We start from the raw sequence: 72,089 nt of genomic DNA on the forward strand, positions 1-72,089 counted from the left end.
TAGAGGTCTTGGAAAAGAACAAACATAATTTTCTCAAAACTCTAACCTCTGGGGCTTAGGGTAAGTCCATTTTTCCAGTCCCAGCCTTCCCCATTCCCTTGGGCTTTAGCTTCAGGATCCTCAGAGGGGACATCTGTAAGCATGGACAAATCATTAGCTAGTCTGCCACCTCCCATGGCTTAGGCGCTGGAGGGTTGCTATTTTTAGGAAGTCTAATTTCTGGCAGATACATAGCACCAACAGCAAGGCCTGAGAAGTCAGCCTGATTCCCCAAAAGTCTGAGGTGGCACCCAGGGATAAGAAATGCCTTCACACCTCTCTGCTGAAAGAGATGTTTGTTCGTTTTTTTCAGAGCTATTAGAAATAGAATTTAAACCTCAAGAGGCCATTCACTCCCCACCATCCTCCACTCTCCATCACATGAACTGAATAATGGTTTCTGAAGATTCCTCTCCCATTGATTCACATCGTCTAGTGGAAACTCATTCTGAGGCAATGGTTTAATGAAATGATGGTTTAATGGCCAACAGTGAAGGGTCAGAGAAACCTTCAACTTCTCTAATATCATAGTCTCAGAGTTGGAAGAAGTGTGCTTCAGTTTTTTTCAGGGGCTAAGCAGGTCTTCTCATCTATAAAATGGACCAGTAAGAATGGCTCTTACACAGGGATTATATAAGGTTATGTGTGTAAATGGAAAGTGACTGGTCACTACTCATTAATCCTTAACTGCTATAAACTCTGCTTTCCTAGACAGGTGTGATAGTCTCAGAGAGGTTTCCTCCTTTTTAATTAATACTGAGGTATTAGTTTATGTCCAGGCCTATTTCTTATCATTTCCTTTCTTTCCCCTACAGATTATGTTTTCTCGTATCTCTTCAGTCTTTCTCTCTGTGATGTCTTCCTTGCTGGAGCATGAAATCATGCTCACCTGTCTCTCCCACTTAAAACAAACCCTCCATTGACCTTACACATCCAGCTGTCTCCTGCTGCCTTTCATCCCCACCTTTGGGATTTGTCTTCCTACAGAGAACCAGTGTTCTGCTCCGGGCCCAGTGTCAGCTTAGCGGTGAAGACCCTGCCCTTGTAGGTGGGGCCCGTGTTTTTCTAACAATGTCTATGACTGATGGGTAAATCAGCCTAATTCTGGGGGGCGTTGTAGGCGCGAGTTTTAGCCACATTCTGCGGTGGTACACTATCAGTGGTATTTGCACCTTCATCGGCATGACTCCTTTCTTTCTTAGTCTCCCTTATTACATTTACAACTGAATTAGCAGGTAGAAGGAAACAATCTGTTGTTCTTTTCAAATCCTGACTGTGGGATAAATGTCATAATATAAAGGACATGTGGGGGGAAAGCCTGCAATTTGATCTGTGTTCATGGCCGTTGTATAATCCTGACCAGGGAGCCACAGAGAGCCATGCCTATCTATCCTCCCCTTGCTCTTCCCATGCTCCCACCAAACCAGTACGAGGACTCAGAAATCCCATTCAACACTGTGATTCAGGCAGCTGATATCAATCAATTGGTGTTGATGTAAGAGATTAAACCTTTTTGAAAGCCTGGGTCTAATATGCTGATGCTTTCTGTATCTGCAGCAGCAGCCCAGACCTGTGCGCTGATCCCTATTGTGAAAATTCCTCATTGTTCTCAGTACAAAGAGCAAACTTCTTGCTGTTGCCTGATTGCTCCTGACTGCCTATCATTACCCTTGCCTTTGCTCAGTGTGCCTTCTGCTGTAGCCACACTAAGCTCCTCATGGTTCTCTCAGCAAGCCATGAAGTTTTAGCTTTTTGCAATAGTATATACTTTGCCTGGAAGGGAAGTCCCTTTCATCCCTGCATCTGGTCTGGCCAGTTTTGCTTATTTTCCAAATCATAGTCTCCCTGCCCTGAAAGCCTGTCCAGGCAAGTTAGGGGTTTCTTCTATAGTGTTTCTTCCAGACCTGAATTCTCTGGGGAAAAGGAGGCTGCCTCGATTTCCCTGGATTCTCAGGGTGTAGAACAAGCCTTCTCTATTGTGGGTACTAAACGCATGTTCGTTGACGGAATGAGTGCATTTTCAAGGTCACTCTATATAGACATCCCTACACTTGTTTGTTCCGCTTTGAAGCCAGCTAGATGATTCCAGTTTTTCTAGAAGAGTCCTATGATAATTTGGCACAGCAAAGCTAGGCAAATTTCATACAATGAGCAATGGCATGAGAAATCAGGGTAGATTAGACTCCTGGTGACAATGAGATTTCATTGTGTTTCAATGTCAAGTTTGACCCCTCTCTGAAAGGAATAATGACTTAGGTTTCAGTCATTCCAACACCGAGAAGCCTGTAATATAAAGGGAGCTAAATGCTGTGAGAACAAGTTTAGTCTGGAATTTTCCTCAAGACCATGTATGAAAGACATCACATGAACTCTGGTGTTAATGGCTATTTCTGGATGGATTCTTAAATGAATACTAGATTTGTCTGGATCTTGCCTCAGGAAATAGCCTCTTTATTCTTACTTCTTACTGTTACTTTTGGGCTTCTTGTAATAGCCGTCACAGCTTTTATTTTTCCTTCAATATTTCTGGGAAGAAACACAAAACCTTCATTTTTATCACCTGTACTCACAGGAGGTTAGTAAAGGTTGTTAGTGCATGTGTGTATGTGTGTGTGCGTTAAGATGTGGAAGTATACTGACTTAGGAAAAGAAGTACTGCTTTTTCCAGAATATAAAGAAAAACTTCAGACTTAAAAACTTGGCATGTTTTAGATTTGTACTATATCTGGCACATAGCAGTGCTTGAATGAATTTTAGCTACAATTATTATAATTATTAATATTATTATTAGCAGTAATAGAATCCAGTACTTGAAAGCAGGTTGTTCTATAGCAAAGCAAGTGCAGGGCATATACTCTCCTGGCTCTACATTCTCCATAGGAAATAGAGATTGTATATATTAGCTGGAGTTCACCCAAGCTACTTTTGGGACAAACAGGATTATGTGTTTGAAACAGAGGTCAACAGCTGTTACTCCTCTGTGGCATTCCAGAGATGTGGACAGATGTATTCAGATTGACCTTCCTTATTCAGTGAGTGTGGGAACCGGTGGAAAAGGGGAAGTGGGGAGGGAGAAACAGCAGTAGGGGGGGTGAGAAGGTTCCCATGGGGTAACATGAGAGACCATGGAAAGTAATGTTGAAGTTAACAGTTTTATTTCCTGGAGTTTCTATACTAAAAAACACATTAGGGGATGAGGGCCCTTAAATTTTTTTCTAAAAGGAGGAAAGCCAGGCACGACAGTTTTCCCAAGGCCAGGACAAGATTGCACTTCCTGAAGAGGTCAGAGGTTGCCTCTTTACCATTCCACTGACTGCACAGTAGGGAATAGCAGAGTCAAATCGGGTTCAATACAAAACGTGGACTGAAATACATTCCTTACCTTGCCCTCCCAACCCCAGTCATATTTAATTAACATTCCTGTTTGTTGAAAATATGCAAATGTCTCAGTAGCTTCAAAAAATTAAAAATTCAGCGTGACACTGGGTCCTCAGTACATTTGTATAATGCCAGCAATAAGGCAGGCAGTTGGTCTTTCATGAGACCAAAAGAACATGGCTCCACGAGACCATCAGATTGCAGAATAATAGGATTTGAGAACAGACTTTCCTGATAACAATATCTTTGGGTCCTAAGACCTGTAAGTTTACACTGTCACAGTGGCTTAGCCAGAGTCTGCTTGGTAATACGTAGTCTTTCTCAGTCTTTAATGACAGTGATTGATGTTTTCTGTATCTGCCACTCCCTTTCTGCTTTTTTCAGATTACCAAGTGAATGAGCCTGTTGTCAAGGAACTGTCCTAAAGCTCCGATCAGCATTGCTTTGGTGCAAGGTGGATCCTTGCTGACTGTACACAAATACCTCTAGGATCTCATGAGCATTAATTCTTAAGAAGGATGTAAAAACTATACAAATTTTGCTTCTTCCTCTTGACAGAGTCTGCATGAGTATAGGGGTCAGCAGAAAAGCAATGAGAACTGCATCCTCCAGACTGCAAGTCACAAATAGAATTCTTGCTGAATTTTTATGAAGCTGGTGTTAAAGATCAGCTATGCCTATCAAGAAGATACATTCCTCTTTAAAAACCTTGCTCCTAAGCACTGCATTATCAATCACATATTCCAGCTGTTGCTTGATCAGGATTGTATCTACAGTACTTCTGCCATGTTGCTTAAATCTAGAGTTTACTTTTTAAGTCAGACCAAATCAAGTTTAAATCCCTACTTTACTAGTTAATGTGTGATCGTGGGTAAATTTCTTAACCTCTCTAAGTTTCTGTTTTCTTAACTATAAAATGGAGATATGAATGGTACCAACCTCCTCAGGTTGTTGTGGAGATTAAATGAAATGATGCATGCATAAAGCTTAGCACAGCACCTGCTTGCAGGCAGCCTCCAGGAAATGTTAGCTACTGCTTTTACCATTTGGAGCCATAGGCCTGCCTCTCTCTGTAAGTGGTTAAAGGTTTTTAGGTAGTTGTTTTAAGCTACTTTTCACCATATTTTTCATGTAATCCTTGATAAAGCCTTCTGGATTGTTCCTGCAAATATATCTTTCTGTAATATTTGTTACTCAGTGGGATTAGTTGATCAATATGGCAGTTATTTCTTGCTTTTTAACTTCTTTTAGATGTAACACAATTTTTTCAGGCTTTGGTTCTGCTGGTTTGTGGTAATATGCATGGCTTTCTTAACTATATTTGTCTATTTTTTGAATAAATTTTTCATACCAACAGCTGGGCTAATACCACATAGCTTGAAGAGAGAACCTCAGATTTTGTTGTTTTCCCACAACCACCACGTGAGCATTTGAATCTCTGTATGACAGTTTTGCAGAAAATTAGAAACTAAAATAAAGGCAAGTTTATATCTAGAATTTAGATCAAAGAAGATATTATCCTGGTAGGCTTGCTCAATATTAGTGAGAGATAGCCAAAGGGCTTCCTGCCATTGACCAGCTTGACAAATATAATTCTTACAGGCTCTTCTGTGATACTTTGTAGTTTATACTGGCCTATGTTATAGTGAAGGAACTTTGCACCCTGGAGGAACACCATGTTAATTTCTAAAATGGAGTTTTTGTGGCACTCATGCTATGAAGTGAAATCAATCCACATAAACATATTGAACATATATGCAACAATCCATTTTTGTTAATCTAACAAACATTTACACAGCCCCTTATAATAAGTGTGAAATGAAGATTCATTACGTTATTTCTATCCTATGGTGCAGAAATTCATACATTGTGTGAGATATGAACAACTTATTGTGTAAGGTATTTCCATCCTGCATTACATACAAGGAATTGAGGCTATGACTTTCTAAGATCTTATGGCTACAACTGGGATTTGACCCCTTAGCCCATGGGACTTCAGGTTCTGTGCTTTTAGCCACTAGAATTCCCTAAAGTGTTTTTTTCCCCCCCACACTGACCAGTTCTCTTACACAGGTTGATTGTCCTACAATTTAATTCATTCTGACTACTTAACTAGTTTGTGTCAGATTCCACAAGTTAAAGGCTGTTTCACAAGGTTGTCCCTTACTGGTGCCAACTGCAAGTCCCAGATTGTCATTTGTACTTCTGATCAACTAGCTACAAATTGTGTTCCCATGACCCCCTCCTCAGGTTCATTGCTGGAATGACTCATGAAATTCAGGAAAATACTAACTTATACTTACTGGTTTATAATACAATAAAAGATATGATAAAATACACAAGTGAAGAGCCAGATGCAGTGATATATGAAGTGAGATCAGAAAAGGTTCCAAGCCCTGGCTGCTGTGGCTCAGTGGATTGAGCATCAGCCTGCGCGCCAACTGTTGCTGGTTCGATTCCCAGTCAGGACACATGACTAGGTTGCATGTCAGGTCCCCAGTTGGGGGCACGAGTGAGAGGCAACCACACAGTGATGTTTCTCTCCCTCTCTTTCTCCTTTCCCCTCTCTCTAAAAAATAAATAAATAAATAAACAGACAAATAAATAAACTAAAAAAAAAAAAAAAAAAAGAAAGAAAAGTTTCCAAATGCAAGAGCTTCTGTCCCTGTGGAGTTGGGCTGCACCACCCAGAAGCTCTCAGAATCTTGTAGTTCAGGGATTTTTATGAAGACTTCATCATGTAGGTATGATCAATTATTAAGTCAATCTAAGCCCTCCTTCCGTCCTGGAGAATAAGGATGCCAAAAGTTGCAAGCTTCCAATCATGGCTTGGTCATTCTGGTGACCAACCCACTCACCAAGAATCACCGTATTAGCACAAAAGATGCTCCCACCACTTAGGAAATTCCAAGGCATGTAGGAGCTCTGTTGCAGGAACTAAGTCAAAGACCAAATATGAAAACAAAATGCTCCTATCACCTTTATTGATGAGGAAGTTGCAAAGGTTTTAGGAGCTCTTGCCTAGAGCCAGGATGAAGCCACAATATTACAATATTATATCACAATATTACATGCCCTGAGATTCTTTTTTTTCAGGGTTGTAGCCCCAGGCTTAGTTCCCATTATGTTTCAAGCAGCCTATGGACACTGATAATTTGTATTACATTTTCTCTGACAAGCCATGTGGTCAGGACCTCATATACTTGTTGATTGATTAAGGTCATTTGTTTTATCACAGTGCACATGTCCTTGAGTTTCAAAATCACATGTAAATTTTAAAAATCTGGAATTTCTCCAGAAATATCCAGGTGCATTTTTATGAAACACAGTTTATATATTCCCAGCATCTTGGGCCACTAGTCCTTTTCCTCTTCACACTCAAGTCACGCAGGCTAGATGTTAGATGCCTTGCAAGGACATGATGCACATTTCTTATTCTTTTGTCCTGAAGGAATTTAAGATACTGGAGAGGCTTAACTGTAAGGAGTCAGTAAGTATAGTGCTGTGATTAGGGCATAGCAGTCCAAGTTAGAAAGATCTAGATTCTAACGCTGACTCCACTGAGACTTGGCAACTCTCTCGGAGTTACTCTTCTCAGCTATAAAATGGGGATACTACTAGCATGTTCCTTACAGGTTGTGTGAGTATTAAGTTAGATCAGGCATGTAAAGTGGTTGGTACATAATGCTAGCTATTGCTATTATAAGGAATCCAGCAGAGTCTCAGTACTCTGTGCATTGATGACTTTAATGTCCCTTATTTCAGTTCTATCATTTCTACTTCTTAGTATATGTGAATGCCATTGAATTTCAAGAGCATATGTGAAAGGAACTGAATGACATGATTTGCTTTTTTAGTGTGACACACCTTTATAAAAAAGGAAGGCAAATATCAAAGTTTATGCTTCCTTTTACTCTAAAGAATGAAAGCCAAATAAAGTAAGTCAAGTAATAAAATCAAGTACATTTAATTATTGTTTTGTGAGTTTGTATAAATTAGCTAACTTCTCTGGGCTTCAACTTCCTCCACTGCAAAATAAAGGTGTTAGACCATATAATGGCACTGTTTCTTTCCAGTTAAGTTTGATGCAACCAAGCACTACTATATACATAATATTAAAAAGATGCTATACAGCCATCTTTTATATGCTTGAGGACAGTTATTCATTTTCTTCTTAGTCTTTTATTATTAATCATAGGGAATTTCGGGAAGTCTTTGTTTCTACTGTACATATTCTTAATCTCTATGATGAATTTCAGAGCCTCTCTTTCTAGATCTGGGTGGTCTGCTTGCTCCAGAATAGGGGTAACCTTTTAGAGAAGGGCACTATGCCTTTAAATTGTCACTGGAAACACATCAGGCCCTGGATGAGACATAGGTCCCCCTAACTGGATAAAGGGTCAGAGCCAGGAATACTGGGTCAAATTCTAGAAGTGAATCTTCTCCAGGACAGGGGGTATAACTTCATTATTTACCTTTAGTACAGAAGTCTAATTGAATCATTTTCAAGGACAAATTCCTCCAAAGGACAGAAAAATGTGTCAGTATAGGAGGTTCACAAAGACTGTAATTGTAAAAAAATTGAAATGTGGGCAAAGGGGGTCTATCAGGAAAGGAAATACAGTGATCCCTCACTTATCGTGGTTATTACATTCTAGACCCCCCGCGATAGATGAAAATCCACGAAGTAGGAAACTTATATTTATTTTAGTATTTACTGTACAGTACCACAAAATGCCGCAATATAGTGAAAAATCCATGATAAATAATTACATATAATATTTTAAAAAATCCCGCGATACAGTGAGGCCGCTATAAGTGAACTGCGATATAGAGAGGGACTACTGTACTTTTTATCTGTCATTGAGCAGATGAGGAGGGAGGGGCTTATAGCTAGGCCATCAGAGATGTTCACTGTAGCATTTTAAAATAGCAAAAAGCTGATACTAGGGGAGTCTTTAACAATTTATGATATGGTTATAGGATAGATTATTATGTATCAATTACAAATGATGTTTATAAAGAATACTTATGTGTCATGGGAAAATGTTCAAGATAAAGCAGATAAGGATGTATATCTGTTGGAAACTATAAATAAGGTATGACATTAAATATGTACAAAATCTTAATAGAAAAACACATGGAAGACAATGGACCAGAATATTTAAAATGTTTATATCAGGATAGTAATATTATGGGAAAGTTTTGTTTTAATGATTATGTTTAACATTTAAAAAAGTAAATATATGTTTTTCTAAATTTTCTATATAAAATATGTCTTGCTTTTATAGTCAGAATAGAAAGCAATACAAATTGTTTGAAAAACAAAACAAAACAAAAAACCTACATATACAAACCAAAAACTAGGGTAATCACACAAAGCTTAGATTTTTAGGAACAAGGAAGAAAATTACTGGAAAGGTTTTGAGAAAGCCATCAAGTACAAGATCCTGAGCCAGGTACAAGAAGATGACAGCACAGTTGACCACATCAGTGGAATGACCCTAAATGCAGAAGCCCTGCCCAGTGGAAGAGGGCTGCAGAGGCATGGTGATGGGCCTTGGTGAGCTTGCTTTGGAGCCTCACTTCCTGCCTATAGCTTAGCCTTGAATGATTCCTTGAGGGACATAGAGAACATGTGATACCAAATGGCTTTTTGTCACTTTACTGCCCCGCTAAGGACATACGAGATTATTTGACTGTCCCTCTGCTTAGGGAACCTCCTCTTCTCAGTAGGCTGGCTGCTTGCAAGTAGAGTGTGTTTCTCAAAGTTCCTAGAAGTAAGCTGGGGAAGCTTGGTATAAAGTAAGGAGTGTGTGTTAAGTGCTGCATAGGGCTACCCTATGTCCAACACAAAAGTTCAATTCCTAATATTTGTAATTCCTTTCAACACTGGTATGGATGTTTCCCAAATCCTCAATTTAATTCTTATTGTTATCTTTTTGACATAGTCTATCCCCATCCTATGAAAACTTTTCTCTTGTGAGAGGTTTCAGTCACCCTTTAGAACACCTTGTTCGTCTACCCTTAAATTCCTGCTGGATTCTAATCAGTTTTCCACAGCTCTGACACCCAACTGTAGAGAATAATTCTCATGAACCCATTATAGAATGACTGATATTCTTTTTCTGTGACAAGAAAAGGTTGCCTTTAAAAGAAAAGTCTAAAGTCATCAAAACAATGTAATATCCTGTGTGATATGATGCTCTGTGGTTTAAGTACATGTGATTTGATCATGTGCCCTGAGAGAACTAACTTGGAGGTGGAGGCAGTTGACAGAGACTCTTGGGCCTTGGCAAGTTCATCTTCAGCCCACCTTACACTTTGGGCTCCTCAGGGAGGAGGGGCTGCAGCCCTGACCCACCTTCAGCACAATGATCATCAGGCTGCTCCTGGTTCTCAGCTTCTTCCCCTCAATTCAAGTAACAGGTAAACAGCTTTGATTTCTTTCCTCCTCTGAGTTTTAGTTTTGAGGTCTTCATTTGGCTTGGTTCATTTTAAATTTCAAGCACCTTGTGAAATTTGGGTATTTGAAGTGTAATTTTGCTATAAAATGGAAATCTATTATTTAGAAGCTCACCAATTCTCAGACTATATTTTAGTGAACAAATTTTGGAGTTAAATAAGTTCATTTAACCAGTAGTTGAAAATGTCATACATATAATATTTTTTTAAGTTAAGAGAACTACCAAAAGCATTTTGGTTCTGAAAGCTCTGGAATTAGACCCATCCATTTCTTACTAGCTAAGCTTAGCCTGGTGTTTAAATTTTCAAAGCTTTAGTTTCCTTATGTGTAAAATGGGGATGATAATAACCGCATCTCAAGGTCCTCGTGAGGATAAAATGAAATAATCTGTGTAAAATGCTTAGTGTAGTCAGTGCTTGGCTAGCAAGGTAGGTGTTCCTTCTAATTACTAGGTCTAGCAAAATTGAACAAGTGCCAAAATGAATTCTGGAGTCATTACAGAAACTGGCACAATACAAATGCTAATAAATTAGTTTCTTTTGTTTGTTTGTTTGATGATTGGCTAAAATCATTTTCTTAGATTAAACTCCTTTAAGTTTCCAATGATGATGATGAGGAGGATGACCTACCTAACACTATTAGAGAACCCCATTTCAGAAGAAGAGGAGAAATAGGAGTGCTAATTTGCCCAAGGATGTTCAGGTAATAGTTGTTAGAACCAAGGTTTGATGCTAGAGCTGTGCTCTAGAGCATTATGCTATTCCACCTAACATGATGTGGTTTATAATTTCATAGCTCCAGATACATCCAAGTCTAAATCATCTTTAGAAAATTGCAGTTCCAAACAGAATGAACTTGTTGCTTTTGTGGGCTGGAGTAAGATGTCTGTTCAACTTATGCTCAGAGTTAGAAAAGGGTCCTGTTTGGCTCAAAAACTGGGCTGATGGGCATGTTTAAATATAGTTATTTTTTCTATTGAAGATACATTGAAAAGCCAATATCTCTGGTTTTCTTTCTCATTTATTTTGGTGTGTTAAGACTGAATTTTTGTTGTTCTTAAACATCATGTGCACATGCTCCAAAGGGTATAATTTTCCTATCTGCACAAGAACAGTAGTTACATATATACCAATTTATTTTGTTGCCTGATGTGCCCATGAGAACATTTACAAATTGTGTGTATTTATAAAAGGTGTTCATATAATGAAAGGCATGCGCTGGTGATGAGACAAGTTTTGCCTTAGTATCTAGTACCAAGTATTTAGAGCTACTAAATTAATTTTAAAAGTATCTTTAAATTTACTTTTAAAAAGGTTTTTAAGCTCTATTTTTAAGGGATATTTAAAATTTATTTTAAAATAATATTTAAAATTTCTTAATTTATTAGATAATAAAGAATAGGCAGAAAGGAAAGAGAGGCCTCACCCTGACAGAAAGTTAAAACTGATAATTGTATACAAAATACTTTCCTGAAGTGCTTTGTGAACAACCATCTGTCATCAGTTCATTCACTGTCCTTTGAAGATATTTTCTGTAAGACTCAAAGCTTTCTTTTTTTTTCTTTAGAACATCTATTTAAAAAGGGATAGCTAAAAAAGCGTTTGGAGGGTTCACACATGCAGAGCCTTTGTCTTCAACTTTCAGATATATCTACCTCTCAAACACCAAATCACTCTCCTAATAACTTTTCAGATTTGATGCTAAGTGGCCATCTAATGAAGCAGGAAAGGGGTTGGGGTAGAGAGGGAAATTTTGAAATGCTTCTTCCAATAAGAGAATGTATGAGAAAACACAATGACAAGACACACCAATGTACAATCCATTCTAATCAATGGTGCAAAACCTTTCATGTGCTCTTTGTTTCTCTGTATTTACCCTCTATGAAGAAATTAGAAAGATAAGCAAATTCTCTGGTCAAAGTGTAATTGTCCTCCCTGGGATTGTGAAAGACTACTGTTATGTCTATGTTGAGGGGTGTGTGTGTGTGTGTGTGTGTGTGTGTGTGTGTGTGTGTATGTGTGTGTGTGAAGAAGAAAGAATAGTTCTTTTTTTCCACTGATTTAATAATCCTAACCCACTGGCTCACAGCATAGTTTAAAATACTTATTGTAGGAAGGGTAAACCTAGCCTTATTCTTTACACTGTAGAAAAATCTTTATGGCTAGATCAAAGAAGTATGATTTAGAAAGTGTGAGGGAACTTAGACACTTCCTTTACTAAAGTTACATGTTTTCTACCAGATTTGGGTAATTGTGCATCTGAGATCCATAATAGAGGATTTTTTTTTGACTTCAGAATATGCGTCCAACTTAGAATAGCAGGTACCTGAAAGGGCCTGTGATGGATGATAGAAGGAGTATGCATACAGTACATGACATTGTTCAGAGATTTGCGGCTGATATAGGTTATTCTTTAGCAAGCTAATTATATAACATGAAGACAAAACCGGGCCAACACCACTTATTTTTTCATAAGAGTATTTATTTTCATTTCTTCCCAAACCTTAGCAAATAAACTGTCAAAATGGCTAGTTTGAACAGGATTGATTTCTCTAATGCTGTTGCATTTCTCTCAGCATTTCTTCTTCTGAGAGAGGCACGGAAGGCAGAAAAATGGCATTTAATCATTTAAATAATTGGCAAAGCAATGTAAAACTTTATTTTTAGTTCAGAAGTAGCTGTACACAAAAGGAGGTAATTTACTTCTGACAGGAAAGTGTTTGCTTTGAGACTGGACTTGCAAAAGTAAGGTAAAGAGAGGAACATCAAAAATGCACTGTAATTAGCAGGTTGCTGTACCTACATGACATTCAAAACACTGTAGCCAGTTTCTCTGACTGTTAAAAAATTGATTAGGTGTTTGGTCATTTCAACTAAATTTAATGGATATTTCAAAAGTATAAATGTTGCTTGAGACTTTTGCTTTCTCTACTACCATACCCTACAATAAGATACTACTTTAAATTTTTTTAAAGGTAACCATCCAGAAAGGACTTTATAGCAAGGAGTGTAAAATTAATATCAATTTATCAACATCAGGAAATAGGATGAGTCATTTTCACAGATAGAAATGAATCTGTGGTCCTAACTGCAGTTCTCACATTCAAACCTTTACTCTGGGTGGGGAGGGTATCTCACCGTTTCTCTCTCTTTAGACATGGACTGTCCTTCTTAATGTCTTTATTTTACTATCATGAGTGTAAAAGTTTCATTTGACTACCATTCAGCTTTTATCATGTGTGAATATCTTCCTCCAAGTATTGCTTGCCTGAGGCATGCACTAAATTCCACTCAACCTGGCTGCTGCAAGAAGTACTGTGGGGACCTGCAGCCCAGCCATCCTAACCCAGTTCCATGAGCTAAAATGTTCAGCACTATCTACTTACTTTTTTCCCTCTTTTTAAAGTTTATTTTATTTTACTTTTTAAGAGGGAGAAAAAGAATACACACAGGCAGTGAATAGTGGGGTCAGGTCATTGGGTGGCCATTGCCCTTGGTCCCTAAAACTTTTCTGGTTAGTTCCAGGAGCTAAGGACAAAGCTCACACTGCCTTCAAAACAAACAAACAAACAAAAACAAAAAACAGAAAAAACAAAAACAAAAACACCCAACCCAATCCAACAAACCATCTGCTTAGGAAAGCAGAACCTGTGGGCCTGGGGAGGGAGTGGACCTGTGCTAATGCTTGTGCTCTCCCCACCCAGGTGCTAATGGGTGTCTGTCCTCACTAGAGAGAAAAATCAATGGAGTCCCTTCACCTATTGCTTTGAATTTTGGCACATCTACCTGTGGCAAAGCCTCATGAAACTTCACCATCAGCACCATTGTTAGCTCAGATAAAAAGAAATAAGGTCACTTATAGTGCCTTAAGGTTTGTCCCCACTTGCTATCCCCTCTGCCTGTCACCCTTTTTGGGTGCCTATTAATTTCAGATGCTCTCCTTTAAAGCAAAAATGACAGGAAGGGAGCGGGGAGAGGGAGGAAAGAGAGAGAGAGCATTATCCACAGAGGCATAAGAGTGGAAAACTGCAGGAGAGCAAAAATAATAAAGATATGTAACACCCACACCAGGACAGGGAAGACGCAGGTTATTTTCTAGGGTAACCAGGGACACCAAGGCTTCTCCTGAGCGTTGGATAAGAACCTAACACCAGGGGAGTCAGAGCCCAGAGAAGGGTGGCATGAGGAATGAAGAGAGAAGGGGTATGTAAGGAGAGAGATCCTGAAAGAAACCAAAGGAAGCTGAGGAACATAAGTCTTGTCATTCCCACTCCAGCTGGGCTGGCGCTGGGCGGGAGTGTTCCTGCATTTTCCAGGCTGGGGCACAGCAGGGGCGGGTGGGCTGGGGCCTGAGGCAGAGGGACTCCACCTGCAGGTGGCTGCTGCTGCTGCTGCCTGCATCGGCCGCTGCGGGGATACATGCCCTTTGGTGCTGTGAGGGTTACCTGGGGTCCTAAGATGTTTCCAAGACACTGGCGGCACACCAAGAAGGGTAGGGCCACTCCCAAGCAGTGGATGTTGGCCTGGCCATGGGAATCATCCGGCCGGGCATGGGCTGCCCAGGCATCATGGAACCTGGACCTGGTATCTGGCCAGGCTGGGGTGGGTGGGGCGGCGGCATCCGGTGCTGCATCAGAGGGTAGGGAGGGGGCCGCTGGTGAGGCATCGTGCTGGGGTGCCCTGCTGCTCCCTGCGGCGCCAGGCCAGGGCCTCCCGAGAGCTGGTGCCCCTGTGGAGGGTTCTGCCCATGCGGCTGGCTGCTCCGCATAGCTCAGCTTGCACCAAGTGGAGTTCCGGACATCAGCAAGCAACTGCTGCCTCTGCTGTTGTAAAGTCTTTCTCTCTGTCCATGACTGTTCGACTTCCTCAGAATGCAGCCAGGTGCTTGACTTTGGTTGCAGCGGAGGCAAGAGCAGCTGCTGCCACGGTGGCTGTTTCAGTCAGAAAGTTCATGCTCTATCATGTTCCCAATACCACGCTCTCTTTCTTTACCAATATCAGTGAGTTCCTTGTTCTTTTCAGTCTCATCTTCCTCTGATTTGGTGTCCTCACTAACTTCACTACACCGTTCCTTCTCACTGCCCCCCCCACCCCCATTGTCTCTGCCTTGTGCTCCATCATCTTTATCTGTTTCATCCCCCCTTTGTTTTCTGCCTTTTCAGTTCCTTCAAGTTTTTCTGGCTCATCGCCCGTGCCTGCTGTGCAGCTGCTCTCCAGGCCACAGGTGGGATCCACTTTCCCAGAAGCCTGAGCCGCTTCTTGTACTTTCTTGACATGAGTTTCAACCAATTCCAATGGTTCCTCCTCCCAGACCTGAGAAAAATCCTCCAAAGCAGATTTTGCTGCTGCAGATGCCACATGAGGGTCCACCACAGATGTCAAAAAGGCCATAGCGTTCTTTACTGGGTTCCCTGACCAACTAAAAGGGACAGGCTGGTAGGCCAAGGTGTGGGTCCTCAATGAGAAGCCTCAAAAAAGTGGAGGATACATTCATCTTGAGTATGAATCCAACATGTTCTGACACTTTGTTCCAATCAAACTTGTACATCTCCAGGAGTAGCAGGGTCTCTTGCTCCATCCATTCTCCTTCAGCACTCACATCTTTTTGCTCTTTGCTAAGGTTTTCTTGGAGTAAACATCAGTATGGAGATCGAAGCCCTGCAAATCAATTGGATTTTCCCTTGTTCTTCTCAGGAAAATTTAACATCTGCTGAGCAGCAGGGACGTGAGGTCAACAAAAACATAGAGGCACAAGCCCAGAGGGGTATCAGCCAATACATTGAAGTGAAGTAGGAGGAAGTCCCACTGCCATAGGTTAATTTTCTGGATCCACTTGGTAATCAACAAGCCTCCACTGCTTTAAAAAGGCTTGAAATCTCATCACAGCACACGCATCTCTAGTCAAGTTCCTCTGACAAGCAGTGCTGGTCAAATATTCTTGGGGGTTTAGGTGATATGTGTCAATCATAAAATTTTAATATGCCAAGTATATCTCTGGAGTCTTGGATTTGTTTTTCCATTGAAAAACTCAGGAAGAGCACACAGTTCAGCCACATGAATACAATTAAAATCAAGTCACGGTGCAGAGCGAGGAATAAAGGTGTAATTGGTCTGCTCTGTCACATTATCCTTACCAGGGTCAACTGACTAACTCTGATCACCTTTGCTGGGATCTTTATCTTCTTTTCCTTCTGTTGTGGCTGTTTCTTCATCCTGCTCATCTAGATCAGCTATAGTTTCTGCTTCCACCAGGTGTATTTTTACTACCTTTGTTTGGATTTACGTTTTTTGAAAGTACCACTTCCTCTATGTTGGGTACAGATGTTGCGTCTTCCAAATCCTTGGTAAGATCTTGCTCATCTTCCTCTTTCTGACTTCTGTGCTTCCCGTAAGGACTAGCTTGGCCTTTGATTCTGTGAGTGTGGGAGATGAAGGAGAAGGCAAATGTTTCTTCTTTGGAGCATTAGCTGATGCTTTTCTATCTCTTTTTTCTGAATGTCTGACTAGCTCTTCATTCTTTGTTGAAATTTGCTGTTGAAAACTCACAGGCTTCCTGTTCTTTACCACCTCATAATCCTCCTCGTCACCCATTCATTGAAAACACCAGTGTTCAAAATCCATTTTGCATGAATCTTCCATGGCCTTTCTGGAGTTGGTGGATCTTTAATTTCTGCATCAAAATTATTACTATGGACCCAAGTATCATAGCTGTCCAGGTAAAACCCCAATGTACTAACACCTGCTTGTCTTTTCTCATCACGGGTCTCAACTCCTCTTCATTTTTTGTGTGAGGAAGAATATGGATAAGTTTTGTAGGAAGCTTTTGGCTTCTCATCAGTAAATGTCCCCTGATGTTGTTGAATGATATCTTTCAATTTGTTAGCCAACTTCAGATCAATGAGGTAGATGTTGGCTTTGGTCAGACAATTGCTCCACAAAAATGTTTCTCAGTGTTCATAAATATCTTAAAGTTAAGATCCATTTGGGATGGATTCAGTAGATCAAACCTCAACCATCCTTGTTCATTTTTATACTTGTAAGCAGCCTCAAGAATGTGCCACAAGGTGCCTCCAGCTTTGAAATCCATGAAACATGGATTTCAGAGACGTGGGTGCAGTTTGGGTTGGTGACATGCTTCCCAAAAGCATCTTCCTGAAACTGGAGAAGCTGTACCACTAGCCCAGCCAGCGTTTTACTGGTAGGCGCATCTGCATGAACATATTTCTTGTAGTGCTTTCCCAGCCAGTCCCACCCTGAATCCAGCTGGGACACTGTCCCTGGGCTCTCCCAAGACTTGTTGGCTAGGCCCTGTCCTTCCTGCAATAAATGACCAGGCCCACTGTTGCCTGCTGCTGTGGCCATTGTTGCCTTCTGTGGTCCCCACTGCCTGACCTGCCCTTGCCATTGCAGTGTTCCCTATTGTCACCCACGCGCATGCACAGCTGCCAATGTATATCTCTTTTATGGTGATTTCTTGGACTCTTTTTGGTCAATGACATGGTGTGGTCATAAAAAATATGTACCCAGAGCTTTCAGTCTGAGAATGGTTGCTGAAGCTGGAGGAAGGTAACCCAGGCTCAGTTGAGAAGTGGTTGGAAAGTAGGTGTCTTAATTTCTTGCTCATTACTCTCATTTTGATGACTCTAGAAGAGAGGTGTGCTGGATGGGATCAACTGCTACTCAGTCGCTCATTACAGGATATGAAAAAGAGATTTGAGAGTTCTTGGGCCTTCGTATTTCAATGCTAATTTCATAGGCATCTTAATGTAGTCTGTGTGTGTCACGTGTGTTTATGTCTTCATTCCTGGAAGAAAACCTGCATGATGGAGAATTTCTTACTTAAATTTGAGCTGCAGCTTTATCTCTGCATCACCATGACCATCATCTTTTTCATTCATCATCATCATCATCTTTGTTATCTTGAGGACTGTGGCTGCTAAAGTAGCCAGGTTAATGGTTCCTGATGGTGTCATCAGAGTCACCCACTCACTGTTCATCCTGACCTCTGATCTAAACATGAGCCCTCTTTTGCAGTACCTGTGTCACTTTGTTGGCTCAAACCCTCAATGTAATGATTACAGCATTAGTTCTTATTTATCAAGCACTCATTCATGCAAGAATGTGAATTATAAAGATGTCTTACATTTTAACAATGACAGATTTCCTTCTTAAGAACTTAGGTAGTTTTTTGACCTTTCTTTTTTTTTTTTTACTTGCTGAGAAGGTAAAGGGTTGTGCTTTTTATTGCTGAGGGGTACTTGACATATGATGAAGTGTGAGATTATCACTGTGGCTGTATTTGCAACTTCCATGTGACCAGATGACTTTCCTTGGTACTGAGCACTACTAATCAGGGTACATTGTTAAGATCAGCTTTAGGAAGAGCAAGTCTAGGAAGGTTTCATTTCTGAGCCAAAGACTATCCTATAGAAGGTGGGCGAGCGTGGATACATATGAGGAGACTATTTCCTTCCAGTATGAGTCTCCTTTGGGGACCAAAACAGGGTGTTAGTAAGTGATAAGTCTCAAAAGTACTAGATCCCTATTTTCTAAAGTGTTTGCTCCTTCTCTGATGCTTTGGTAAGACAGGTCTTCATTCATGTGCTCATTCAGATATTTATTAACATCTTCAATGTGCTATTCTAGGTTCTGTGACAGATACAAAAATCTACTTTGAGCTTCAAGGAAGTAAAAATGAGAATTATGAAATCTCCCTAGAATTTTTTCCATTAAGGATTACCATAATTATACTCTATTTATACTTATTTATTTTGTGGGAAACAGTTATAAGCTGAAGCAACCATTACATTGTTGAATTTAACCACAGACATTTAGGGATGGGAGGAAACTCAGCCGTCTCTGAATGTATAGAAAAGGAAGTTGTGTTGATGATTCCTAGGAGATCCTTATAGGAAGATGACATTGCAATGTTTCCTGGCATTTTTGGATGCTTTTAGGCTGGATGCATTTTACTTATCCACGCTATCTCCTTTCATACTCTAATATAAGATTCTAAACCCTAATATTGCAGCTTTCTTCACTGTCTCACACACCTGCATTCTGCATTTATGACCTTCCAGATACTGTTTCCCTCTTGGAATTCCCCTTCATCCCTTTCCACCCATCCAAATCCTACTTCTCTTTACTTCATATTTTTAATGCAAGATTTGCCTCCTTTAGGAAGCTTTCTCTGGGTATTTAGCCTTCATTATAAACTTGTAAGAGTCATTTCAATGACAGTGTAATTTAATCTAACAGGTATTTATTACACCTGTTATATTTTAATCTGTATCAGGTCTGGGGGCATATAAAAAAAGGAAAAGAAAAATAAAGACTTAATTAGCACACAGGAACTGCTTGTATAATCAATCAAGTTCTCTCAGCTTTCATGGATCTGATGATCTAATTGAGAAGACTACATATGATAGGACATAACAGCTGGAAACAGATAACACTTGGAAGTCCCCTACTTCACATGTCATTGATGTCTTAATCACTTTGCATATATTATTCTTGCAATCTGGAATGTCCCCTCTATTTCTCAAGTGAAGATGCCTTCTCTGGGACCTCAAATGGCAAAATGAGGGACTTCTTTGTTCCTCGGTGTTCCCAAAATTATTATTATTGTGTTGACACATTTGCTTTTTCCACTAGACTGTGAGTTTCTTGTGGGCAGGATCATGTCTCACTCATCCTTGTAACCTCAGTACTATGCAAAAGTGCTGGGAGCATTGTAGGTTTTCAACAAATATTTGTTGAAGGAGGAAATAAATTAATACTAAAATAAGGAAGCATATAATAAACACTTTAGTAAGATTAATATAGAGTAGTAAGCCTTTATGAAGGGTTGGGAATTGATCTGGACTTTAAAGAAAGGCAGGATTTAAATGGATGATGTTATTAATAGTAACTGATAGCTAACATTTACTTTGCACTCATAATGTGCCAGGCACTGTTCTACCTGGCTTTCCCTGCATTAAATCATTTATTCTTCCCCTAAATCTTATGAGGCACTTTTGATGATTATCTCCATTTTCTATGGGAAAACTGAAGCATGGAACAGATACAGCAACTTGTCTGTGGTCACACAGCTAGTGAGTAAATCCAGACACTCTTTCTCCGGGGTTCATGTTTTGCCAATGTTATGTTGCCTCAAAAAGGAGACACATACAAATACAGAAACTAAACCAGGAATATTGTTTTATGTTCTTGGAACTGGTGGCCCGTTTGAATGTGTGGAGAATTGGAAAGGTAGAGTAGAATCAGGTTGAACAAAGGACTGAATATTAATAAGAGAAGTTCACACTTCATTTTGAAGTATTGTGAAGAAGCTGAAAGTTTTTGGAAGCAGGCTGGTCTAGAATAGGTATTGTTTTGGAGACTAATATCAAGGAGATTATGTTGTAACACTCTGTCACTTTACCAAGATGAGTGGAGTAGATCTGAATTTGAATGGCAATGGTGGGGCTAGAAAGAAGTGATTATTATGAGAGGAGTTTTGAAAGTATAAATTCCAGGACTTAGAGCCTAGTTCGGGATGAAGGCAAAAGATAGGGAGGGATCAAAAATAATGCCCTGGTTTTTTGTTTAACAGAGGAATGGTGGTATCACAACCTGAAGTCAAGATGTTGTGAAACTGAGTTTTGGAAGAAAATAGTGTTTAGCTTTAGATGTGTTCAGTTTGAAGTGTCAGAAAAATGGCCAGTACAAAGCTGAAGATATGGGAACTGGGTAAGAAGAAAGAGTTCTGGTTAGGAGTCAGCTGAAGAGAATGATGGGCTAGTCAAAGAGACAGATAATGTGTTTGGAGAGGCAAGGGGAATAAGACTAATGCAGTTATCATGAAAGTGAAAGGCGAAAAGAGTTAAACAAAAACCGGTGGTTAATAACATTAATTGGATAAAGGAAGGAAGAGTGTATAATAACTTGGGAAGGCCACTGGTTTGGCTAAAAGGAGGCCAATTGGTACTTTTGAGTTTAGGCAGAGTGGTAAGGGAGGTAAGACTTCAAAGGTTAAGAAAAAGCAGGAAATTACTGAAGTGAAGACAATTAGGAACCATTATCATCTATAATGTTTACCATGGTATTTTATACATAGCAGGTATGTAATAAATGTTTGCAAACTGAGGGACTTTATTATGTTTGACATGCGGAAGGAACCAGATGCTGGTCTTGAGTGTGTGTGTGTGTATACTATCGCAGGTTAGAGGGAAAAGAGAACTATTAGGGAAGAAAGGAGGAGGAGGTAGAAGGAAAAAAGGAGGATGAGAGGCAGTTTTCTCCAGAAGATGAGGAAAGAGATGATTTTGAGCATGGGAGATTAGAGAGGGGAGGACAAATATCTAAGAAAAATGGGGAGGAAGAAAGGAGATTTATAGGAACAGAGATGTATTAGGTTGCTGTGTTTAACTTTTCAACATGGGCCACTGAGTTAGTACATACCTTGACTTTGAAGCACATGCATACTTTAAATTTGCTTGAGCCTTAAAAAATGCACACCATGGCTGGGTGTGGCTTCAGCTCATGGCTGAGGAAACAAGGTTACAAGGTCCAGACCAACCCTGCCCAATATCATGGGCAGGGCTCCATTTGCCAGTCAGAAACGTTAATCTGAGCATCTCCCTGTGTTTTTTTTGAACAAGGATGTGACTGCTTGCCCTTGGCTTTGGAAAGGCCATATCTATTATTACTATTATTTTTTACCTCTTTTTTTTCAAACTCAAAAGCTAAAGCTATGGATTTTTCAAGGTTAGGAGGGTATGATCAGGAGTTTTAGTCTGTTACAATGTGGCACAGCTTTTCTAGGCCTTGGTTTTCTCATCTGATATATCATGGGGTTGGGCTTGAAGACATCTCAGGTCTACTTCTGGCTTAAAAATGCTTCTTTAGTGGAATAAGAAAGCTCTGACTTTTATCAGCTCTAACAAGGCAGCTCAACCACCCCATCCTTTCGTAGATGCTCTTATGATCTAAATAGAGAAAATACAAAGAATTACAAACCGGCCACCTTGGAAATTGCCTGGAGAGATTGCAAACCAGGATTTTTAGATACTAATATGCTTAGAAATTATTGCAGGAGTTTAAGGGACAATATTGTCTTTGCCTTCTCTCCCTATTTTCCTATGTAATGTTAAGCTTTAACACAGCAAATATTTTCAAACTTCCAGGTCATGACACTTATCTAGAAGATTCTGTATGTGCCAAAGTGATTCTGAGCAGACTCTTTGAAAGTGAAAGATTTAGGGAGAATGAAACAGACAGAATAAATGTACTCTCATCTTTTTGCATAGTTGTTTTGAATGAGGGCTCAGAATTGTGGCATCTAAGGAGGAAAATATGGTCCCCAAATTTGGTTACTAGATTAAAATATACATTTAGAAAATAATATATTAATATAGGAAGTTCCTTGAGATACGGGATTTCTTTCTATCTGTTAGGTGAATTTCTATCATAATATTTTTGTAGAAAACTAGAGGACCCTGGTTACTTACTATTTGGACTACAGGCATCCTTCTAGGGTAATAAAATCAGATTTTTGGAAGTAGTTTGGTGGCTTTGAGTGTGATACCTCTTTCATATAAGTTAAGGTGCTCATCATGGTGTCATCTTGGACTGTCTTTCTACCATGAGGAGCTGAGAGGACAATTGTAGGCTTTTGAATGATAGGGGCTGGGTCATATCACACCCAAGCTTACACTGCTTCATGGTTTAGGAAGTTTTAGTCTTAGACTGTGCATACCCTGCTTTGCTGGGCAGTGTCTCTGAGTCATAGGGATGGATTATAGTGTAGGCAATGGTTTTTAGCAGGTTTAATATTAACTGTCATCTTATTACAGTGACATCCCAATGTACATATCTATCTCTGACTTTTTTGAACTCTATTTTGAGATACCTATCTCTTGGACCTTTATTCCAGGATGCCTTGCCTGCCGCTCAAACCTAACATATCTAAAGCTGAACCCAAGGACTTTTTTTTCAAACAAATTTTCTCTCTTTGCTTACCTAATTTTATCAACAAATACCTCCATTTTGGCTCTCACCCAGCTCATGAACTCTGTGGTATTTTGATTCCTGTTCTTTATCACTGAGCACAATGGAGCACCAGACCTGACCATCCTTTTCATCCCAGCTGCCACCTCTGAAGCTCTCACATCAACACTATTGTAACAGCCTCTAATGGGTCTCTGCCTTCATTCTAGCCTTGTTTAAAGTCACTGCATTCTGCACTGATGTGCTAACATCCCAAGGTGACACTTACTACCCTGTTCTTAACTCAAATGTCTTCAATGTCTTCCATTGCCTTTCTAGTAAATTACATGTGCCTTTTCTTAGCATTAGAGGTTCTCCATGATTGGTATCAGCCATCTTCATCTACTTTCCTGTTAAATAAATGGGATGCTCTGCTTGTCTCCAGTAAAGCCTTAAACTAAAAGTCCTTTCCTTAATTTTAGCCTGTCTAAAGTTAAACTTCATAGCCCAGCTAAAGGCCAGCTTGCACAAAAGCCTCCAGAATCATGTCATCTGGCAACAAGGCCTCTTTCATGTGACTGTCAGTGAATTTCTATAGGGCTCATGCACCATACATGGCTTTGGAATATAGCTAATTATGTATCTGCCTTAAGATTTTTTTTAGAAGGAAAAGGCCACATCTTTTACATCTTCCCAACTCCAAGAATCTAGTAAATTAGGTTTCATTATTTATTTACTGAATGAATGCATGACTTTGTCATGGAAGAAGTTAGAATACCAAAGAACAATTTTCTGACAAATCGAAATTTATTTTTAGAAAATACATATTAATTTTTTGATAATTTTTATCTCAAGAATGAATGACTTAGATCTAGGTGTTCAGATGGGACTTTTTGCTAATGAACTATTTGACCTTTGAGTTACTTTCTGACAGTTTCATGAAACACAGTAACTTTTAAAAAATAGTTGACATGCATTATATTATTTTCAGGTGTATAACATAATGATTTGAAATCTATATACCTTAAGAAGTGATCACCAGAATAAGTTTAGTAAGCAACTGTCACCATATGAAGTTATGATATTATTGACTATATTCCCTATGCTATACATTACACATCCATGAATTATATATTTTATAACTGGAATTTTGTACATCTTAATTCTCTTTGCTTTTTCACCCACTCCCCCACCTCCCTCCCCTCTGGCAACCATCAGTTTGTTCTTTGTGTCTATGGGTCTGTTTCTGTCTTATTTGTTCATTTGTTTTGTTTTGTTAGAGTCCACATATAAGTGAAATCATATGGTATCTGTCTTTCTCTGACTTATTTCTCTTAGCACAATACTTCCTAGGTCCATCTATCTTCTTGTAAATGGCAAGATTTCATTCTTTTCTTATGGCTGAGTAATATTCCATTTATCTATTAATGACAGTTTGCTTCTTTATCTTATTTAAATAATGCTACAGTGAACATAGGGGTGCATATATATTTTCAATTAGTGTTTTCATTTAAAAGGACAGGAAAATGTCCTCTATACTGCAGTGTATGCCTGTGTAGGAACACAGATCAGGGTAAAATGTGGAGCTTAGACTAGTGCTGACCAATAGCAGCTTGTTTAGTAAATTTATTAATTAGGCTTGTATTTCTATTGTTTTCTGTAATTGTACTTGTTTAAACTAAGATCTCTTTAGAATTTGTTTAAAATCACACTTTCTGTTGATAAGAGTTAATGTGCTTTGCCTGTTTCTCTTGATAGAGTCACTGCTTCCATCATGGTCTCCTTTCACAATTTTCTTTCCATCTGCTTTTTGTAACTTCATTTTTCTCTTGCCCTTTTAGACAAGGGTGATCATAATTTAGCCATACTCCTTGTGGTTCCACATCTTATGAAACAGTCTTTTTATAGTAAAACCCTCATCCTACTACCTAATTTTGAGTGTGCTATCTGTTTTCTGCTGGGATCTTGACTGAAAAATAAAAATTTTTCAGTCTTATTTTATTTTTTATTTTTTATGAGAAGGCTTTTCTTAAATCTCTATTCCTTGTGAAAATGGGGAGAGTTTCAGGATGATAATCAATGTAAAATGGACCTGGCTGGTGTGGCTCAGTGGATTGAGCACTGGCCTGCAAACTGAAGGGTCACCTGTTCAATTCCTGGTTGAGGCACATGCCTGTGTTATGGCCAGGTCCCTGGTTAGGGGCATGTGAGAGGCAACGAACCAATATTTCTTTCCCACATCGACGTTTCTCTCCCTCTCTCTAAAAATAAATAAAAATAAAATATTAAAAAATGTACTTTCTTAAAAAAAACCTAGGTAAAATGAACATAGAGTAATTTTAAAAATATAATCTGCATTACTTTTCTTTTTTTCATTTTAGCATAAATTTTAGAGAGTCTGTAGCCATTCAAAGTGTGATAAATCACTCATAGCTCTGTTTTTTTTTTTTTTTAATCTTCCTAGTAGTTCAAAGAGCATGGTAAGAGATGCTATACTCTGTTGAATGTTTTGTACTCCTCTTTCTCACATCTCTAAGAGGTCAAACCACCAGCTAGTGTTACCACCGCCAGAGATGGCTGAGTCTCTCTTTCCTCCCAGAAAGCACAGTTTGTCTTACGGTCCTGGAACAAACCCTGAACTTGCTAGGCAGCCTTCTTCTTACAGGGACTGAAAGGTGAAAGTGGTCAGATGACCACATGTGGAAGGGTATCCTGAGCTTAAGCAGGAAATATACTCAGAGGAAGTTACGGTAATTTTACCAACTCTGTGGTCAGGAGGGAGGTGTTCTTCTGTGCCAGGGAAAGCAGTGTTGCCTTCACAAAATGTTCACAAACATCATAGGGCAAGATGGTTGAAAATAGAAAGCATTCATTTTCTTTGGTTCCTGCTTAACATGTTAAATTCTGTTCAGTTAAAACTTAAAAAAGGAAAAAATGTGATGAAGCTTTTCCAACTTGATTTTTAAACTGCAGAAGAAACTCTGATTGGAATGTGCAAAGATGGAACCCAATGAAGTTCTTAAGAAGTTCTGAAGGAAAGTCACATTGCTAACTAAATATCTATGTATTTTCTATTGCTTCCTTAACTTCCCAATTCAGATTTCACTATTAAGTGCTGCCTACTCCACTCTTGGGTTCACCAGCCTCTATGTGGCATTTTATTTCTCTATGGTGCTATGATAAAGAAAAAGAAATACAAAATGTGTTAAATTAAACATGACAAATAAATGCAATTCACAAAGACCATGAAGTTAAGGATTCCCCCAAACAAGGTTTAGACTTAAAAGTGATTTTATGTATTGACTAATGTTCATGTATACTTGGGCAAGCTGAAATGAAAGACCTACCATTGTATAATTATTACTTGTGGATCTAAAATAGTTTATAAGAGGCATTTCATGTAACCATATTATCTGTAGGTCTTATCTGGGATCTATCTATGACTTTCAGGAAGTCTTTGAAATGGTATGCAAAATGTTTTATGTATGTGCATTAGAGGCACAGACCATTTGGAGACATACTTTCTAAATGTGGCTATAAAATCAAGCCAACTTTGCTCAATTCACAAAGTTGGTTTTCTATTCATTCACGATTTAAAACATTACATCTAGAATCATAAAAATAAATAAATAAATAAAACCTTAGTTTCCAACTATTTGGGTGACCTTGCTTGGAAAGTTATTTATGTACTTCATTTGTTTTCACTTGCCTCTTCTATAAAACAAGGGATTGGCTTAAATACTCCCCAGCTTTCATTCTAGATGAATTGTTTTTGCAGGATGGGAATCCAGCAAAATGGTAGAGAAAATGCAATTTATCTTGGTCCTGTCTTTTTCCATTCTATTTACTGCTCTGCTCAATGATATTCTCCTTGTTAACTCTCATTTCAGACATGTAGTATGATCCAATTATCAAGCCCAACTTTGAGAGGATCTAAAATCAATCACTGAAATTGTATTGAAATTTTCATGCAACTTGGCAGAGAGAAAAGAACAATAGATTAGAAGCCATGAGACATGAGCCAAGTCTTAAGGGTCACTAACTTGTCCTATAACATTGGTCAAGTCACTCGACCTAATTGACCTCAATTTTCACATCTATAAAATTTCCATAAAGATGAATACCTTGCCTATTTACTTCACATATTAATATGGAGTTTATATGAGGTAAAATAGAAGAAAATGCTTTGTAGCCCTATATATGTAGGCCATAATTACTAATTTAAATCAATATGTTTCTCACATTACATTTTAGACTTTATCTTTTTGGAAATCTAAGCATTAACTGAGCTGGTAAAGAGGGTCATTTCGGGGTCATGGTTTCTTCTTTGGTACTTAGAGTCACACCTTACATATCATTATCCACTCTACCTGTGCAGAGAGTTGACTTGGTTATTAATATAGTAATCGACTTGTTTACAATAAGCAAAAAGGGAAAAAAATTTTGTTGTAATCAACCTTCCTCCCCCACTCCTTTCTCATGGAAGCACAAACAAGTTTCAATTTTCCAGAAGTCAACTATAACCCAAGATTCACAGATTATCTGTGAGAAATCTTTTAACTCTCAACGCCTTGCTCATAAGTAGCAGATAAGTGCCTTCTCACCTCCAATCTTACTCTTCATGTTGTCTGTTGTTAAGGAGGAGTTGTGAGAGAAAGAGTTTTGAGGTTACTGCTTCCTGTCTCCACACTTTTAGCTGGTTTAGTTGCTAGGAAAGCCTTTGAAAAGCAAAGCACTAAATTCATCATCAAAACAACTTGTCAATTCAGTTATAGAAATGTCAATCAAGACAATTTTTTGATATCGTAAGCAAATACAATAGATGCTTTGACAATGTTTCTCTTTTAACCTAGTAGGTTTGACCTACATAGACTTTGCTTAACTACTTAGAAGAGGGAAAACCAAATATTTATGAAAAAAGGCTAGGTCTACTAAGATCAAATTAGACTGAGAAGGATGCTTTCCACTCCTAGCACAAACTGGAAAGCAAAAAGAAATCAAACAGAAGTTAACTATGGAGAAGCTATATGTCTACTTTCTTTTGAGCCTAGATATGTCCTTAAATTATTTGGAATACTGTGGGTTTTCTGAAATTCAGGGGACCAAAATACATATCAAACCCAGATATCATTTGATGTTTTAGTTATTGGTTGCTTTGATTTATCCATGTCATTACTTCACTCCCATTGAATAAGTGGTATGCATTTTCACACACGCTCCATTTTAAGAAAAAATAAGAGGAATCAGAATTCTTGTATCTACTGAAAGTCATAATAATCATAATACAATAAATATAACTTGAGAAACTGGTTCTCTTTTTCTACTACCAAAAGTGAATTTTCTTCCTTTAATTTATTCCCAAAGCAGATATAGATTTTGAAGTCCTATGAGGTGGTTTCTCACTGAGATTTCTCTGAATAACTGACATGAACAAGAGGTTCTATAGGCCAATCATAAGCTGAGGTTGAATCCTAATCTAAGAGGCTGTTAGCCATACATTAACACATACTAAGCAAATTACTTCAATTATAGTACCTTTGTTTTAAGGATCAGCTAATTTAAAAAGTATATATGTGGACATAGAAGTGGGATTAATATTGGCAAATAAGTTAAACATCTCTTTTTCATTAAATGACTATAAAAACATTTTTATGCTCTTTACTCCAAAAAATATTAGCACAAAGAGTCACACAAAATAAAGGACTTTTTTCTAAATATAAGTTCTCATCAGAAGAAATAAAAACCTGAGAGATCCAAGATGGCAGTAGAATAGGTAGATGGATGTTACACACATCTCCTCCCAGGACCAAAGTAGAATTAAACTAAAATATAGAGCAATGAACCTGAATAACCAACTGAAGACTAGCTGAAGAGAAGTCTTATAACCAAGGATTTACAGAAGCCACAATGAGGCTGGTAGGAAGAGAAAATATGCCAAAGGCCTGGCCACTGCTCCCACAATAGCAGCTGAGATTCTATAGGGATACCTCAGCTGAAAAGGTTTTCTCTTAGAAGAGTGAGGTCTCAACAGCAAGCTGGGCTCCCCAGCCCAGAGCACTGGAGTCAAGAAGAGTCACCCACATAACATCTGGCTGTGAAAATTGGTGGAAATTCTGTCCACCAGGGAGATTGGACAAGCATGCTCTTAAAGGATCAAACCACAAAATCTCATCCACAGCCACTCATTCTGGGCTCCTGTGGAGGCAGTGTGGAGCAGACAAGAGTTGTGTAAAGAGAAACTGGGGTTTTTCACTCTGGGGAGATTTCTAAAGCAGCAGCCACCAGGATTCCTGAGCTGCATTCCTCTCCCAACTCACAGACACCATCTTTCTTGGATAGAGTATGTCCCTCCTTATGGTATCAGTCTGGGATTACAATAGCCCCACACTCTAGACTCCCTGTAGCCTCATCATACAGAGATGGTATCCTGCTGAGGAGTCAGCTCCCTGGGCTGGGATGTAGAGGTCTGGGCAGAATCAGGGGTATCAGTGACTGAGTTATGGGCCATCCCCACCCTTCCCTGTGAATCCGACTGGTTCCTCCCCCTCACAAGAGAATTGCTAGAACAACCTAAGGGCTCCTGGTGGCCCCACCCTCCTGATTCTTGGTGGCTGCACCCTATTGAGGTCTGGGCAGAATTTGGCACAGACTGAGTTGTGTGGCTTAAGGGGGAGGGGAACTCCCTAATTTCCCCCAAGCCTGACGGCATCTCCCTCTCATGGGAGATCCACTAGCTCCATTATCCTGATTCCTTGATGGTCTCACATTGCTGTAATTAGTCTCTGGGAAGAATCTGGATAGGCTGAGTAGTGTGGCTCTAGGATGGGAGCCATTTTTTCCTTGCACTCCTGACTGGTGCAGAGACCTTTCCTCACATGGCCAAATCTTGGTCTATTTGGGCCTGATAAACCCTGCTGGTCTCACCCTGATGACTCCCTGAGACCTAGCCCCACCACAAAGCTGTATAAACAACCAGCAGGTGGCAGCTAGACTTGGTATACCATGGGAAATTTGCTGAGTGGCTTCAGACCCAGCACTGGCACTGAGTTTGAACCTGTATCAATTTGGTGAACACCACTTGCCCCTATATGGAGACTCACTGAGAATCTACCACATGCAACTTGAGTACCGCCAGAGGCTCTTTCAGTGATTAAACTTAACAGACAGCTGGCAGGTGGAGGCAGATCTTGGAAAGCCTTGGGACTTTTGCTAACCTGCTCCTGAGCCCGGTGCTGGTAAAAGCCATCCTTAGTGAGCAATTTGGTCCCTCCTATGCGTATCTGGGCCCAGCAGAGGCAGCCACAAATTTTAGATTGTTGTGTAGCTCCAAGTAGGTGGCTCAGAGCCAGTAACATGTAGCATTTGATATTATGCAGCACCAAAGTCTCTCCCAAGAGGCCCCAAAACCAACACATCCAGTGACCAGCTTCAGACAACATGAAGGAGGATCCAATTAGCTTCACAAGTAGAATATCCTTGGGAGATTTCAGCAGTTATCAGATCCAGCTAAGGTTAATTCTGCTTTATGTGGTCAGCATCTGCATGGCTGCTTACATGCTGTAGTGAAGGTAGACCTTCATAGTCAGCCAGCCTGAGGGTTGATGCCACACACCAAAATACCAATAGCAGTCAAGACTCAATTATAACAGAAGGGCCCAGATTACTCACACAAGGAACATTGCTGGAGCTCCGAGCTCAGATGATCAAGAAGACTGTGCCACTGGGTCCCACAGGATACCTACTACATAAGGCCGCCTCACCAATCATGGGAGTCACAGCAGATCTTCCTAATACACAGAAACAAACAAAAAGATGCAGTTAAAATTGGAAGGCAAAAAACACACTTCAAATGAAAGAACAGAAGAAATCTATAGAAAAAGAGTTAGATGAAATGAAGGCAAGCAATTTAAGGGACAAAGAGTTCAAAGAAATTATTATAAGGATGCTCAAGGAACTTAGTGAGAACTTCAACAAAGAGATGGCAAGCATAGAAAAGGACATAAAAGCCATAAAAATAAGCAATCAGGAATGAAGAATATAATATCTGAAATGAAGCGTACACTAGGGGGAATAAACAGTAGGTTGGATGAAGCAGAGAATTGAATCAGTGATTTGGAAGACAAGGTAGCTGAAAATCCACAATCAGAGCATCAAATAAATAAATAAATAAATAAATAAATAAATAATAGTTTAAGGGACCTTTGGGACAACATGATACATAACAACATCTGCATCATAGGGCTACTAGAAGGAGAAGAGCAAGGGATCAATAATCTATTTGAAGAAATAATAGCTGAAAATTATCCTAACCTGATGAAGGAAAAAGACACTCAAGTTCAGAAAGCAGAGAGAGTTCCAAACAGTATGAACCCAAAAAGACCCACAAGAAGACACATCATAATTAAAATGGCAAAGATTAAAGACAAAGAGAGAATTTTAAAAGCCAGAAGAGAAAGATAGTCACCTACAAGGGAGCTCCCTTAAGATTGGTAGCTGATTTATCAACAGAAACATTTCAGACCAGAAGGTATTAATGTGAGTTAATCAAAGTGATGAAAAAGAAGGACCTACAACCAAGACAACTTAACCCAGCAAGGCTATCATTTAAATTTGGAGGAGAAATAAAGAGCTTCTCAGACAAGAAAATGCTAAAGAAGTTTGTCACTACTGAATCAGGATTACAAGAAACGTTAAAGGGGCTTCTTGAAGAAGAAGGAGAAGAAGAAGAAAGAGAAGCAGAAGGAGAAGAAAACAAATCAAGAGACATAAAAGAATAAAGTGGCAATAAATGTATACCTATCAATAGTCATTTTAAACATAAATGACTTAAATGCTCTAATCAAAAGACATAGGGTAGCTGAGTGGATGAGAATACAGGACCCAGATATATGCTGTCTACAAGAGACCCACTTTAGAAAAAAGACACACACAGATTAAAAGTAAAGGAATAGAAAAAGATATTTTGTGCAAGTGGAAATAAAAAAAGCTGGGGTAGCAATGCTTATAGCTGACAAAACAGACTTTAAAACAAGTTACAGTGAGAGACAAAGGACACTGTTTAATGATAAAGAGATCAGCCCAACAAGAGAGTATAACTCTTTATGCATAAACAATTATACACCTAACATAGGAGCACCTAAATATGTAAAGCAAATCTTGACAGACATAAAGGGAGACATTGACAGTAATACAATCATAGTAGGGGATTTTAACACCAATAGACATCAATGAATTAATCTTCTTAATAGAAAATCAACAAGGAAACAACAGCCTTAAGTGTCACACTAGATCAGATGGATTGAAATGATATGTGCAGAGCATTTCAGCACCAAACAGCAGAATATACATTGTTTTCAAGTGCACATGGAACGTTTTATAGATGGACCACATGTTAGGACACAGAACAAGTCTCAATAAATATAAGAATATTGAAATCATATCAAGCATTTTTTCTGACCATAGTGGCATGAAACTAAAATTCGATCACAATAATAAAACTGAAAACGCACAAAGAATGGAGCCTAAATAATATATTACTAAACAATGAATAAATTAACAATGAGGTCAAAGAAGGAATCAACATACCTTGAAACAAACAAAAATGAGAACACAACAAACCAAAATGTATGGGACAAAGTGAAAGCAGTCCTAAGAGGAAAATTCATAGCATTACAGGCCTACCTCAAAAAACAAGAAAAATCTCAGATAAAAAATCTAACTCTATACTTAAAGGAACTGGATGAAGAACAACAAACAAAGCCCAAACTGAGCAGATAAAAGGAAATAATAAAGATCAGAACAGAAATAAGCAAAAAGGAGTCTAAAAAATCAAACAAACAAACAAAAAAACCCAAACAATATAAAGGATCAATGAAATTAAGAACTGACCCTTTGAAAAGATAAACAAGATTGACCAACCTCTAACCAGACTCATCAAGAAAAAAAGAGAGAGGACACAAATAAATAAAACCATAAATAAAAGAGAAGTAACAATTGACCCCACAGCAATACAAAGAATTGTAAGGAGATATTATGAACCACTATATGCCAATAAATTGGACAATCTGAACAAAATGGATAAATTCATCTATAAAAAAAATCTTCCAAACCTGAATCAGGAAGAATCAGAAATTCTGAATAGACAGATTAAAACTACTGAAATAAAAGCCATAAAAACAAACAAACAAAACTTGCGACAAACAAAAGTCCTGGAATGGATGGACTCACAGGTGAATTTTACCAAACATTCAAGGAAGAGCTAACACCTATCTTTCTCAAACTTTTCCAAACAGTTTAAAGGAGGGAAAATCCCTAAGCTTGTTTTATTAGGCCAGCATTATCTTAATTCCAAAACCAGAAAAAGACACTGCAAAGAAAGAAAATTATGGCCAACATCCTTGATTAATATAGATGCTAAAATCCTCAACTAAATATTAGCAAAGCAGATCCAGCAATACATTAAAAAGATTGTATACCATGATCAAGTGGGATTTATTCTGGGGTTACAATATTTGTGAATCAATAAATGTGATACAATACACAAATAAAATGAAGGATAAAAACTACATGATGATGTCAAAGATGCAGAAAAAGCATTTAATGACATCCTGCACTTACGATAAAAACTCTCAGCATAATGAAAATAGAAGGAACATATCTCAACATATTAAAGGACATATATGGGGAACTCTTAGCTGATATCATACTCAATGGGCAAAAACTAAAAGCATTTTCCTCAAGATCAGGAACAAGACAGGGATTTTTACTTTCACCACTCTTATTCAACATAGTACTGGAAGTCCTAGCTACAGCAGTCAGATAAGAAGAAGAAATAAAAGACACCTAAATTGGAAAAGAAGAAGTGAAACCGTTATTAGCCGCAGATGACATTATACTGTATATAGAGAATCCTGAAGATTCCACCAAAAAACTACTAGAACTGATAAGTAAATTCAGTCAAGTAGCAGGAAACAAAAATATTCAGAAATCAGTTGCATTTTATACACTAATAATGAACTGTCAGAAAGAAAAACTAAGAAAACAATCCCATTTATAATTACATAAAGAAATACCTAGCAATAAATTTAACCAAGGATGTAGAAAACTTATCCTTGTAAAGTTAAAGACCTCGAAGAAAGAAACTGAAGAAGATACAAATAAGTGAAAGCATATACTGTATTCATGGATAGGAAGAATTAACCATTAAGATATCCATACTGCCAAAGCTGTCTATACTTCATACAAGTCCTGTCAAGATACAACAGTATGTTTCACAGAAGTAGAACAAATATTTCAAAAATTTATATGGAATCACAAAAAACTCCAAAGAGTCACAGTAATTTTGAGAAAGAGTAACAAAGTTGGAAGAATCATGCTACCTGATATCAAAGTATGCTACAAGACTATAGTAATAAAAACAGCATGGTATTGGCATAAAAACAGACATATAGATCAATGGAATAGACTAGAAACCCCAGAAATAACCCATGCCTTTATGGTCAATTAATATTTGACAAAGGAGACAAGAACATACAGTGGGTTAGAGATTCTGTTCAATGAATGATGTTGGGGAAATTGGACAAATACATGCAAAAAAATGAAGTAGGACCATCTTTTTACACCATAAACAAGAAGAAACTCAAAATGGATTAATGACTTAAATGTAAGACATGAAACCATAAAACTTCTAGAAGAAAACAAGCAATAAAATCTCAGTATTTTTTGTAGTGATATATATTTTTTTCTGATATATCTCTTAGGCAAAAGAAAACAAAAGAAAAAAAACAAATGGGACTATATCAAACTGAAGTTTTTTCACAGCAAATGACACCATTAGCAGGATGAAAAGACAACCCACTTAATGAAAGAACATATTTGCTAATGATACTTCTTATAAAGATTTAGTATCTAAAATTTATAAAGAACTTGTAACCTTGGCTAACATGGCTCAATTGGTTGGAGCATCATCCCATAATCAAAAGGTCACTGGTTCGATTCTGGGCCAAGGCACATACCTGGGTTGTGGGCTTGATCCCTGGGTAGGGAGTGTGCAGGAGGCAGCCAACAGGTGTTTCTCTCTTGCATCAATGTTTCTCTCTCTCTTTTCATTGTCTTCTCTCTTGAATGAGAATAAACCTTTAGAAGAAAAAGAAAAACCTGTAAAACTCAATACTAAAATACACAATACAATTAAAAAAACAAAGGACCTGAAGATGGTTCTGCAAGGAAGACATACATATGGCCAATAGACATATGAAAAGATGCTCAATGCCACTAATTATCAGAGAAATGCAAAGTAATACCACAATGAGATATCACCTCACACCTGTGAGAATGGCTATCATAAATAAATCAATGAAAAACAAGTATTGGTGAGGACGTGGAGAAAAGGGGACCCTTATGCACCATTGGTGGGAATGAAGATTGATGCAACCACTGTGGAGAGTAGGATAGAGTTTCCTCAAAAAATTCAAGATGGAACTGCCTTATGATCCAGTGATTCCACTTCTGGGAATAGATCCATAGAAAACTGAAGCACTAATTTGAAACAGTATAAGCACCCCTATAGTCACGAAAGCACTATTTTCAATAGCCAGGATTTGGAAGTGGCCCAATTACCCATCAATAGATGAGTGGATAAAAAAGCTGTGTTACATTTACACAGGGGAATACTCGTCGTCGTGGGCAGCCGTCCGTCTCGAGAGACGATGGTGTAGCTTCTTAAGAGTCTATCTGCACCACCGAAAATGGTTGTGCAGTCCGACTCGGGAGTGACACGGTATCTGTCTCCTCCCGTGTTGAATCGACATCTTGCGATGACGCTGGAGTGTCCTCTCCAGTGAAGCTGAAGCTACAGAGCCTGGGCAGGGTGATATGGAGGGTCTGCTGTTGCCCATGCAGCAGACCCCCCCTCTCTTCGCAGCTGAAGGGTCCAAGGGAAAGACGGAGTCAATACAGCTTGGCTTCAGGTGCGCCGCAGGAGTTGCCGGTGTTGACTACAACGTCAAACCGCCTTAGGGACTCCGGCTCCGGATTTTCTGTCGGGGTTTACTCCCTTAGCCTTTCCCCTGAAGAGGTATGCCGCAAGGCAGCAGAGGTTTTTTGGAGTCAGAGTTTTCCTTCTCTGATGTACCCTGACTGGAAGATCGAACCAGCGATACTTAGCTCGCAGGCCGACGCTCAATCCACTGAGCCAAACCAGCCAGGGTACAGGGGAATACTATGTGGCTGTAAAAAGAAGGAACTCTTAACTTCTGAGACAGCATGGATAGTCTTGGAGAGTATTATGCTAAATAAAATAAGCTAGTCATAGAAAGACAAGTACCATATGATTTCACTTATATGCGGAATCTGATGAACAAAATAAACTAACAAACAAAATAAAAACAGACTCATAGAAACAGATAACAAGACTGACAGCTGTCACAGGAGAGGTGGATTGGGGAGCTGGGAGAAAAAGGTGAAGGGATTAAGAAAAAACCCCATCTCATTGACAGACAACAATTTGGTGATGACCAGAGGAAAAGCAGGGTGGGGCAGGTGGAAGAGTGTAATTGGGGGATAAATGGTCTTGGAAGGAGATTTGACACTATACAGATAATGTATTATAGAATTGTACACCTAAAACCTATTTAATTTTATTAATCAATGTCCCTGCAATAAGTTTAATAATAAAAACTTTAATATTCTGTAACTATGTAAGGTGATGGATGTTAAGTATGAGGTCTCTCCAGAAAGTATCCAGCCATGTAATATGAACAATTAATTGAAGAAGATACAAGAAACATTGTACATAGGACAATGACTACTCAGTCCGTTTAAAGTAGGCACCTTGGGACCTCACACAGTTCTCCCAGTCACCATCAGCTGCCCCATCATGTTTTCCTGAATCTCATCAATGGTCTGAAATCTCTTCCCTTTCAAAGGTGATTTTAGTTTTGGGAAAAGCCAGAAGTCAGGTGCAGGGTGTCAAATCTGGGCTGTAGGAGGCCAAAGTTCCCTGGGTGATTTGATGTTTCACCAAAAACCCTGCACCAGATATGATGCATGAGTGGACACATTGTCATGATGAAGCTGCCAAACACTAGTTGCTCTTTCTGCAGCCTTCTGAATCATCCAAATAGTTTCCACAGAAGAATGATCAACTTGAATGCAAAATTTAATGCAGATTCGTTGCTCTACTTGCTCAGTCATTTTTAATGCAATGGCCACATGGTACTCATGCTCACTCAACTTCATCTACTGCCCCCACTGACTAGGACAGTGAAGTCATCATCATTCACACATATGCATTCCAGCCCACTCTCCTTGACTGCCCGGTTACATCAATGTCGTTTAAGTTGTTCTCGTTAGATTAACAATGGCTGGACTTTTTCTGGACAGACCTCTTATACTTACTGGTGATTTTTTTACAACATATTCAAATATAAATTTATTATGTTTTTTGCAGTTGAAATTAATATAATTATATATGTTGATTATAATTCAATTAAAAAGATGTTTCCTTCCCTTGCTCAGTTGTGGGATATGCCATCAGCTGGGAGAAAATGGAATATGTAACAAGAAAACAGAAAGTGTAACAGCCACCCTAGATACTGGAATCTTGAATTGCTCTTCTGTGAGAAATTCCTCAACTTTAGAGCTGTGGTAGAATGGGCTCAAGAAAAATCTGATTCAGTCTTAAGAATGCTAAGGTTTGAATTTGGAGGCTCTATGATGAGCAGATGCAAAATCGATCTTTTAGTTGTTTCACTGTATTATGCTTTGTGAAGGAAAAATAGTTTTAGAGAAAAAGAATACTGCTTTTCCCTTGTGAAAACCAGCAAACGCTGTACTAGGCTCCAGGGAGTCAACTGTATTCCCAGGAACCTTTGAAATAATTCATATTTTCTTTGCAATAATCTCTTAGGCTGGAAGAATGTCTTTTTCATATCCCAGATGTCCAAACTACACCTCAGTTTCTGAGCTATTCTGGTTATGTAATGAATGAAGAAGAGATGCAGACAAAAGGAAAACTTACTGGTTGGTCTGGGTGGCCCGAGGACAGTCATTGTTAACTTCTCCTTCCTTCACTACATTTAAGCCAATATAGAGTTCTGCTAATGTTAGCTTGTAAATATTTCTTGAATTTATTCACTTGTTTCAAACTGTAGTTTTTTCTAACCTTCTCACCTTTTGCCTAGACTACTACAATTGTATCCTAACTGGTTTCTGTCTTTTTACTTTTGTACCCTTCAAATTTACTTTCCACATTTTTGCTAAAGTTATCAATATAAAATGAAAAGTTGAACACGTCACCCTTCTGCTTAATATCCTCAAACCAACAAGAGAGGCCCCAAGCTATAAATAATGCTCGCTTTGTCAATCTTGTCTTTTACTACTTATGGTCCAGCAAAATTGAGGTAGCTGTAATTCTCTACATCAGTCATACTCTTTCTCACCCCCTTATCTTCTCTGCCTAGACTGTTCTTTTTCTCTTTTTGTTTTGTTTTCTGCAGAGTCCTCTACCTCACTCCCTACCCCAACACACACTCTTATCTTACCCCACCTTTAACACAAAGACTCATCTTAGCAAGGCTAACTTTTATTGAATAAAAACTTGTTGAATAAATGGATGCATAATCCTTCAAGACTCAGGTCAGTAGTTACCACCTCCAGGAATCCTTAGCTTCCCCTACAAACACTGTAGATCACTGTGCCACTATTTAAGTAGCTGTCTGTTTATGTATCTCTCTTCCCCATCAGACTGTGAACTGCTCAGGGGCAGAAACTGAACTCTGTTTATCTCTGCGAAATCAGTTTTTTTCTCCTACATGCACCTTGGGAAGGTGTCGCACCCTGAGATGCAACAGAGTACAGTAACATTGTTTTTCTTCCCTTATTCTCCCTTTAGTTCCTTCTCCTCACTGAGGGTGCTAGGAGAAGGAAGCCAAGATGGGTAGCCATCCAGGGTTTCTTTCCAGTCTTATTCAATTTCCCTGCCCAAGCTACTCCACTCTCCCTCCCTCCCTTTACAGAAATCTCCTCAAAGAAGTCCTACTCTCATCTTTTTCTGTATCAGCTTTCAAGGGTAGATCAGGAAGAATTTAAATGCCTATTACAACGGAATCCAAATAATCAGTAACAAAAGTACTATTTCCGCAGAACTCAATAAGCAGAAATAAATACCTAACCTAAACTCCCTGAAAAGGAGGGGAGTTGGTGGCATTTCTTTCTCCCACTCAGAAACTGCCCAATGATTTCTTCTAAGTACGCAAAGAAAAAGGCCAGGCAAAACCAAACCAAACAAAAAGCAAGTTGGATTATCCTATTAAGACAGGTTGAACTTTTTGGTTCTTTACATGTTTACTTTTTAGTGCTTTTAGGCAATATTTGTTGAATGAATAATAAATGAAGCTGAAGTTATTGTTGAGCCTCAAATTTTAAATAAAGATTTAGTGAGATGGTAGTTAGACTTAACTGCTCATATGCTTAGTGAAATAAGCCAGGCAAAGAAAGAAAAATATCATATGGTATCACTTAATACAGGAAACTAAAGAACAACACAAACAAAAGAACTAAATAGAACAAAGAGCAGAATAGCAGTCAATAGGGGGGACGGGGGAGGGAGAGAAGGGGGATAAGGAAGGGAAGGGTTTAGTCAAGGAACGTGTATGAAAGACTCATGAACATGGACAATGGGGAGGGATATGATTGTGGGAGAAGGGGTGGGCTGGGTAGGGAGTGAAATGGGGGAAAAATGGGACAACTATAATTGAAAAACCAAAAAGTAAAAAAAAAAGAATGACACTCAGATTACCATCTTTCACTAACTGGTTATTTAATAAGATCCTATTATTTGCATAATATTATACAAAGAAGCGTAACGTGTGTCCTTGCTCTCAAGAGACGTGAAATCTAGGGCTCTAGGAAATACACACAAATCAAAAGCTGAATGAATTGAAGCATACAAAACAAGAGGTGTTCAAAATGTAGAACTTGCTGTATTGTACAAAAGAAACATAAATAAAAAGATTGAGGACTGATGGCTTTTGAGTACATTCATTTACATGGAGTAGCATTATCTGCAATTTAAAAATTAGTGAACACATAAGCTGGAATTGAATAATTTTGTGTCACTATCATGAGTGGGTACTTAGAACTAAATTGGTTTCATTGTTCTTATATCAATGGACACTATCTTAGCACAGATTGTCATATATAGCTAACTTACAGAAAAAAAAATGAAGGTAATTAATTCCTGCAAATTTTCAGACATGATACTTTCAACTAAGCAAGATTCTCAGATAGTTGTAGTTTAACTAATCTTGGTAATATGTAGTGGAAAATAATATTCTAGCATTTTCAAAATGGTGTTTTAAAATATACAGTTGACCCTTGAACAACAAGGGTTTGAACTGTGTGGGTCCACTTAAATGCTGAGTTTTAAAATAAATACTGTGAATTATTTCCTCTTCCTTATGATTTTCTTAATAACATTTTCTTTCCTCTAGTTTACTTTATTGTAAGAATATAATATATAATACATGTAATATACTGAATACATATTAATCCTCTGTTTATGTCATCTTTAAGGCTTCCAGTCCACAGTAGTCTATTAGAGGTTAAGTTTTGGGGGAGTCAAAAGTTATACACAGATTTTTTATTGCACTGGGGTTAATACCCCTCACCCGCGAGTTGTTCAAGAGGCAACTGTATTTTCAGCTCAATCAGTATTTATTCTAGTGGAAATAAATGTCCATAACATTTAATATACAATAAATAGTGAATCATATAAAACCTATAGGTGAAAATTTCCGAACAATATGTCACACAGACCAATAATCATCCAATAAACAAAAAACATAAAAAAATAATGCTGAACCTGACCAAATGGCAAATGAATGATACATACAGTAATGGTTTTGAAACTTGAGGAGGGCGAGTCACTCTAGGCCAAGGAGTTAGTGAACAAGGTAATGGAGAGAGGAGTGCTCACAGTGTGTTCCTGTGATGCTGACTTAAATGACCCAGCTAACTAGGAGGCTTTTGGTTTGAGGAAATGAGGCTGGAAATGCCTGTGGAGGCCTATGAATTGAGAACAAAAGTGAGTTTTCATCTGCTAAGCCAGTGGTTCCCAAACTTGACTACAAATTCGAATCTCCTGAGACATTTTAAAACTAGTGATACCTGAGTCCTATACCCAGAAATTTTGATTTAATGGACCTGGGAATTGAGGGTTTTTAGAAGTTCCCCAGGTGATTCTAGTATGTTGTGAGCTTGAGAAATCTGTAGGGCTATAGTGATTTTCAACCCTGATTAAATATTAACATCAACTAAGATAATTTTTAAGACAATACCAAAGATGACCCACAAAATGGGGGAAAATACTTGCAAATCACTTATCTGATAAGGAACTTGATTCAAAATATGTAAAAACCTCTGATAACTCAACAGCAGAAAGGATAACCCAGTTAAATGGACAAAAAAGATCTGAATAGATGTGTTCCATTGTTTCATTCAAAGGAGAATGAAAGCAGTAAACTTTTAAACTCTTCGTATACTTATCTTCAAGAGAGCTCCTGCATCTTTGTCTGCCAAGAAAAGCCTTTACTGGGGATCTGTTTATTTTGTTAATTACTATATTTTGATTTCAGAAAAAAAAATTAAACTCTTGTTCTAAGCACATGATTTTTTCTTCCTGCAGAAAACAAGATTTCGGTGAAGCAGTCACCAATGCTTGTGGTGTACAACAATGCGGTCAACCTTAGCTGCAAGTATACCTACAACCTCTGTTCAAAAGAGTTCCGGGCATCCCTTTATAAAGGAGCAGATAGTGCTGTGGAAGTCTGTGTTGTGAGTGGAAACTACTCCCATCAGCTTCAGTTTCGCTCAAAAACGGGATTCAACTGTGAAGGGAAATTGGGCAATGACACAGTGACATTCCATCTCAGGAATTTGTTTGTTAACCAAACAGATATTTACTTCTGCAAAATAGAAGTCATGTATCCTCCTCCTTACATAGACAATGAGAAGAGCAATGGAACCATTATCCATGTGAAAGGTAACATGCAACTCCAGTGTACCACTCTAAAGTAATGGTTTTCAACTGTGGTCTTGAAAACTCCATCATGATTAGTGGTGGAATTGGATAAATCCCAAAGAGGACAGACCAAAGAGGAAGTCTACACATTATAAGCTAGTGATACTGTGCTTATTTTGGTCTCTCTCACATTCTTCCATAGTATTCAGAAGGAAGGAAATCTACTCAAGTGCCACTCTTATATCATTTAATTTACTCTATTCTATTTTTCAGAGAATCAGCTTTGTTCAGCTCCCTGGATTCCTGAGTCTCCTAAGCCATTTTGGGCACTGGTGGTGGTTGGTGGAGTCTTGGCTTTATATAGCTTGCTAGTAACAGTGGTTCTTTCTACTTACTGGGTAAGAGAAGCAGCACTACTGTTATGTAACTTTTCTACTAAACATACAATCTTATTACATTAAATAATTTTGTCTATGTAGTTTATTTTCTGTTTAACATGTGATTTTTATTATTTACTTCTTCCCTGCTAGGTTTAAGTAGGTTCTCTTTTATCCTGTACAACTTTACCTGAGACAGAAATTGGATAGGCATCCTATTCTCCAGAAGGCACTGGTTAGGTGGTCAGACAGAGTAAGAAGCTAATTGGTTAGATTATGGTGGAGATAATAAGGGCAGTTACCTTTTTAATCCCCATTTCCAATATTATTAGGACATATAAAAGTTTTAATATATACATACGTATAAAAATCTAAGAAACTTGGGAATCTAGACTACTAGAATTGATGAACAAGTTTGGATTGGGTTCAAAAACCATGAGAAATTTGGCTACTGAAATTATGCATTCCAACCTAGCAAAAAAACTAGGTCTGTTTATTTGAGTCATATTTTTATCTCCTCAGAAATAGTTGAGTTTTGTGAGGCCAAGTATAATGCTGTCATTATGAAACTATAATGGACATTAGACTTTTCTGAGCTCTCATTGCTGAATTGGAGTTTATCACTTTTGCAAATGTTCATGCAATAAACTTAGTGTATACATATTTTTTACGTTCTTCAACACTGAATATTTTGCTGAGGTTTGAGGACCTCTTGATGACCATACCTATATCTACTATTGAGAAGGGACCTCTTTATCAAGGATCTTTCCCTTACTCAGAGACTTCTTGTTCTTCTATGTACATTGGGCTATGGAATACCTCATGTACTGGTTTCATATTGTCTTTGTAATTTTTTCTAAAACTTAGTTGCATCTATGAGTCATTTCTCCAGCAAGAAATGTGCCCTCCTAGAGGATAAAGAATTATTTAAATTCACCATCTATCTAGTATTAAGTGCATTTAATGCTTAATGAATGCTTAAATTCATAACTTCCATAGAGGTCAAACTAAGGACTTAACCGAACATGCCTGAAGTATAATACCCATCTTCAAGGTATAATCCATTCATTTAACTAATACATACATGGGTCAGAGATTTCTGGAAGCCATGTCATTTGAAGCCATTCTATTTACTAGTCTTGGTGCTGGGAGGGGTTGGGCAGCCATGGGTTCACAGTCATGCCAATGATAGATACAACCTGGGATGCTCTTAGGCTCGCTGCCAGAGTTTGCCTCTCAATTTTTCCCCACATGCTTCTCCCATTTCAGAAGACCATTAGGGTATTCTGGAGATTGGTCATACTGCCTGTTGCCTAATCTCTACCTTCTGCAGGGTAGGGAACAAAGTAGCTGCTTATTCCTGGAAATCCTTTATATCAGATATCATCTTGAGAATTTGCCTGTCTAGTCTTCTTCAAGTTTCTCCAGCCTGATGGGGGCTTTTTATATAGTGAGATATTGCCTAAGTTTTTTTCCTGTGGTGTTAGCTGAGTCCCTTTATCTTTCTGGATCTTGGTGTCTTCATCCAAAGCCTGTTCTAGCTTTGAACAACTGTGGCATTTGCTAATGAATTTAGAATTTGGACTCTTAGTTCTTGTTTTTTTCCTGATCTCATCAAGAATCTCAACTTCTTAACTTAAAAGCCAGGTGAAGTGGCTTTTTGAGTACTCTTTCAGGACAAATGTTCCCCTGTAATATGCTGACCTAGGTCAATGTAATTGATGTAGGAAGTAGTTTTGGGAACTGCTTTAACTTTCAGTGGCCAGAAGGGTACTGATGATCATTTAAAACTTATTGTAGATATACATTAGAATATCAGTTACTCTACTCAGGCACTAACTTGCTAGGTGACTCAAATCAGCCAAAATGACAAAATTAGCTTCTCATTTTCAAGAAGTTTTAACAGTTAACTTTCAACTCAGAAACAACATAAACACTATGGGTTTTTCTTTGACATTACTACTAATTCCCAGTGAGGTTCATTTTGCTTTGTCTTGAAAAAGCTTATTTTGGTCTTATTCTGTCTCACAGGATCCCTGTAAACTGGGAAGTTCCAGTGCTTGGTATATCTTATATCTGTGGCCTCTTGTAGACAGTTTGGCTACCCAATAACTACTCTTTATTTGCATCTCAGACCTAGATAGGTCTTAGTATTCTTTGACTAAAAGGGTGTGAAATAAATATATATCTATATTTCATAGAATACTATAGCATTTTAATCCTGGACTCAACTTTTCTTGCGCTGTTACTGTAGCAACTAGTACCTGACTGAGCTAGGCAGCCAGGCCATGAGGGATCCCTACAGTTTAGCCATTTCCTGGGTACTTTTTTGGGATCCTATTTTTGGCTGGTCTGCACTGTGCCTTGGTGCAAGTTGCTGTTTTCCGGAACTTCCTGAGGGCCTGTGACGTGCTACCGTAGGCAGTTCTAGGCTGAGTGGGTTTCTGGGAGCAGCTGCAGATTCTATCTCAGTTCTTGACCTATTGCTGACATTTGAATAGAGCTCTCCATGGCCAGGCTGCCACAGACCAGCACCTGCTACTCTCACTCTATCCTCCATTCACTGAATTGCCCTGTGTATTCCTTGGGTCTTATTGCTGCTCCCAACAAACAAGTGGGTAAAGGCTGTGGTGAAAGAAAGGGCAAGATAGGTGGGTCATAAAATCATACATCTTTAGCAGACATTGAATAGTAAAGGGGCAACGTAGATGACCCACATGAAGTGAGTACTCTACAAACATATATACATATGCTAGATGTACATGGACACTGTGGGTTCTGTATAGTGTTTCCAGTCATATATGTGTCATTTCCATTCTACTGTTTGTTTAGAGTTATGGTGATAATGACTAAATCCACCATTCTATAACAGTGTGAGGGTAAGCATGGGAGTTGATTGCAGCAGAATCTTTCATAATCTTTGTGTGCAACTTGGAGAACCCAGATCCAAGACATCTTCAGTTTTGGCCACTCTCTACCAGCTATACTTTTGTTTGGGTATCTGGAGACAAAGACTATCACTTGGGGATCTGGCAAGGGGAGTTCTCAAAGTGGGAATAAGTACTAAAATTCTTCCAGGGTATCATCAGCAGCCTTCCACATCGAGTTGGGGGCAGACTGTTCCATGTCCTTATTCCTGCCCTGCTGTAATCCTGTGTCCAAGAGAATTCCTGCCTTTGATTTATAAAAAGAATATAGAATCAAGATATTTGAAAAGTGACTTCCTTCATGCACTTGGTTTCCATGACTACTCTCTCTGAATGAATCCCCCAATTATATGTGTTTAATGCCATCCTTTTCTTAGCTACAGCTAGATAACTCTCCCATCATCTCAAGTCCCAAATGACTATAGCAGAATTTATAACCTCCTTCAGATATAGTTCTGCTGTCTTGCCTTATGTCTATAGATGAAACACCATCCTTCTAGTCACCCAGACTCAAATAATAAATCATCTTTGGGTATGAGCAAGAAGGAGGAGTTAAGCAGTCTAACAATATTCATGCTAATTTGATGATACATTTTGTATCCATTGCTTCCTTTAATTCCCTTTTTTTTTCATGACCAGACTCTAGTTTAGGATTTCTCAGTCTTGACACTAATGACATATTGGATGGATGATTCTTTGTTATCGGTGGCTGTCCTGTGCAACATTGAATATTTAGCAGCATCTCTGGCCTCTACCCATTTGATACCAGTAGCATTCCTCCCTGGTGTGATGATACAAAATGTCATTAGCCATTGTCAAATGTCCCCTAGGACTGGGAGTAATGGAGCTGGAGGTGGCAAGAATGAGGCTTAGGAGCTCTGGCTGGTGCAACTGTATAAATGTAGTGTCACTCACAGAGGTGAGAAACCCCAGGAGAGGGCCAGGTTTTAGGGTAAGATCTTGAGTTTTGTTTTGTATATGTTGAGTTAAAGTGACTTTGAAGTCTAGTCCAGAGATATACATTTGGGTAAATAGGGAGAGCCAGGATGTAGTGAATAGAAGAAAAGGCCTAGAACAAAGCAATAAGAAACTAATACGGAATGGCTAGTTAGAGAAGGATGAGCTTGCATAGGAGGCAGGTAAGAGTGGTCAGAGAGGCAGAATGAAAACCTGGATGATACCATCTTATAGAACACAAAGTGGAAGAGTGTTTCAAAAGAGAGGATAATCAATAATAAAGAATGCTGCTGAGAGTTCAAGAAGATAAGGACTGAAAACATGTTAGTCATTTTTAGTAATGTGGAGATCAGTGGTTTTGCACCCTTTCTCTAACACTTACTCATGCCCCTTTGACAAGGAAGTGTGAAGTGCTTAGATAGAAGTGCATGGAAATAAGGCCAGGGCTGAAGTCATTTGGTTACTAATTTATGCAGGTGTTCATATCATTCATGTGCAGTGTATCTACTTATATATCAGGCCTATGTGCCAAGAAATAGGCATTTTTTTTCTTAATTAAAAATTCTGATCCAGAAATCTGGATGGCTTTCTATTTTTAGAATTTTTATAGGTATTTTATCAAATGTATAAATTTTACCATCACATTGATCTAGAGAAAATATTCCTTAATCAAAACTTTGCTGAGATTCATGGAGGTATAACTTGTTCCAGGTTATATATGTCCTACTTTCCTCACCCCTCGCAGAAAGATGGGTAACTCTATTGTCTTTATGGAAATGTAAATACATATAAAGGGATAGGAATGTAACTAGTTGCCTAGAACTATCTTCCCATTAATTTGGAATACACTACTGTGAATTAATGATTATTCCATACTCTGAAGGGTTGAAGGTCCTCTTTGGTTAATTATAGAGAAACAGCTTGTTAAGCAAATGACTAATGCAAGAGGATTGCAGTGGGGATGCTTAACCTTTGCAAATGAGGAAGGGCTTTCAAGCGTATTTACTAATCAACAGCAGATATATTAATTAGATATACTTTGAAGTTCAGGTTAAATGACTACTTTGAGAGTAACAGGGGTGTATTTCTCTAAAATACTTTCTTTGATTCAGATTTTTCAAGCTGATTTAGAAGAGTCCAAAGTTGTTAGGTTTGATTAGTCATGATCCAAGTCCAAGGTGCTTAATGAATTCTGGTGTTCAGCTTCATTTGACAGTCCATGGTCTGAATAATTGTCCTCAAAGTCTTAGAGCTCCTCCTATGACATCTTCCTCCATGTCCTTGGCCCTTTCACAGTGACACTTCTCTTTTCTGCAGATGACAAATAAGAGGAACAGGATCCTTCAGAGTGACTACATGAACATGACTCCCCGGAGGCTGGGGCCCACCCGCAAGCACTACCATCCCTATGCTCCAGCACGAGACTTTGCAGCCTACCGCTCCTGACATGGACGCCTATCCAGATGCCAGCCGGCTGACACCTCTTCACCTGCTCAACACCACTGCTCTGGATAGGAAAGAACTGCCTCATCTTCAGCCGGCTACCTCAGGCCCGTTAGGCCACAAATGCCAATTTTTCTTGACCAACTAGACCAAATAACATTATTTTGAGACTCTGAAATGAAGTTAAAGAATATTACTATGACAGGTTGAATCTTGTATTGTCATGACCAAAATTCAAACTTACTATGTGTGACTTGATTGAGAAGTTAGGGTAGAAAATAAAAAGTGAGTGATTTCTGTTAACCTTAAAATCTGCTTACAATTTTACTACTTTCTTAGACCCTGCACAATGGCAGTCAATGAAGTGTGATAATGAAGGACGTTTTAGATGGAGAAGAAAGGTTAGAAAACCATCCCCTGTGGTTAAATAGGAGTTTAGCGGGGATAGGTTAGAGTGGAGGTTGAGGGGTAGAGATTTTAAAGTCATGAAAACACTCTCTCACTCATGAAATGAGCCATTCAGTTTCTTTTTAATGTTTTCCTTTTAGTTTAGAAAGATATAGACATTGTCTTTGATGACTTCTGGTCTTATTTAGTCATTTTGACCAATGGAATACCTTAAAAGCAATGTACAAGCAAACTGACTTGCTTTCCTTACTCCCTATGATGGAAATTCAATATAGTCTTCACAATATGATTTAAAAATGAAGTAGTCTTCTTACACCAAGGAGGACTATGCTTAGAAATTAGGCCACTTGATATCAGAATTATTTAAATACTGTGAAGGGTTATTTGTTTAGCAGCACATTCCAGTCAACTCCTGTAGAGGGCTTTTCTGTTCTATATATTTCAGGTTAGTGCATCTGGTCTCTTTATTGTCTGTGTGAGATCTGAAGTGGAATGATGACTGCATGTGCATAGGAGGAGTGACTATACTATGAAAAAAGGATCTTAGCATTCATTATGGTGTGGGTGATGAGTCCAAGAAAGATCTTCTGAAGGAGAAAGAGTAGAAGAAAAGACTATTCTTGTCATGTGCTGAGGGGCTGGCCGGTGGAAGTTTTCCAGAAGATAGCAGGCTGAAGGAACCTTGGTGAAAGCTTCTTTACAGGGACTTTAAGTGCTTTAGGACTCAGAGCTACAGAACTTTGTGGGTTCAGATGCCAGTTTACCCTGGAGATCCATCGACGTGGAAAGTATGTTGGAGTATGTCTTCTGAGACAGCATCAAATTTCTCAACATACCCTGTAAGGCCTAAACCTGGAATGAGCATGGTCATTTTTCTACCTCCAGTTTGGGTCAAATGGAGTATGCCTGGGGACCTTGAAGAATGGATCTACTGCAGCCTTTACAATTGTTCAGTGCTTCAATTTATTCAGGTGTTAGAGGAGTCTAGGTTTCAGAGACAAATAGACCTGGTTTGAGTCCCATTGCTAGTTGGTCTCAGGCAAGTCACTGTCATTTTAAGACTCTGGTTCTTCAACTATAAAATGGAGATAATGATCACAAATGTCCCTATATTGTAATCTCCTTGAGGACATGGCCCTAGTTTGTCTTTTTTTCCTACTTGTCCCTGGCACTTAGTACCATGCCTGACATGTAATGTTAGCTAATATTATTATTGCCATATAGATAAATTATACATAAAATAAAAATGGGCAATGACCTGAGAAGGGAGAAAATATTGTAACACAAATTTAAACCCACTACCCAGGGATGAAGTGCTATAAAACTTGATAGCTTCTTAAGTTCCACCATTTTCCTGTTTCAGATTATTTTAGCTCTTACTGAAATGTATAGCATTGCACCTCCCACTTTTATGTACACAAAGAAGTCTTTTAATTTTTTTTTGTATTGTGGGGTGGGCTAAGAATATTATTATTCTAGACAGGAAATATAGCACTTTGGCTGATTTTTAAATGGGCTTCTATTCATGAATTTAATTGATCCAAAGAAGGCTGAACCCAGCCGTATTTGAGTTACAAAAAACAGACTTAGGCTGGCACATGTGCCATGTTGCCAGGCTCCTGGCACACAGACTTCTTTAAGCCAAGTTATGAGATTGGATTTGAAAATTATAGAACTACAGAATTTGTAGAAAGGGCAATGGCAAAAAGTAAATAAATACAAAATAAAAATGGAAAGAGTTGATCTTTAGTAGTAACTTGTTCTCTTTTCTGTTGGGAAAAATAGTCTTACTAAAGATGAATCACACTTTAGATTTTTCTTACTCACTTTGAACAGAGCCATAGTAGAAATGTTAATAGGGGAGTCCTTTTTCACTATTAGTGTGAACCAAGAAATGGTTTAAAAACTGTGGTTGGAGCCATACTTTTACAGTTTCAGGTATGATAATTGTGAAGAAAACAATGTTCTTTGCTGCTTTTATTCTAAGAGTTTTATGTTTAGTATTCTATAGGTTTTTATTATGAGCTTGCTTATTTTGGGCTAACCATGCCAATTTATAGACACCAAGTATACATTATGTTCTGTGTATTCAGTGATAAAAATTACTGAACTACCATTTGCCTGTTTTTAAATTTGTAATTTAATGCTGTCTTTCAGAGAAGATAAGCTTCACTTTTGGCAACATAACTAGAGAAAACTTACTATTTTTTAAAAAAATGTAGAATAAATCCTTTTTTTAAGAATCTCTAATTTTAGCCCTTTTAAAAAAATCCACACTTTTAAATATTTTTAACTTCAAGCAAGGTACACTTCCAGGTTGGCTTTAGTCACTATTTCTCATCAAAACACTGGTTTACATATCTGAAGTGTCAGGCCAGACTTACCTGCACATTCTGTGTGATGTGAATCCCTGCCTTATAAGTATATGTATTCTTCCTGGCAGATTCCTCCTCAATATCACAGATATGTTCCTACTTCAGGACATTTACACATATTTGTTTTCTTGGATGTTCTTCTCCAGATGTCTCCTGGCTTTTTCCCTCACTTCCTTCATGTCCCTGTTCAAGCATCACCTTTTATCCTAATTTCCCAAAACTCTGTCTGCTTTCTTTGTATTTTTTCCCCCATAGTATTTCACCATCTCTTATACTAGTACTTATTTAGTGTTTGTTTACTCAAACTAGAATGTAAGTTCCATGAGGGATAGAACTTTGCTTTGTTTATTGCCATGTCCCCAGTGCCTAGAACAGTGCCTGAAATGCAATAAATATTTATTGACTGAATGAATCTCACATGCCCTAATGAATGAATGGTCAGTATAAATGTATTATTCACACTCTGAGAAGTGGAGAGCCAGTTCTGTCTTCCACTTCCCTATTAAAAAGTTCAAAGATTTATTTTTTTTAGTGAAACAGGAGGTAAAAATGAATACAGTTAAATCTGGTAAAAGAAAACTTGATATATACAAGTAATTTATATTTTAGAAATTTTTGTGCAGTGAGGAAAACTAATACTATAAGAAAAAATCATCTTAAAAAGTGATAGCCACAGTCAAAAGTTAAGTTGGTTTCCAAATGAAGTCCCCAAATCCCCTTTTAATGGAGTATTGACAATATTTTAAACATGCTTTTAGTCTAAAACTGCTGAAAATGTTGCCTTTGTAGTTAAAATTTCATACTACTATAAAATTGCTGCTCTTTCCTACTGAGTGATTTTGTCTCAACAAATTCCATAAATGCCTTGTTTGACGGTTATTCAAAAAGAGCTCAAAGATAGGAAAGCTGGGGACAGGCAATTTCAGCTTCTTCACCTGTCATGCTCAGGTCATCACTGAACACTGTAATGGTTTGCAATAGTTTGAAATAAAAGAAAAATAACAAACAAAATTGTGGCACTTGGAACAAGTTGATAATTCAAATCAGACATATTAATCATCACACACACACACACACACACACACACACACACAACACACACTCACTGCTATCATCTTGTGGGTAGGGGAAGGCCCTTGAACAAGAGACACAAGGGCTGGTCTGATAATTCATGTAGCAGCTTCTATTTACTTCATTGCAAATTGTGTTTTCAGGATGGTCTGAAGTCAAATAGGTGTACAGTGAGTTCATCTCCACAATTCTTCTTCTTCTATTTTTTTTTGTTTTGTTGTTGTTGTTGAAATGGAGCTCATTAAATTTGATAAAGGTAACTTGGAAAAAATGAAGCTATATGTTTCCTAAGAAAGACTGAACTCAGCAAATCACTTATGAATTCAATGGGACAGATCTAATCAATTGAAAAGGGACAACTTTGGTAAAAATCAGCTGTTAAATGAATCTGCTCAACAAGCACTCCTTGATTGGGTTAATAAAAATAATATAGACTACTTCTGTAAAAAGGTTCTAGTTCCTTAAAACGTAAGTTCAAAATGAAGTAAAATGCAGACTTCATGACTTTACCTGAAAGACCTCCTACTATGTTCTAGTTATATAACTATATAAATATGTAATTGCCTGCAGCCCTGAATTAGTTTTTTCTTTCTCCAGTCTGATAAAACATATTGATTGCTTTTAAAGCAGTACCTTTTCTCCTCTCTTATCTTGTGTGGAACAGAGATAATGAATGAGAAAAATGAAAGACACTTCTGGATTCATCATAATGGTGGCCTGACCACCACACTAAGGAGCAGCAAATGGAATGGTCTTGGAACCCTATCAGACCTTGTTTGGTAACTTATCTGTGTCTCCAAAACCGAGAGGCACTGTGTAACTCTTGATTTTTCAACAGTGCTCAAAAGAAGTTCGGTTCTTCAGGAATGAATCTGAGAGGGTGGACCTCTCAGCTTGCTCTGATTTGGTATCCCAAAGGAACTGGTGTTTTCCCTTCAAAGATTCATGGGCTCTCAGCACTACCCTATCCAGAGCAGTATGTGGCACAGTTTCTCAGTGTGTCTTTCATTCATTTGAGGGTGTGGACACTGGGCTCTAAACTTGAAAAATGCTTCGGATAAAATATGAGTGACCCAAAAATACTTTACCTTTTCCGAGCTGACCCCATTATCGAGGCTACGCTAAGGCCAGAATGTATGCTTCTCAAGACCGGTTCCTTTTTCTAGTCACCTGTTTCAACTCTGTGAAAGATTTTGGGATGCTGGGAATTTGAGGGGACAAAGAGCCGCAGGAAGGTGAACTCATCTTAGAGGTGCATTGGATTCTACTTACACTTCATCTAGCAGAGCTATCTCACTGACAAATTTAAACACTCCTCTGGCTCCAAAGAACAAATTGTGAGAGTCAGTGGAAATGTCAGTTGAGACAGAAGAGCAGCAAACAGCTTTGTTTTCCTATAGTTGTGGTTTTACATGGTGATGATGACACACGAAGATGAAAATGCACAGCATGAACTCCAGTTGTTATCTGAGTGAGCATCTCTGCCAGTACTGAAGGATATGAGTGGGTGTCACCTGCAAGCAGAGAGAGAGAGAGAGAGAGAGAGAAACAGAAAAAGAGGCCCTGTTTTGGAAAGAAGAGCCAGTTAATCAAAGATCAACAGTGACAAGTGGTGCTGTTTATTTCATGAGCTTTATATTTGATTTCCTTCCCCTCGCTAATCTTCAAGTCTGAATTTACTCTCTGGACTAAATATATAAGCATTTGGTGGCTTAGGAAGGGGGTGGAAAAGATGGTCTTGAATGGGCATTATGGCAGTTACCATAGTTATTTAGTCATTTCTTTCGTCTCCTGGGTGCACACTTAGTATTTGCTATGCTAGCTTCCAAAGTGTGAATTTTTGCTAACTTTTGGGAACCTGTGACATTTAAATAAGGGTAGACAAATGAGGTAGTTATTGGGGACTCTTATACACTCCCAACTCTTTGAAATTTTTATTTCAGTTGTTTTATATTTCTCTTTCTCCCTTGCTCCTCATTCATTTAATAACTATTTAAATGAGAACTTGTTCAGCTCTAAGAAGTGGTTAGGTACTGGACATATGTCAGTGAGCAACAAGAACATTATTATCTTCAAACCTCTCAAGTGTAGAGTGTATACTTTGTATATTTTCCCCCACCCCCTTTATTTAATACCCTACTTATCGGGGTAACCACTTAGCCTTAATTACAGGCTCAGACCTTAATGTGGCTACTTAATAGCCTTTGCCTTGTTTGCCTGAAATTTATTTCTTTGAGATATTCTTATTTAACATCGCTAACTCATCTAATGTCTTAGATCAGGAACCGACACGTTTTAGTAAATATTGTAGGCTTCGTGACCATACAGTCTCTTGCAGCTACTTGACTTTGTCATTGTAGTGTAAAAGCAGCCAGAGATATGTAAACAAATGAGTGTGTCTGTGTTCAAATAAACCTTGACTTGTGGGTACAATTTTTACGTTATACAACATTAATATTCTTTTGATTTTTTTCTGACCATTTACGCATGTAAAATTCATTCTTAGCTCATGGAATGTTCAAAGGCAGGCAGTAGGCTGGACTTGGCCTGCAGACTGCAGAGTGCTGGCTCCTAACATAAACCTAAGGCCCCAATTTTAGCTACAAGCTTGTTTTTGAGTTCTAGCCATCATCTACATTTTTAATACTAGAAAGAATCAGTTTAGATGTGTATAGAGGCTTAGTGGAGGTGGTAAATGTTAAGTATCGGAAAGAAAGACACGAATTAATGAAGAAGAAGGAAGAAGAAACTTCATTTGAGGGAAGGTCATTTTAAGCAGAAAAAAAAACAAAACAAAACGAAAAAAAAAAAAAAAAAAAAACCCACAGGAAATTATAAGAAAAGAGGAGAAGAAGCTGACTCAAGATGATAATGTCCCCTGTACATTGTTGCTAAAAGCCTAAAAAGCTTGCGAATTATGGTTACTCTTCTCTTAAGTCCTGGTTGCCCGTTTTTCTCTTTTGTAGGTATTAAATGCTTTTAATCTCTAAGGAAACAAAATAAATTTCAAGTCACAGCAGGCAGAGGACAAAAAATGGCCTGTCTTTCCCCGCAATCTTCCCTACACGGAACACACAAATCCACCTTGGGGCTGGTGCTACAGAGCTAGGGAGCAGCTAATTCAGGATTGACCTCCCTTTCTCTGTCTTTCACACTCTCAATTTGTACTTCGCTACTACCTTATGGGTGACCAAAAGTGAACTCTTCTCATCCTCAATTTAAACTAAGGCTTAGCATTTCACAGGTGACTGATGAAATCAGTTTTACGCAGATAGGAAAGGCAATGACCCGACACTTACCATTCCTTCACCCCCTTTCTCCACTCCTGTCTGTAGCTGCTGGTCACACCCAAGGTACACACAGTCCCTGGAAGCAGCCCAGTGTATATGGGCTCCCTGAGCTACACACCCATTCTCACCATCTGGGTAATTTTAAAATAGGGCCAAATGTAACACTTAGCCTGATCTGCCCAGCAAAGATCAGGAAATTGCCTCTAAAAGGTCAGATGACTAATATTATTGTGCCAACGTCTTGGGTGTTAGTAATGAAAAAAGATTCTGGCAGAATGAATTTATCCTGTCTTTGTATATGACATTCAAGTTCTTGGGTGAACAGCTTCAGGAATTCCAAGATTTTGCATTTTTACCATTGAAGGTCGCTGTGTACATTTATGCACGGTATGCCCTGCACAAGGATTCCTAGCCAAAAGGACAGAGGGGGCTGAAATCCAGTCAAGATTCCCTTATTAAGCTATGCTATGCTACGCTATAAACCTGCAAGAGCTATGCCCATCTGAAGAGGGCATCTTTCTTTAATGCCCTGACAGAACGTTCGCCTTTTTCCACTTGGTTACTGGGCTCTTTACAGAATAAATTAGATCACTGTTCTTAAAACAGGAATTACTTAGATTGGACAGAATTTAAAATAAAACAAAAAATGGAATGGTTCTTAATATCATAAACATGTCTTTTTTTGGGTCCCTTCTCTAGTCATTTCTTCCCCTCAATTCTTTACATTTTAATTCAGTTTGTCATATTTTCCTGACATACCTCTGGTGGGTTTGTCTTTTAGAAGTAATGTGAGAAGAAACTACCTGGTTTGGAGCTCAGAGGAAAAACAAGTTTTTGTGACCTGAAGAATACTAGGTTTTGGGTCAGTTCTTGAGATGTCTCTGGAACTTTTCAGTTAATGGCACAGTCTACTCTTGTTTCCTAGTTATCAGTACAAGCGTGGGTAGACTAAATGCCATTAAGTCTAATTCCTATAATAGTTGTCATACTCCTTATTATAACTGTCCCAAAATAGATTTCCCAAAATAAATGCTGTTGTTTTGGGTTTTCACTCATCATCACATGCCTAAGTTTTACAGATAAACATATTTTATGTCTGATATTTGTCAACCAGGATTATTTGAATTAATCTATAATTTTCTATAACTCTTAAATTTAGTATTAATAAATTTAGTACTTATTAAAATTGTATTCATTACTTTCTTGTAAGAAAATAATGAATTTTACTTGTAAGTTTAGGTTAGGAATCTTGACAATTTTGTGTAATTTTTGGATTTAATTTAAAAAGCACCTTCACATTATAGAATGAGAAACTATTGCATCATTTTCTAAATTTGTCATTTTCAAAATAATAAACTTCTTGATGACATAAACTTTACGTTATGGAATCTTCCATAGTAAACCATATGTTGAATATGACAATTGCTTAGAAGATCTGAACTGCATGAATAGGTGGAGGGATGAATGAATGACTTTCTTTCATTTGACTATCTGCAAGCTGTTTTGGTCTTTAACAGATTAGATGGGCTAGGTTCTAGAAAAGACAGGAATATTGAGGACTACTGATAAAGATTTACCATTTCTTAAATTGTTAAATATATCTTATTAATGTACATTTTAAGACATTATTCAGACATTCAGAAGCAAAAACTACTTACTCTTTGTTGGCAAGAAACAGAATTCTAATTGTGTTCAGATATCTACCCTCCATGTGCTTCTGGGTCATGCCAGTGTGTGGACATGCCAGAATAGTGGTGTTATTTTTATCATCAGTCGTTGTTTTAGGCATGGACGCATGACAACATTCTGATCAATAGCCACAACAGTGTGTTCTGAGGGGGCCTCTGGGAAAGTTTCTCCTTCTTAAAAAGATATTTTTGGAAATAAATAGTCTCTTCTTTGCTACAACCGTTTTAATACTATGAGGAGAATTAGCCTGAGATAAATATGCTGAGGCAGGCAGAGCAGAAAGAGGGAAGGAACCTGGGTCTTGTTGACATTGATGAGCTGCAGATTTAATCAGTACAACAACTGTTCTGTTCATTCTTCAACTTCTTGTCATATGAGACAATAAGTAGATTTATTATTTAAGCCAGTTTGAGTTGGATTTTTTTAATCGCATGAAGCTTAAAGCATTCTGTTAACTCCTTCATGTTTATTGATGTGAATTAATACTCATAGATTATATTACTTAGGGATACAAAGAATGTGACTCAATAGTATCTTGTCTTATTGATGTGCTCAATTATTAGTCTCTGATAACTCTTAACAACTAAATGTCATTACCATACCCAGGATAGTGTCCATAAATGTTGACACATAAAATTTGGGCAACTTGCCTCTTTGAACACATTGCTTATTGGGGGTGTTATAGATACAGAATAGCAGGAGATGCAAGGCCTCCATAAGAGATCATTAGGACTTTCTCCTTCTCTTCCATCATGTGAAATTAATGAGAATGAGTATTTCCTGAAAGAAACCTGGGGAATTTATTGTCATATTTTGAACTAAGATGTATGTGAAAAATGGGAACATTGGCTTACTTCCATACAGTATAGGATAGCACACAACAATACATCTTTTCAAGATTCTTTAGCTGAGTAGGCCCTTTCTTCCCCTGTGTTCCTTAATACTACTCTAAACTACAGGGGCCAATAGGATAGATAATTCTTAGTAAGTACAAAACAATAACTATCTAAACAAATTAAAATTAAATTAAAGCTTAAAAATGTACACATGTTTAAAAATATAAAGTTAAAAATTACATTGTTGATTTAGATCAGTGGTTTAAAATTTTTTTCTAAATGGTAGAATCCTCCTTATTTTTCTTCTAATGAAATCTTATTAGAAGGTTAAAATGGGTGCAATGGGCCTGAACCTTCATCCTTTCCGTCTCTCTTAGCTTTTAATAGTGGCTACTTAAGCAATATTGATCGTCCTTGGGGCTCCTGGGTGACATATTAACTTCTAGAGAGTCTTTGGGATTTCCCAGAGGAAGACTTGTGTTCTATGAAAAGGACAAAAACTGAGCACAACATGTTTTTGATATAGCCATGAATACTCATAAGGACAGAAAGAAATGTAAAATATAATCCTGAACTCAGAAATTTATGATCTGGTTGGGGAAAAAACTGATAACAAAGGCAATATATATTGAGTTCCAATTAAGTGATATACACATCAAGTTCAGAGGTGAAAGATGATTGTGGATTGGAATTCCATATCTCACTTGAACTGATCCAGAATGAATGTCATTTTATATACATCTCTTCAAAGTTGTGTGAAGTAGAACTGCCCTGAAGAGAAGTATTTGCATTTTAAATTTTCAGATATATTATCAATTTGCTTTGCAGAGAGGTAATACTGATGTATACACCCATTAATCATGTTCAAGAGAGCCTATTACCCTATTTAGTCTCAAAAACACAGTGTTAGCAACACTTGATCTTTGTCAATTTGATAATTAAAAATGGCATGTTATCATTGAGTTAATTTGTATTTCATTCTTTAATGAATGAGATTCACTATCTTTTTATGTGGTTAAGAACCATTTGTTTCTCTTTTTGTGTGAACTGTCTGTTCATACTCTTTGACTTTTTTTTTTCCATTTGTTCTGTTGGCTTTTTAATGTAGGATCTCTTTAATGAAAGTAGCCCTTTGCTTTTAACTTCTTCATTTTAAAGATGATCAGATGTAAGATTTGTGTTTCATTGTTTATGCGTCAGCATTTATTAAGTATCCATTCCATACCAGGCACTGAACTTGGCACATGTATTAGCTATAGCCCCTGTCCTCAGGAAGCTTCTAGACTATAAAAGATATGCTAGTTTTCCAATGGCTTTTTTTTTTTTTCTATTAAAGTGCCATTCATAGAGAGTTGCTGGAGCTCAAAGGTCTCTTGTTAATGAGCTGAGATGATTGGATGAACAATAAAATTAAGACAGATACTAAGTTCTGTTTCTTGAAGTGGGTGCTCATTACTATTCACTCTGAAAATTCACTGAACTGTACAAGTATGTTTGGTGCACTTTTCTGTATTGTTGTACTTTAGCAAAAAGTTTTAAAAATTTATCATATGCTTATGCCATAAAATTTATTTTTCTTGCTTTTATTTCAGCACAAATCATTTTATAATCAAGATCTTTTAAACATAATTTGGATATTGTTGACCAACATTAAACGAGGCAGCTTATCTATATTTATTGCATTTTTAGTATCAATTGAGATTGTGCCTTGATCTCAAATGGCCAGAAAATAGTCTCTAGAGTAATTGCTTTCAGGATTATTTATAGGAAAAACTTCTTCACATCCATGGAAATGACTATATTATTTTGTTTTTGCATTTTTGCATGTAGTTTCATTTGAAAACATAATTTACTCTAAAATAAAAATACTTTAACCTTCTGTTCAAAATAAAATATCTACATTCAGATTTTTGTTTTAAAAATAATTAACATGTAATAGTTCATACCAAATAACTGCAGCCAGAACAAATACAGAAGAAATTTAATTTTCTAACAAAGGCCATAATTTGCTCTTTATTTGTGGTTCTTCTAGTGTTTCACTTAATTCTTCTAATGTATTCTCTATCTTGTTTATGTCAAATCTAATTGCTTTAATCATATTTAGTGGACATTCCCATCATGTACTCAAAAGTTGTAAGCTCAAATTTGCTATGTATGTGTTTCATTAAGATTTTTATCTTTTGGCAGATCCATAAAATGTTACGTATAATCTTTGAATTTTTCCAAAAAATGTCATCACCCTCAGCACACATGAAATCATAGTCTCCTGGTGCCAAATACAAATAATGAGTCATTATTTCTGTATTTTTGACCAAAATTCTGGCTTGTATACATTTTTTTTCCAATCATGTTAATGTCATTGTCATATACTTCCCTTTGACAATTGAAAAAGAAAATTACATTAAAATAAAACTAAAATAGGTTTCTTTAATTTTTAAAGTCTTAAATAAATGATAATATTTTTATAAATATTACAGAATTTGCAATTCTACCATGTAATGTCCATTTAGTTGCTCATGTAAATGGGATGAACACTAGTAAGTGCCATCCCGATCCCTTGTAGGTACAAGTCCTCATTTCTGCAGCTGTTAAGAGTGTTTGCTTCTGCTGGCTTTCTTTCTAGGAATTGCTGTCTGCTAAAGGGAGCTGCTTCACTCAGGGTTAAGCCTTCTTTCTGGCAACAGCCTTTGTTCAATGGTGGGTCATTGGAAGTACCACCATTAGGACAATTCTGAAGGGCCAAATCTCTGCACAAGAGCCTATTGTCTAGGCTTACAGATAAGTTTTGGAGTCACTTAAATTGTTTAATATTGTAAAATGTTCTAAAATACATGGAACTTTTGCAAATACTGTGCTAATTTTTGAGCACTTCTGGAACCACAAATTGGAACTCAATGAGAAGCAAGAAAAAGGATGTGTAGTGGTCATAGGAAGTGATATATCATTCTATAAGAATCTAAAGCATTCATACTATCTGAAAGGAAAAATTTAAAATGTTATTTTTTTTTTCTTTGATGAAAAGTTCCTGGCACTCAATCCTCCCCAAACTTGGAAGCAGTGTCTTCATCTGAGATTAGCCGAAGTGCAACCTACAGCCTCATTGACATGTGGAGGCAGTTGCCCAGTATTTCCAGTTTATAGGACAAGAGATACGGAAGAGCATTTCCAGAAACTTGATATTCAGGACCCTTAGGACAGCAGCTCTTTTCCTGTGAGGTTTTCAGAGTGAGAAAAAAAATACAGGATCCTGGAGAAAACCAATAGCTAAGAAAAGGAAAAATGGAGGTAAACTTGGGGAGACCTAGAAGGATTTGCCAAAGAGGAAGAGAGCAGATCTGTTAGGTTGAACCATGTAAAATTGCTGAGATTTGACTTAAAAAAAAAAGATTAATAGACAGTTTCTAGAGAACAATTTTAGGTTCATTGCAAAACTGAGTGAAAAGTACAGAGAATTCCCTTACACCCCCTTACCTTAGACAGCCTCCCCCACCATCAAGACCTCCCACCAGAGTAGAACATTTACGAAAATCAATGAACCATCATTGATGTATCATTACCAGTCAAATCCATAGTTTACACTGGTGTTCACTCTTGGTGTTATACATTCCATAGGTTTAACAAATGTATAGAGGCATGTGTTCATCATTATACTGTCATGCAGAATAGTTTTACAGCCTAAAAATTCCTTATGTCCCACCTACTCTTCCTTTCCTCCCCAAAACTCCTGGCTATTTTACTATTTCTGATTTATAAAAATTATTACTTTATATGGTCCAATGCAAAGAAGAGAAAGGATCACATTTACTCTAAAGGAGAAGAAAAGCCTAAGTCTGAGAGTGTAGCCAACAGTGTTCATTAAGTAGGTAAGTTGAGAGGTGAAATCAGCTTTTTGGACTAGTCAACTAGGTCCTTGGTAAGACTAGTTGCAGCGGAATGATAGGACTGGAAGTGAGGTCCTTGCAAGGAAAGTTGTGATCAGAATGAAGAACAGGAGGTCAAGAGAGTAAAATTTAGGGCAAGAAGTTTCCTTATGAAGAGAAGCTCCTTGGCACATGTGTTTCTTTTTGGTCTGGGAGCCCCAAAGTCCAGCAAACTATGAAGCAACTGGGCCATGGTTGGCTCTCAAATGTTTGTTGATTGGAGAGCAAGAGGAAGACAATAGGTATAGTAAAGTTCTGTTGTTGTTAGAAGGCAAAGATTTAAGCTGCTTAAGGAAAGAGAACCTCTAGTAAAAATGGAAAAAATGAAAGCTGAAGGAATAAAAGGAAGTAATAGATGGTGAAAGAACCTTGAGCAATGAGATAGGGTGGTCGGGCTAGAGAAGGTGGGGTGAGAGTGGGAAGGTTGGAGAGAGGGATCCTGGGTTGAGGGGAGCAGTGAATTTTGGCTTGAGAAGGATGCTGGTCCCCTCACACATACACGTGTACAGAGTGCACTGAGCAACCCTTATTTGTAGAGTGTGAGGAAAGGCTATTTCGATCATCTACTACTGAACTTTTTGCTGCACAATGCACTGAATGGAAAGGAATGGACTACGAGGAATTGATTTTCGGCCAAGCAAGCTCTTCTATTCTTTTCTTGGTACACAATGCACAGGATGGCTTGTTATCATCAGAGCTTGCACTATATTCCTTTTATGTGTGGACAGAGCTGTTGACCCTTCCCCACATGGGATCAGTTGGCTCTGTGAGGGTTGTTACCTACACCTACAAATAGTATACAAAAGTCCAAGGGTTCTCTCCTCCCTTGGTACCTCTGCTGCTAATCTGTTATTTGCTGATATGTAAGAAACCATTCCAAACTTAATATCAGGGTGAGAAAAATGATTCCTTTCTTTAATTTACACCATCTATTTTTCTTCCTTCCGTAAGGGAAAGGCAGGAGAGTAAATTCCTAGTAGGATTGACACTTATTACATATCATGATGAAGTAATTATTCTCATCATGTTACAAAACTCTATTGGACATCAGATCTGACTATATAGATTGGATATCCCTTACTATCACTTCAAATCTTCTCAATCTTGCCTGTATCTCCCCCTCCCCCTTTTGGTAAGGCAGCTACCTTCATGCAGTTTCAATCTGACAGTACCTCATCTCATATGACCTCTGGGTGGATCTCCTCTGCTGTGGGGCTTCTGTGCTCATACCTTGGTATAGACCCCTCAGAAAAGAATAAGTGCTCACACAGACTTGGTAGATTAGATTATGGGTCCCAATTGCTACTCCCTTCCTGTAATAGAATTATGCACTGAAACTCATTGGCAAGAGTGTTTCTTTATTTTTTTTTAATCCTTCTTGGTAAAATAGAGGGATATTTTACCTCTGTGCATTGATTTTGCTATGTTACTTGCTTTAGCCAATGGAATGTGAGTGCATGGGTTGCATGCAGAGGCTTTAATGTGTTTATGTGATTTGACTTTTCTCATGTTTCTGCCATTTGCCAAGAGAGAACACATACCAGGAAGTTTACAGCCCAAGAGAGACAGTGAAGCAGACTTGAACGAAGCCCACTCATAGCCCGAAACAGAGCATGGACAGCTGACTCACATGCTCAAGAAAAATAAATCTTTTTTTTTCTTGTAAGCTACTGAAATTTTGAAATTGTTTTTTGTGCAGCACTTCTACAGCAATAGTTAGCTAATACATTCATGCAGTTTGGAAGTGTAAGGTGTCAATATCCTGTAGGATGATCTTTTAAGCAGTGGGAACTGAGAGTCAAGGGTTCAAGGTTTCACTCTTTCTACTCTCAGATTGCATACAGTGTCCCATATAGTCCTATGGGATGGCACAACCAGTCACACATAGTTGTGATTAATTTAATAACTCATCCTTGAATTGGCTCTCCTCCTTTCCTGGCTTTATGTCACCTGGCCACCACTCCTGCTTCCTGGGTCCCACTCTCTATTAAAGTATTCATATAGAAGCCTTGCTTCACACTCTTTTTTCTGAGAAGCCCAAGCTAAGACATTATACATTTTCTTTTAATTTTCATTCATTACAAGTTTATATACATTGTGCAGATAGTGGAAGTTTCAAGGTGCTCACTACCTCCAAACCTTTCACACTTTTGCTGACAAGTAGATGGTCAGATTCTTTCAATCTCCTTTGAACAAGTTTAGGAGGCTTATGAGAAGGGTATATGTGTGTAGAAGGGCTAGTGAGCGCATGTTGACTTAATTGAGCCTGAAGTTTTATTTTCTCTTCCTACCTGTCTGAATCCACAGCCTCCTCGGTTAATCATTAATATAGCCCTTGCTACCATCTACCTCTAGCTTCTTCCGCCTTGGGCAGTTGGCAGTCCCAACAACAAGGACACACTTGGTAACTCTCAGAGGACTTTTCAAAAACAAAATGGCCTGACTAGAGAAGCAATGAATTTCTCTCAATACTGAAGAGGAATTAACTGGATGATCATTTGTTAAGTATGTAGGAATTAAGTAAGTAAATAAATGAATAAGATCACAGCTATCATTTGTTTGGCACTAGGCACAATCTTAAGCACCTTAAAAACATAACTTTATATCTTCATAGTAACCCTGCATATTGTCCATTTTCTTTATTTTTTAGTTCAGGAAATTGAGACTCAGGTTAACTAACTTGTTTAAGGCCATGTGACTAGGAAGCAGGAAAGCCAAACATTTTATCCAACTTCAAAACCTACTCTCTTGTCACTAGTTTGCATGTCAATTTCATTATGGTTTAAGTGCTTAAACCATCTTGACCTTAAGATCTCTTCTAAATGAGAGATTCTACAGGTTTATGAACTTTTGTTTCAAGATATAGTAGGAAAAGGCAATGAAATCATACTGTATGAGTTTTCCTCCCCACTTGTTCTTTTTTCTTCATTTTTTTGAGGGGGACAGAAAATGAAATGATTAACATGTCTTTGTAACTCTTGTGACAAACAAGTGGTACAGTGGTTTTCACACTCAAATGAAACCCAAGATTGTTTTCTTACTCCAGATAGGCCTCTGCAGAATCTAGTCATTTATAAATCAGGTGAAACTTTTGCCTGGCTGCCCTAACTGGAGTGGAGAGAATGAGCCATGGATGTCTGTGGGAGGGTTGGGGACATGCTGGGGGAGGTGTAGGTAATGTTTACAGAGACGACTATCACACTTAGAGGTATCTTATACCTGTGCGGCCTCTGAGTGTTTGGGAAGAATTAGAAGTACTAAATATAATACAAGAGGAACAAAAGAGGGGAAGGGGAGTTGGCTTTGGTCTTAGAACTTGTATTTTGACTCATAGAGACATAAAAACATGTGAGAGAAGGGGAAAAAGTGTGTACTTTAGGCAGAGATGAGTGCATACAAATAAGACAGCAAATTTGTGATTTTGAGAGTGCCCCAAATGAGGAAGTGAGGGTCACTTAGGCTATGCTAAGAATTAAAGTGTGCTAAGTGAAAAAACTTCCTATGTATTTTGTTTTTGTATTAGCATGCATACATATGCCTATTGAACCCCATGTCATGGCGTACAGGCACCAAAAACTACCATGTAACTTGAAACTGAGATGCTGGGTCTTGAAAATGTATGGTAAAGGGACCTGTAATTAAGACTTTATATCATAGTATTATTTCATAGGAAAGAATAATTAAATATAAACTATGATGAATAACTAACCATCTTTATGAAAACCTGCTTTGTAGGTCAGGAAGGGGTGAGTGTTACTACAGTGTGATTAGTACCTTTGTTGTTTTCTATTCCTGTTAATACTTTGTTCCCTTGAGCTCTTATATACTGTATTTTATTTTATGAAATGGACTTAGCCATGTAGTTTTTGCTCTAATAAAATATTGTTTTGGAAAATCTGTTATTTCTTGCTTGTTAACAGAAATTCAATACAACAAAAAATAGGGTGCAATAAGAATTTGGTAACAAAAAGTAGGAGTGCAGAAATGAAAGAGAGTGGTCCAAAGCAAAAGTTTTACTTTGTAAAAAGAAAACAGATGGGGGCTCAAAAAATTTGGGAAACACTGCTGATGATATTCCTTTCTGAGTCACAGTGTATATTAGCATTAAGCATTGTGAGAAGTCCTGTTATAAGAAATAATTTACCTTTAAAAAATATGTTTATTGGTTAGAGAGTGAGAGAGAGAGAGGGAGGGAGAGAGAGAAACATTGATATGAGAGAGCAACATTGGTTCGTTGCCTCCCCTATATGTTCCCCCTCCCCTCACCCCTGACTGGGGATTGAACCTGAAACCTAGGTATCTGCCCTGACTGGGACTTGAACCCCAAACCTTTTGGTGTATGAGATGATGCTGCTTGTACCAACTGAGTCACACTGGCCAGAGCAATAATTTACCTTTTAAACAGATGTTTCCCAACTAATTTTTATGTTTCCATTTTTTAAAAAAGCACACAATATCTATTAATGCACAGAACTAGTGTTCTGCACCACATTTTGCGGTGTTGGTCTAGAGCCCTTCTTGATTCTATGTTAGTCTCTACACAAGGTTTCTAATACCTGTCTTAATCAGTTTGAAGCTGAGAATTAAAATGATAATAGTAAGAGTAACAAGCAACTTAAAATTGTATACATTTATATATATATCATACACACAAAAAAGTTTGAGTAATGTACATATAGTATGTGTGTGTGTACACACATACATGTGGTTGAAAGTAAAATATTATAATAAAACCTATGTACACCTGCCCTAGAATAAGAAATAGAAGATAACCAGTATCCTGGAGGCTTCCTGTATCACTCTTTTATTCCATCTCCCTCCCTCCCTTACCAGAGAAAAATACTGATTTGTATTTTTTCATATTCTTGCTTTGTTTTAATTTTATCATAGATGTATACATCTTTCAGCAATATATTTTTTAGTTTTGCATGTTTTTAAATTTTGTGTAAAGAGTCACATTCTATGTTTTGTTCTAAAATTTAGGTTTTTGTTTACTATTAGATTTGAGATATTGATCAATTTTTATGCTATTCACTTTCACTGAATTATTGTTTATTGTTTGACTATATGTCAGGTCTATTCTCCAATTTAAAGTTGTTTTCTGTTTTTCCAACTATTTCAAAGAATGAGGTCATTATCAACTTGTGAATGCATGGAAGATCTTCTATGAAAATATTTATCTAAGAGTGGAATTGCTGTTATAGGTTATGTTAATTTTTAATTTCTTTAGATAAGGGCAAGTTTTTTTCAGTTATTGTATCATTTTTTTTCCCACCAGCAGAATTTTAGCCTTCTGTCTCCTCACATGATAGCCAACACCATTGCCATTTAATTTTTACTTGTTTGATGGGTGAAAAGTAGTATCTCAACACATTTTACTTGTATTTTTTAGATTACAAATGAGTATATTTTCTTCAACTTTTTGGTTGTGAAATGCCTATACAAGTCTTTTATCCATTTTTCTATTGTTTTTTTGAGGGATGATTTCTCATGTATGTATTTTAAGTAATCCTTCATATTTTCTAAATTCCAGTTCACTTTTATTTACATGAGTTACAAATATATTCTCCCATTTTGTGGCTAAACTTTACTTCATCTCCATGGTGTCTTCTAATAGACCTGACTAAAATAAAATTGATAACTTATGTTTACAGGTCTTACCTTTGGTTTTGTGTTTCATTTAAAAAAATACATCTTCCCCTGAAACTATAAACATATTTTCTTCTAAAGGTTTTTAAGTTTGCTTTTATATTGAAGTCTACAATCTATTTGAAATTGATTTTTGAATACAGTATGAGGTTGGGATATAGTTTTATTTTTTTTCCATCTAGATCCCCATTTATCCCATTATTGCACCGATGTTCAAGACCACCTTTTTATCAAGCTTCCATAGAGGTATGGGTCTATTTCTAGTCTTTCTTTTTTGTTTCAATTGTGTAGTTGTCTATTTCACTGAGCTAAAAACTCCCCTTCCTTAATTTCAGTGGCTTTACAGTCTTGCTTTCTGGCCTTCATCGGAAGCACCTATTTGGTCTCTTACATAGATTTTAGCTTGTCAAGATCTATGAAAATTCCTGTTGAAATTTGGATTGAAGTTTCATTGAACTGGTCAATTTGGGGAGAATTAACATATTTATAATATTTTTTTGCCATCTAAATACATGATATATGACTTCTGGTCAAGATGTTGACATAGGCAGATATGGCTTGCCTCCTCACAGAACCACATCAAAATTACAACTAAATTATAGAACAACCATCACTCAGAACTGCCAAAAATAGAGTAGAATGGAAGTCTGACAACTATGGAGTTAAAGAAACCGCATTCATCAGACTTGTAGGAGGGGCAGAGATGCAGAATGGCTCATCCCACATTCATGAGCGGAGGATAAAAATTCAGGAGGAATATTTTGGGAGTGAGGAGTCCCAGCCCCACACCAGGCACCCAGTGCGAGATTCCAGTGCCAGGTGGATAAGTCCCCATAAGTTCTGGCTACCAAAACCAGTGGGGATTGAATCAATGGGAGAAACTTCTGGAGTCCCAAGCAGTTCCTGTTAAAGAACCCATACATGGACTTACTCAGGCTCACTCCCTCTGAGCTGTAGCACTGGGGTAGTGGCTTGAAAGGCACCAGTGGCATTCAGTGAGGAAATAAAGTTCTGGCATCAAGGTGAGAACTGGGGGGCAGCTTTCTCCCAGACAGAAAGGCAGGCAGAAGTCATTGTCCTTTTTCTGAATCCTCCCCCCAAGAGAGCCACAGAACTGGCAGGCAAGTGCCATATCAGAGACTCCATCGACCTGGCTAATCCTGTTTGCCCCACTCTGGAGATCCCCTGAGACTGTCCCGCCCAACTTACAGGCCCACTCAAGCTGTTAAGATACTTCTCCATATGAATGGCTGATCTTGGCTCATGTTTTACACTTCCTAAATCCTCTCAAACAAGGACCAGCGGGCCTCAGTGAGCCCTCAGTCCCCAAACCGCTTGCTAAGTGGCCCCAGGCCAGGCACTAACAGCAGCCAGTCTAGATTCACAGCTTGGCTTCACCTGGGAACCTCCAAGCCCAGCACAGATAACAGCCCTCTCAGATTGCTTTATAGCTCAGGCAGGGTGACCCCAGGCAAATCAAAGGTTGGGGTTGACCTTGACCTACACAACTTGGGAAACCCCAGGGCCAGCATACTGAGTGGAAAGCTACAGACCACATGGGAGCACCACCACCCTGCCCCTGCCTAGCTGATCCTCCACAGAGGGCAGAGGTCTGTGGTCAGTGGTCACAGCCAATACCTGAAGCTGACTGGTCTGGATAAATCCCTTCCATTGACCTGCCACCAACAATCAAGGCTCAACTACAAGAGGAGGGTGTACTCAGCCCACACTAAGGGTACGAGTCAAGTAGCAAGCTTAGGTAATAGGGAAGGCTGTGCCACTGGACCCTGAAGGGCACCTGCTACATTAGGCCACACTACCAAGACAAGGAGTCAAGCAGCTCTACCTAGTACATTGAAACAACCATAGGGAGGCTGCCAAAATGAGGAGACAAAGAAACATGGCCCAAATGAAAGAATAGATCAAAACTCCGGAAAAAAAAACTGAACAAAATGGAGATAAGAAATCTACCAGATGCAGAGTTCAAACACTGGTCTTAAGGGTACTTAATAAACTTAGAACCACAACAGCATAAAAAAGATCCAGTCAGAATTGAATGATTCACTAATTGAAATAAAGAACAGTTTACAGGGAAACAACAGTAGAATGGATATAGCTGAGAATCAAAACAATGATTTGGAACATAAAGAAACAAACAAACAAACAAACAAACAAACAAAAAACAGTCAGAACAACAAGAAGAAAAAAGAATAAAAAAAAATAATGAGGATAGTATAAACAGCCTCCCCCCCTCCCGCTTTTTGTTTTAATTAAAAGCTTAAATACAATATTGAATCAAAGTGTTGAGAGCAGGTATTCCTATATGGATCTTCATTTAAAAGGGAATGCTTTTCATAATCGGTTGGTGCAAATAGACAGGGAGAAGTTAAGAATAATATAGGAAAGGGTGAAGCCAAAGAACTTATATGCACGACCCATGGACATGAACTAAGGGGGGTGGGGTTGCTGGAGTGAAGTGGGTACTGGGCAGATGGGAGCAAAGGAGGAAAAAATTAAAACTACTGTAACAACATAATCAATAAAATATACTTAAAAAAAGAAAAAAAGGGAATGCTTTTAACATACACCATTAAATTTTAAATTTGCACTAATGTTTTTTCTTTAGTGATTTTTAGTTTTACCTGTTGAATGCACTCACTTCTAGTCTTTTTTGCTAAGGATTCTTTTAAAATCACAAATAGACCTTAAAATAAGTATTTTTCCTATGCAGTTTAAAGCTAATTTTATAGCTTTTCTATTCTTAACCTATTAATTTGGTGTGATGCTCATAAAAATGTGTCACTCAGTTTTTCTGCTGCAGGAGGCCTAAATGACTGTGGTCCCAGCTCTTCCAATCCCCCTGCCCCGCTCCCATCCTCAACCCAGATCCAACATGGTGTTCACACTGAAGCCCAAGCTTCCTGTGGGCTATTCCCAACCAATGGCTAAACATGGTAAGAATACCGATGCAGCTTTTTCATAATGTGTGGGACTCCCTGATGAATCACTGTGGTTGAGAACTGAACATGGGTATGTTTATTATGCTGATGTTTATTACTAGGTATACGAGTTTATGAAGTTTGTTTATTTATATGCACAGAATAGCACACCAGACTTTTACTGAAAGTCTCAATCTCCTAAAAGAAACAATTGATACGTATTTTCTTTTTTTTAAACATGGTTTACTGGTGACCCAATACTTCAGGATACAGAAAATGAAATAAGAACCATAGCTCTGACTGATCAGCGATTAGTTATAAATAGTTATACTGAAAAAAAGGGGAAAGAAGGGGAACGGTTTAGTCAAGGAACTAGTATAAATGACCCATGGACATGGACAACAGGCTGGGGACTGACTGTGGGAGAAGGGCGAGGTGGGCGGAGAAGGGGATAGCAACAGGGGTGAAAATGGGACAACTATAATAGAAAAAAAAAAAAGAAATAGTTACACTGAAAGTTAAGCCAACATTCGGGATAAAAGTGATTATACTCCATTTTAGAGCTCATAAAGTTGTCAATGAGAATAATGTTGGATTTAGTCTGATTGACAAAAACTGATTTCAAAATTTCAAAAAGTTTTTCTCATTGCCAGAGACTTATGGATATGGACAACAGTGTGATGACTGTGGGAGAGTATAAGGGGGCTAAATGGTAATGGAAAAAATACAATAAAACATTTAAAAAATAAATAAAATGATTATAGAAAGAAAAAAATAGAAACAACCAATAGAACCAGTGAGGTTGAAGGAGGGTTTTGCTGGTGAGCTTAGCATTTAAAAGGCCACGTCCAAAAGATGGAAGACGAGACAGCAGCCAAATGTCACCAGTTTATATAGTTCAAGATATCAGTTCTTATGTTTCTTATTTTTGTCCCTGTGTTTACTCTTTTTACCCCCCTTTCTTCTCTATTCAAGTAAGAAAGTGACTCTTAGCTTCATTGTCTCAGAAGAGATTTGTGGTTAAGGTGGAACATCTAAAAGACTTTCTAGCTTCTGTTTCCAAGAATTTAAGCCCTTAGGTGTCCTTAACCAAAAAGAAGAGCTTTCTTAGTTTGGGGCAGAGTGTCTAGGGAGGGTAGGACTTTCCCACACTAGAAAGAAATCGTCCTTAAGATGGGGGGAAGCAGAGTGATCTGCAGATGCTTTCAGGAGAGGTGATTTGTGCACTGCTGTTTGTCCTTGTTCATGGCCATATCCTGGGATTCTCTAGCACAGGGTTTGCTGCAAGGCAAAGACTCATAAATATCTGTTAAATGTATGTTAGTCTAAAACACAGAATGGTATGACTTGTGAGAAATTCTCAGGGTAACAAGAAGAACTTCTGAAGAGTTTCCTGACAGAAAGGAGAAAAAGGCAGGAAGAGCCTACTTAGTAGCTGGTCAGGATGGTATAACAAATGACACCAAGACAACAGAATTACTAAACTCTTATTTCATTTCCTTGTTTTCTAGAATGGAAAATTATGTTTCAACTGAGATATGTAAAATAAACATGGTTAAGAGAGTTTCTCAGGGTAAATGTGTTGGTTAGTCTCTATCTCTGTCTTTTTCTGCCCTGTTCCATGTCCTGGAGGCAACTGCAAGTGGATCTTATCACACAGGCTCCTTTGCTAAGTGGCTTCTACTTGGGTTTGGACAATGGGAGGTAGTGGTGAGAAGTTGAGAGCTGGGTAAGAGAGACGGGGTGGAGTGTTTCTTCCCTCCACCCTCACCTGCTTTGGTGCCTCATTTCTTCACATCCACAGCTTTCCACGAGATGACCCCTCCTTCTGTTCCAGTTCTAGTTTGCAGAGGGCTCCAATAACATTTCTTCTTCTTATCCCTTTGGGCCAAAGTGAACGCGCTGGCTATTCTTTCCCCTTCTGGATCTACTTATTTCCATCTTCCATTTTGCTCTGTACCTAGGAGGCTACCCTATAGGGGCTCCTTATTTTCTTGTTTCCAGGGGAGTTCATCCAATGAGCGGCATCGATGGGATTTCAGAGTGTGGGGATAGGGGAATAAGGTTAGACTATGTATTCGCCTGTTCCCCTATCCCTCTCCATCCTTCTTCCCCCAGCCATGCTGGGTTGACTCTAGGCTGTGGTCAGTGGGTCTCTACCAAAGACTACACATAGATTCCTTCAAGGCTATTCTATGCTACCATCTCTGAGGATCCTAGCGACAGCTTCATCCACTTACTCAGGCTTAGGGGATATTTGCCTCACTGTTCTTACTAGCTCTGGGGTACTATCACTCCTTGTTTATCCTGTTTATCCTAAACATTACCCACTGCTT

At 38.1% G+C, this 72,089-nt stretch overlaps 1 protein-coding gene and 1 pseudogene across 1 annotated transcript; one reads left to right on the forward strand and one right to left on the reverse strand.

Moving 5' to 3' along the window:
- The first annotated feature begins 9,674 nt into the window (after positions 1–9,674).
- Positions 9,675–49,725, forward strand: CD28 (CD28 molecule). Its single transcript, XM_090282855.1, has 4 exons — positions 9,675–9,846; positions 41,537–41,893; positions 42,146–42,270; positions 47,451–49,725. Exons 1-4 carry the CDS (start codon positions 9,792–9,794, stop codon positions 47,577–47,579), a joined length of 666 nt encoding a protein of 221 aa, XP_090138981.1. The 5' UTR covers positions 9,675–9,791; the 3' UTR covers positions 47,580–49,725.
- Positions 13,971–17,244, reverse strand: LOC150022539 (SWI/SNF complex subunit SMARCC1 pseudogene; annotated as a pseudogene).
- Positions 49,726–72,089: the final 22,364 nt, after the last annotated feature.

Source organism: Furipterus horrens, unplaced genomic scaffold (genome assembly GCF_987537825.1).
Source record: "Furipterus horrens unplaced genomic scaffold, mFurHor1.1.pri manual_scaffold_1, whole genome shotgun sequence".
NCBI classification, from domain to species: domain Eukaryota; kingdom Metazoa; phylum Chordata; class Mammalia; order Chiroptera; family Furipteridae; genus Furipterus; species Furipterus horrens.

What these genes read in the sequence shown, in the direction of transcription:
- CD28 (XM_090282855.1), top strand. Translation starts at nt 9,792, where the DNA reads ATGATCATCAGGCTGCTCCTGGTTCTCAGCTTCTTCCCCTCAATTCAA. An exon ending in CCCCTCAATTCAAGTAACAG is followed by an intron (nt 9,847 to 41,536) that starts GTAAACAGCTTT and finishes TTCTTCCTGCAG; the next exon opens with AAAACAAGATTTCGGTGAAG. An exon ending in TGGTTCTTTCTACTTACTGG is followed by an intron (nt 42,271 to 47,450) that starts GTAAGAGAAGCA and finishes TCTTTTCTGCAG; the next exon opens with ATGACAAATAAGAGGAACAG.